Source organism: Gymnogyps californianus, chromosome 4, assembly GCF_018139145.2.
Source record: "Gymnogyps californianus isolate 813 chromosome 4, ASM1813914v2, whole genome shotgun sequence".
Taxonomy (NCBI): Eukaryota; Metazoa; Chordata; class Aves; order Accipitriformes; family Cathartidae; genus Gymnogyps; species Gymnogyps californianus.
In genome coordinates, this window is record NC_059474.1 from 12073366 (window position 1) to 12145454 (window position 72089).

A 72089-nucleotide genomic window follows, 5' to 3' on the forward strand; every position below is an offset into this window, starting at 1 on the left:
TGTATACTAAACCAAGAAACCAGAGATTTCTGACTTTTTTGTTGGAAAAACCTAAGGTGCTATTTCACCTACAGCCGAGCTTAAGAGGAGTCAGTCACTGTTTTTTCCACTGTTTGTCTTGGCCTCTAACCTTGTACAGTTTTACTTTGTGTCCACCAGTGCCAGCAAAGCTTTCCTGTTCATTCAGCATCAAACACAGAAAACTCAGCTCCATGGAATTAAATTCTTCCTCTTGTCTACAGCAGAAAGGTTGAAGCTTATCTTGAGCTAAAGCAGCTTGTATTTTGTCTTTGCTCTCCAAGACTTCATACTGCAAGGCTCAACAGAAAGGTTTCAATGACTTGCTAGGATTCTGATCAAGCACTGTTGGTTTGGGGTTTTCTTAGAAAAGCCTTTTCACCTTCCTGAAATGGAGGAAACCTGAGAACAATTATGAGAGGAGGAAATCGTCCACAAACTTAAGAGCCCGCAGGCTGCTTATTAAAGCAGTACTACGCATTTGAGGAGCAGTGGCTTTGTAGTAAGGCTGTAGACTAGACTGAGGTGATCTGGATTCAGTCCTTGGTTTAAACAGTGTAGATTTAAGCAAGTCACTGAGAGCTACAGCCAGTGAGGAACTTACACCATGAAGAGAGGATTTTGGTGGAATAAAGGTACCGACACCCAAACGTCTCAGGCTAGATGCTGCCTGCCCTGTGCCCATCTGGGATACAGGAACGAACCATTCCTCCGGTTGTGCCCAAAGAGGTCCAAGCAGTTAATTTAGAGAGATTACGGATCTCAAGAAAATCCTAATCCTGAAAAAGACAAAATACCATTTGTATACGTAGTACAAGTTTTCTTCCCATACTCTGTTCAAAGAATTTCCAGTGCAAATTTTAGCTGTGCTAGAACAGACCAAAACCCAAGACTCCCCCCTCCACACTAGCCACCAGTTGCACACCCCTGCTGGCTTTGTTTCCTGCTGGACCTTGAATTCCTTCTGGCACAGTGGAGAGGGAGAGCTCCAGTTCTTCGCAGCATAGCCCAGGAAGCCAGGGCACTGGTATCTGGTATGAACAACACGGTCGAATGCCCTACATTCAGTGCCTGTCTGGACCAGCTCTTTCCCTGGTAAGTGCTTAAAGCATAAGACTATTATACAAAACAAGGGAACCGCTTTCATCTTCAGGGCTCCTATTTTTAAAGAAAAGCATGAGCGTTATTCTTTCAAAAACCAGATGTAAATGTCTAGCCACAGAAGACCCTAGGCTCTAAAATGGATGGATACACCATTCTGCAGGCTTGAATCCAGAGTCTATGCTCTGGAGAGGGATAGTATTCATAACATATAAAAACCCTGTTCTTAGTTTTTCCTGTTGGTTAGCATTAATCTTCTCCTTGCTTAATACATGTGTTATGTATTTTCCAAGATGTCTGATTTTCCCCCTGCTGTTCAAAGGGAGCCTATGTACTTCATACACGCTTATTCTTTGCACTCAGTGGGTCAATGAACTAAAAATGCTGTGTCCAAAGGCATCAAAGTCCTCTTAGGTAACCAAGTCAGAGACCTATGGGATAGGTTCATATCATCAAATTTCTTCTCTGTGTATGTAACAAAATTCGGTATCTTGGTTTACTTGGCCTATCCGAAATATCCACAGCCCACAGACTTACCCTCAAAACAGAAAAACAATTTATTAGTGTGACAAACAGAATATTTATGAAGAATATTACAGAATCTAAACATGGATTTTTTTGGACACAGAAATGGAGGCATAAAGGCCCTCTGTAGCAGAGTCACAGCAAACCACTGGCTGGAGCGTTGCCACTTTGCAATTCCGATTAAACACTTTTCCATCCAACCACTGAAGCCATCCAGCATATTCTGCTGAAGTCTGTGCAACGGATTTGCTAATACAAGTGGATGAACTAGCTCAGTCTATAATCACTTCTCCTTAATGTGAATGGGACTACAGAGACAAATACTATTACACTGGATTCATCCACATTTTCCAATTACTGTCCTAAGTGTTACAAATGCCTCACCACAAGAAATGAAATTTCTATTTCAGATTCCCACAACCACGTCAGTTATCACAGAATCATAGAAATGTCGACTGGAAAGGACCTCTGGAGGTCATCTTGTCCAGCCTCCCACTGAAAGCAGGATGGTCACCAATGCTGGATCAACCCACCTGTAATTTTGTCCAGCCTGGTCTTGAAAACCTCCAAGAATGAAGACTCTACAACTGTGCAGCCATGAGTCAATCTAACCAAAGAAGCCAAGCAATTTAAGGCTGAATGGAAGGCACCGTCCCAAAGGGAGAACCAGCTCTGGTTGTGTAATCTAGCATTTTGTCTTCAAGAATATTCTGCAGATGTTTAGGGGGAATATATTAAAACAGGGAGTAGGTAGACTGATCGTCTTACAGCAACCAGATAAATTAATGAAAGGGAAGTCTTTTTACAAATATTATTGCACACAAAAATGCAGATACAACCTGAAGCTCAAATTCCCCAAGTGACAGGGGAATATTTTGCTGGGAAAAGAATACAAGGACTGCATATCACCGATTACTTGCCCTGTTCTTACTCTCTTTCTTTATAAGATGTTACTGGCTACTCAAAAATACAGGATACTTGGCTAAAAAGACCTTTGTTCTTTCTGTACCCTCTGAAGTTCATCATCTGGGTTCTTGTTCTAAAAAACAACAGATTAACCGCCACCACCCCCACCCCCATTTGGATCACAATCTTTAATCTTATACTATCAAGAAAAAGCTAAATGTTCCAAAGTATGAGATCTTAATCATATGGATCAAGACAGAAAAGGAGGCTTAGACATTTAAAGGGGCTACATATTTTCTGGCTGTCATCAGCTTCAAGCTACTACATTGTTGGTTGTTCTGGTTGTCTTTAAATCTCTCTGTGCCTCTGCTTCACAACTTCATTAATAACACTGCTTAAACATGTTTCAAGAATATATACCAAATATATAGTTAAAACACTCATATGTCATGCTAATAGATGTCATTAATAAGTATCCAGGTAAAAAAATCAGAATTGCATCATCACACGTTTGAGGTACACACATTAAAAACAATTGCCCAGATCAATTTACACAATAGAGAATTATAGAACAAAAATAAAACGCCTGATTTAACAATATCTTTAAAATGGTGAAACAATAATTATTTCACCTCCAAGACTTTGAAAGGCAAATAACACCACTTTGATACTGAATATACTGAGCGTTCATGTAAAACTATGAAGACAACAAATTCCTGCAAATTCTCTTGCATCATTTTCATCTTTCTGTGCTTGTATTGTTTATACACCCTTTGGTTTCTCTGTCCCTGACTCAGACATGCATCATCTCTATTTCTGGGAAAATATTATTGACATTTTGTCCTTGGGTGTCTGTCACTAGTGGGGGGGGGAAGGGCGAGACTATCTAATGCATGGAATGTAGGTCATGAAAAGCTGAGGGCGCTCAAGATGGTTTTGAACCAGAAAACAGGCTTTACTGGAATGGGAAAATAAGAAATTAGACAGCTTCATGTGATTTAATTTTAGATGCTTCACTGAAACACCACAGCTGCTCCACTGGTAATGTCTTTTCTGGAGACAATGAGCGGAGTGTTCTTACAATGGCTTAGTGCTGGTAGGCAAACTGGGCAAAATTCAGCAATTAAAGAACTTCTTTTTTTCTCTGCAGAAATACTGGGGACTCGTCTTTCCTCTCCTCCAGTTCGGCTTGCGCGTGCGCGAAAGCTGCTAGGTACATGCTAAAGCTTAGACACTACCTCACCCCCTCCAGCCCCATCCAAGGCAATCGGTAAAGAGCACTTTGCATTACTGACAAAGGAATTTGGGACAGTTGGAAAGTGCTTCACAAGCTTTTTCCATTCCAGTTCTTCTTTCTGGGCGGTCCTTACCAGAGCCTGCTCTGGGTTTTGGCTCTTCTCTACCCAAAGCTGGCCAGAATAAATTCAGTTATATAACATTTGCCAGACACTCCTCTGTTCTTCAGACTGTTCCTTTTCACCACATTACCCCAGATTTCCAATTTGCCTAACAGCATTTCCTCCCCTACCTACTTTATCAAATTCTCTCCTTGGCTGTCATTATCTCTGTGGGAATGTCTACGTAATATTTAAAATTATTTCATATCCCTAACTCCTGCTTCTGGGCTCCAAAGTTAAAGCATAATGCTGCTCTCTCCCTGATCACACTCAAATGGGTACCCAACAACAAGTTACAAAGGGAGATATGAATATCTCAGCCATCAGCACCTATCTTAGGAAGCTCTCATTTCCCATAGAGTCAGTAGAGAATAATGCTTTTTCTAACTTAGGTACAGGTACTAGGCATAGTGAATATCCTTAAACAGTCCTAAATATGTGACACCGAGGCCTTAGAAGCATTCATGTAGGAAACACAATTTCCTTCTAGGAAAGCAGAAACCTCTCTTTTGTGGTTCTGTATTCCAGCTACATTTCTAAGGAACTAAAAGGAGTGATGACTTGCAAGGTATAAACGTACTGCCGTTGGTCCTTGCTATTGGTCCTTTTGATGTTCTGCTCCCCTCCCTCTGCCCTTATCAAGCGATGTGTGAAGAGCATCGCTTTGGCTGCCAGCTGTCACACCAGCTCAGGTGTTAGTCACAGCCTGGGCACGATCCTGAACCCACATCTCCCAAGTGGTCACTCATGTCCTGAAGTTAGGCTTTACATCTAATTTCTAACAGTAGCCAGGTGGTTACTGAGGATTTTGAAGACTACCGAACCTAGTGATTTCCAAACCAATGTTTACACAAATGGGAGGCACAGGATGTTTAACGTCTGTCTGCTACACTTCAAGCGCAGTTACCAGAAACCATGCCATCCTCTATCATTATTTAATAGCTCATTTGAGAATAACAGGGTGATTCCCTTTTCAACAGTTGTGGCCCAGAAAACACAAGATTACATAACTTCAATCACCTATGGACAGCTTACAAGAGAATAAGTTCAAAAGATCTTTGGAAGTTTCTGACTGCAGAAGCCTAATCTTAAACAAAGCAGCACAGAACATTATCAGGAAATAAGAGACATTCTTTCAGGGTTACAGACAAATGCATATTGCAGGTAATTTCTCAGTAAAAATGCCTACTAGCAATCCTCAAGTTTGCCTGCAAATGTAATAATGTCCAGGAAAGGAAGCAATGTCGTAGATAAATGACGCAGAAGGATCTCTGCACTGGCAATGAGAAAAATGATACCATTTAGTCATTTGAAAATATGTGATGTTACTCCACCTGATTTTTAACAATAAGGGGAAAGAATTAAGAAGAATTAATTTTAAAGTGCCAATTCAGATGTACATATGTTATAGTAGATCTAATTAGCCCTTATAAGGACTCAAAGGGAAATGTTGCAAAGGGTAGGTCAATCAGAATGTTATTAAAAAGGAGAAAACAAATTTGCATATAAAAATCCCACCTGAAAATAGCATATCCAAGGCCTAAACATTTCAGGTTTTCCTGTAATATCCGAAGTATAAGACAAGAGAATGTACTACACTGACATTCAGCCCAAGGGAGAAAATTTGGATGGATGCACTGGCTGAACATAATGTAACTCCAGATATGAGTGAGGCTGTCAGGATAAGTTTTCCTGGGTAATTAATCCAGAGAGAAGAAAAGTTCAGAGGTAAAGCAATTAGGAATGACTGCACCAAACTGGAGAGACAAGTTAAATCAGATGTTTCAATCACTGACATGGCTGTATTTCATGTGCGCTTTATCACTTGGTTTACTATCAGTAAAGAATCTGGTAAATGAAACAAGGTCAATACAGAATGCAAGATAAACCTTGATTTTAAAAACCCCTTTAAATCCAATTCAGCTAAGGCATAATAGTTAAAACTCTCAGACTGTTAACTTCTATCCCAGTTGTTCAGTTAGAGCCTGAACTGTAACCTTTGAAAATTAACAGACTCCCACAGGAATGCAGAATTTCAAAATATAGTGCTGTTGCATGTCTTTTTCCACTCATCTACCTGATATAAAACTAGCAGATTAAAGTCAGGTTGTATAGGAGTTTGAATTTTTAAAATCTGGATATGTTATTAAATGCAGACAATAAGCAGTAGCAAGCACATAGGGAAAATTCTATACTTCAAGCCATGATTTTTCTTTTCAATAACATTTTTGCAGCTCTGCTCTTCATACAGACTGAGACTCCTCAAGTTCAGTCTGTCCCCTCTGTAATTCTCTGGTGATGCAGTCTGCAAACATGCTAAGTACCATAGCCCTTAAATATACATACCAGTACTTCAAGCCCTTTGAAAAACCAAGCCTCTTTCAGCTTTTCCCTTGACAAGAGCTAGTGTGACAGACACACCAGCTGCTCAGACCTGAATAAGGGCTTTTTGAAGCAAAACCCATGAGCATACCAAACATTCAAAATGAGACTGTAGCAGATACATACTGCCTGAAAATTAGGGATAAGTCAGAGCTGTGACACCTATAGTGGTATTTGTATTATATAGGCTATATTAGTAATTGGCAGCATCTTGGTTTAAACAATAAATCAGCCATCTCTTTGACTTGGCTCACTATCAGGTGACCTAGTTAAAGAAAATAAGTGCCTGCAAGACTGAAAAGTTCTCAAAGTGATAAGAGGTTCACAATCAAAACCATTGCATGCCAGATTTCGCCACACTGAATGCTTGCAGTAGATAACTTGCACATCTGCTAATGGCATATGTCATTCCTTGACTGTTTCAGTTTATAGTACACGCTCCTCTGAAGAAAACAATCAGAGATTTTTAAAGCCTTATCTCTAGCAACTTTCCCCTTTCCAATGGCTTAATTTCTGAAGAAAAGAGAAATCTGCTTTCCACTGGAGAGGAAGGCAGGTGGGATGTCAGTATATGTCTGTGACTTTAGAGAAGACAGGTAACAGTCCCTGGAAGGTCTTGCCTGGTCAGTATTGTAGTTGCTCTCCATTTTTGCATGTTTCCTCCATAATAAGGCTGAAAGGCACTGAGAAGATTTCTCCCTGGCTGCTTGCTGTATCTGTGCTATGGAATGAATACAATCACTAGAGCAGCAAGATTGGCCACGGCTCTCATGCTGATACTAATGAGGTTCCTGGTATAATTTCCATACCCCCTCTAAGCTGATGCTATAAATAACAATCAGTGCAGCCTTACATGGCTAAGTCTTGATAAAGTTTCTGATGGTGCCAAAATATCCTATTTCTCTGCGTGCCAGATGCTTTTAATAAAGTGACTTCCATCTTCTGGAACTGTGTTTGCATTACCCTTGTCCCCCTGAGCTGCTTACAGTGATGCTTACAGTTGGGTCAACTTTTTTCCCCTGTCTTGCCCTTTTGCCTCTGTATAAGAAATATGATCATTATTCTCTGGAGCCACCCACAAAGAAGAAAGGATGTGTATGGACAACCTCTTTCTGAGAGCATTTCACGTTGATTTAAGACTTTGTTCCATTCATGGCTCACTTCCACTGCTTTTAGAGAAAGCTCTCTAAAAATGGCCAATAACTAAGCACAAATTAAAAAAAATGGGGTGAAAGGAAAAGAACTCTAAAGCTGACAATAACACAGAGACTTTGTGTCCAGGTGACCTGCTGTGCAGTGCCTGCTCCCAGAGCTGAGTCCAGAACTCTGTGCTAGGTCCTGAGCACCTGAGGAGCATCCCATTAAAACTGTCTTTGGATAAAATTCATTAAGATCCAAGGACCAAGCCTAGGTCACTCTTCTAACTAAGCTAAGGTCATGCTTGTTGCTATGCTCTTGTTCAGAAATGACAATTCTTAAATCCTTTTTCTCACAGAAGCACAGTTTTTGCCATTTTCCCCGACAGTGACTTAGTTAAGCCAATTTACTAGGAGATGAGAGATGTTAGTTTGAACTCCCTTAACCAATGAATGGAATCAAAGCCTGATTCCACATTTCCTGGGCAAGTGGCAGAGTCACAAGTATACTGTATTGAAAGGGTACATTCCCTCCTAAACATGTTTTTGTTGTTTGGTTTTCTTTAAAAAAAGAAGAAACCACTACAAGGAGCCAGAAAATCCCATAGCATAGCACCCCTTCAAGAACACCTACAAGAGCAAGCTGTGGAGCAGAGAATCTGACATCCTACATAGATTTTGGCTTAACTACAATACTGAGTCTCATCGCAACTGCATTGACATAGGATAGATGCAGAGATGCAGCTGTAGGTATGCACATCTTTGGAGTTCAGGTGTTTCTCAGCATCGATGGCACTTGAGGAGAGACGTTTCAATATTGCAATACTGGACCTCAGTACCTAATGTCAGTTAAGACTTATTTAAGATAGCTCCTCAGACCCTAGTCCTCATAATCTAATCCAATCAGGTCTTTGTTTTTGCCCTTGGGGCAGGAATCACACAGGACACTGAGTAAAAAATTCCAGTTTTTCCCATTGTTGCTTCCAGTGCAATTAGCTAACGTATTTATTGTAATTCATGAAAGGGATCTGTTGAGAGCTTAAAGGTCAACTGGTCTGAATGGAATTAAATCCATCTCCTATGTGGAAAGGAAGAAATAAAAGACATGGAAAAAACCAACCAACCAAAAACAACCAAACCTTTCCATAATGTTTGTGTTCCAGTAAGTACAAAAGTGAAGCAATTGCTGTCCTTTCTTGCTCTTAATGAGTAAGCACATTGCTGACTGCAGCACATCTGCTGTATGGGGTGGACTGACAGATACTGCCTGCAGCCCACATTGGGATAAGGTCTTCAACAGAAGATCAAGGAAGCTGAGATGGAGATAAGGGTTTACATGCAAGCTGTAGGACTGACCCCAGAACTGCTCAGTCCGTGACTACTTACGTTCACTGACTTCTACCACTGTGGCTCCACTGTTGCACTCTGGTCTATGTTAGAAAATCTCACAGATGAAGTCTTTTACTATTGAGGAGGGAGAAGTAGAAAAAAAAAGTGTATTCCCACACTCTTGCTTCTGTGTTAAACCATATGCCAGGCACACAAAAAATCTCAGACTAAATTCTCGAAGCTTTTGGGAAATCTATCAAACCACAAACCCAGGCTAAGTCAGAGTGAGTGTGTGAGTCAATGCACTTATTTAGAGTTCAGTAGTAGCTGGGCTCTGACTGTAAGCTTCAGGCCGCGCACGCACAGAGTGAAGTCAGTTGCTGCTCTGAAGAGGTTCCAGTCCACAGTAGGAAAGGAGACCCAGTTCACTGCAGTACATGCAGCAGTTAGATGTCTAGTTTTCAAAAGGGGAATTTGAATTCATTTATGACCCAGAAAGGAAAATCCTAATAATAGTCTTATCAGAACTATGTCTACTTTATTTAGAACTGGAAAGTAGGGTTTTAAAGGTTATTTTCTGAGATCTGATAACTCTTTACTAAAGGATAGAATTTTATTACATGCTATTGAGGATCGGATTAAAGCTATTCTATGGGATTCTTCTTAATCTTCCATTATTGGTCATATTACCTTCTGCATCACCATAAATGGATTTAGAAAAGTAACTGGAAAAAGAGCTGATCTAATTGCAGAAGTAAGTACAGCCTCAAGATTCAAGGCAACAATAAGATGCTATGGGTTATTTTTTCAGTTTTCAGCCAAAGATGTAAGAAGCCTCATTTAAAAAAGCATTCTCACAAAAGGCCACTACTAATTGGGAGATTCTCCCAGAAGAACAAAACATCTGTTGTAAAGAAAGAGTTACCACAATTTGTAGAATTATAAAGATATATCTATTTCATATTCAAATCCTGTTCGAACAATAAGATACTGTTGCAAGAGATGTCACAAGAATAATTTCATTGTGTACCAAAAAATGTGTCTCCAGGCTATAAGAGATTAAGGGCAATTGCTGAAGTTGAGTCTTTCTATCAGTATATTCAGCTCCACAACAAACATTGTGAAACTGGCTTTAGCGTTGATTCAAATTTTATCCTGCTTCAGCACCAGTACTGAAAGTACAATTTTGTTAGTTCAGTACTTATACATCTGGGGTAGACCAACAAACTCTCACAGTATTAGAGACTAGGACCAGATTCTGCTATTGCATCTTATTCTAGTTATACATTGGATCTGGTATTTTGAATAGAAAGGTAATGATTTTGATTATTGAGATAGATACCCCTTCATTAGCCTAGGAAAAAAGTAAGAAGATGACATCTAGGCTATTTCTGTGGAACTGTGTGTTCTGTTTCTCTTTCAAGTAATCACCGTTACTTGTGCCTTCATATTTCTTACTTCAACAGCAGCAATGGCTATCTATTTAGTCTAAAAGCCTTCATTGTTTAGGAAATGTTAGTGCAAAATACTGTAGCCCATCTCTTCAGTGACAACTTGGGTACAACTCTGACTCATCACATACTTTAACGAAGCTCAAGGTCCCAATCCCTTTACTCCAAAATGGTCAGTAGCTGAGCTAAGTGTATTTAAAATTCAGGATACACCTAAGCTGTTCTGGAATTCGTCCTGATCAGGGTAAAACAACATTTGAGGGCAACATTTTCTTAGAGGTTAAACTTACTCTGTTTTATTAAGCTAAAAACTACAGACCGTTACATAATCATATTACTTTTACCAACTGTATGCACTCCTTGAGAAGAGTATCAGAGAGTAACACCTTGCAACTGCCTAGTCACATTTTTATTTATTACCACATTAAGGGCAGGGCAGGACAGGACAGGACAGGACAGGACTAGACTGCCCTCCATTTGGTTTGATGTATCTGCAATTTCATTCTTGCAATGTTTCAAAGGGATCTGAACACTTTTAGCTTTGTTTCTTCAGAAGGAGTCAACATAGTAATTTATACAGATCCTAAAACTGGCTGTATATTTTCCAGCTGGCCACTTGGCTCAAATCCAGGTCACTCCTTCACATAAAATTATAGCTGTTTCATGACAAATGCAAAAGGACTTTGTTGCTCTTAGTCCAGTTCTCAGCAGCTTGTAATTGTAATCACAAAGACTAGTACCTTGTCTGTATTTGCAACAAAGATGGAAGTGATTGACTGGTGTCTCTTTGCCTTCTTCATATTGCTTCTCAGTCACCACTGAAAATAGACTTCATCAATATTTATCAGATAATGGTTTTTTTCCACCAAAATAAAAGTTTATTTTGAGGAAATTACTATTTTCCATGCTATAATGAAGATTTTTTATTTAGCTTCATTTCATGATAAGCTAATGAATAAATCTTGCCTCACTACATACCCCCCTCTGATTTACAATATTGTATATAGGTAACAACAATGTAGGAACTCCTGTTAAAAAGTTAGAATTTCTCACATTTTTCTGTTCATAAATCCTCCCTTTCTTTGCCTGACGTTTCCCCAAGCTTGTCTGCTGCAACTATTTGGAAAAGACAGTTTGGCAAAAAGCAATGGGTGGGAGTGGAAAGACAGGGATCATGAAACTAGAGGTTATTTAATTTGATGACCTAACCTAAGTGGTGAAGCACATAACATATAGCTCTAGTATGATCCCTAATGGGTCTTCTGAATGCTTTAGTAGCGGAACGGCTGGATGCTTTCTTGCATCTTGAGGAATCAAAGAAAATGGAATAAATCTTGTCTTCTATTTTCCTCCTCAAAACTGGCGTGCTCAGAAGTCTTGCCAGTATCAAAATAGCTGCCTGATGAGTTTGTACTGTATAATGTGCACAAATTACTTGCCTTATATTAAAGTCATCTGCTGCTACATTATTCCATGCATAAAAATAGAGAATGCCAGTCTATGCATATTCTGCTTTCTAACAGATTTACGAGGAGGCTGACAGGTGACTTGTAGTTCGCCACTTCCAGCGCACCTTAAAACCCTCAGCTCGTTTTCATAGCGCAAACACTCCAACAGCTCCCAGATGTTTCAGACCTTCCAGAATCAAACGCATTGTTAACATGCAAGGATGTTTATGGGGATTTTTCCTGTTCCTGGTTGTTCAAATGTTCAGTTACTTTGCAGCTGGCTGATAATGAAGGCTGTTTTCCAAAAAAAAGACCTTTTCAGACAAATGTCTGCTGTCGTTGTGCGGATAACATCTGTCAACACAGGCACAATTTTTGCACAATAACACATTACTACACAGCAGAGTCGATCAGGCCAGTTAGCTACTGACCATGGGCTGACTTCTACCTGGTTGAACACAACTTGGGAGATACATCACCTTTCAAGCACTGGATACAGCTTACAGACGTGAGTAACACCATGGACTTCAAGAACTTGCCCTTACTTGCTACCTTTTTTTTTTTGTCTTGGATGACAACAGATCAAATTAATGAGCCTATATGTCTAAGTATTAGTGCAAATATCTTTCATAAGTTACTTCAAGTTTTTCGTATCATATAATTAAGAAAGCAGCAAGTCACATTTCGCAAAGTGTTTCCCATTGGAAGCAAACTTCATTTGAGATTTTTTTTCCTCCAAACCCTATAAAAAATGGAGAGCATCCTTGCCCTTTGACTTCTCCCAATTTTGACTCAAGCACTGGACATTTCATATCAAAAAGTTAAAAGAAAGTGGAAAATCTTCTGCCAAGGCTGAATTCATCTTGTTTGACAGATTAGCTTTGAGTTTTTCCTGTGATACAAAGTACAGCATTAGTTTACAAAGGTCAAAAAAGAAATGTTCTAAGGGATACTTTAATTTTATTTTTACTATTCTGTCTTTAAATTATAAGAACCTTAATATCCTATGAGAATTTTCTAATTGAGACTTGACACACAAAGAAAACATATATAAAAGAAGAAAAAAACCCCCAAAACCCCCACACCAAATTGATTCTTTCTGATAAAGGGGAAACACAGAGTATGAATTTGAGCCAGGAAAACAAAACATGTTGGATAATGGATGGTGACTTATCAGGATTTAAAAAAAAAAAAAAAATCATTGAAATTTAAACTTTCAGCTGAAAGCCAGTCCAAATTAAATGTTAGGATGCTTAAAGACATCACCCTGAGTAATTGGGCACGTTGCCTTTACCCTGCTGAGACACTGAATTCAGACATCTATAAAAGCACATATTCACAGTCATGAACTAAGGTTTCAGTGAAGAGACTGAACATCAGAGAGGAGGCAATGTCCATTTAGACATCTATCTTCTTGCAGACCACACGGGCTCATTGAGTCTCTTTTTTTTTTAATTGCATAGAGACAGGGTTTGCAATTTGATAGTATAATCTTATTTGCCTGAGATTTCAGAGTGCTTCATGTTAGGCGTTGTTACCAGTTACATCTAATTGATGCAGGAACTGAAGCAGAGGAGGAGTTGAACAACTAGTCCAGCATCAATCACAGTCTGGAATAGATTTGAACTGCAAACCCCCTACTCTTCAAATAAGTTGCAGAAAACATTTTATCTGTATTCAAGTCAGCGCTTATTTACCACAGCCACCTCCTCTCTCGCCCTCTTACTGTCACATGACTCTCATTCCTGTGGTCTGCACAAAATGCAATCAAAATCATCCTTTTTTTCCAGACATTTACCATTTCCAATTTCAGTTCATTTTATCAGCTGCAAAGTTATTAGTCTGACTTAAAAATCCCATCAAAATCTACCCTTTGATGCTTATTTATATGTTCATCAATTAGAAGCCCTTAAAAATGTCAGCGATCTTCCAGTCTCACTTGGAGCTATTCATGGAGCATCACCACAGTTCTAAGGTTTACAGAAAGTTAACATGAACTATTAGACAGTTTAGACAGTTTTTTAAAAACAGCTACAAGTTATCTGAACCCAATGATAAATTAAGGAAAAAAAAAAAAGAACAAAAAGAACAAAAAGAACAAAAAAGAACAAAAAAAAGCCTAGCTCTAGATACAGCTGTCTAACTTCATCCTGAGCTACTGTTAAACTGGAAAGTATTTCATCATTATCATATGAATTGACTGCCACATTTGGTATTATCTCATTTGATAATACCTCTGTACTAATCACAGAAGGAAATATCTGTTAGACGATGTTTCTGCATTATTGCCAATACTTCCACCAGTGATTTTAACTGATCAAGGGTAAGGGCACCTCTTTTAAACTCCCCAGGGTCAGATTTTTTAATGTCTGCTAGCCACATAATTCATCTTTCATCTTTGCATTTCCCTGGTGAATACTTCTACAATTTTTATATTCTTATTTATATTCATTTCCCCTTTTTGTATGTTATACTTGTATAGACGGCATATGTGCATGCAAAATGAATACATGTGAATGCATCGTATATGTTTTATAGTATATATAACCTGGAGTTAATTAGGTGTGTGTGCTATGTCTTCATCACTCATAAGATCAGGGCTACTAGGGACTTGCTACCAATGGCAGATGAAATACCTGTTGGACTGGCAAATTGTGATCACTCACTTGCAGAGATTTGGAGGGATGTTTTAATATTCACATCATAAGAATTCCAGCATGGACCAGATTTTGATGTTCACAATGTATTAATCATGTGCTTAACTTCAAGCATATGTTTTCCTTCACAGATTTTAGGATCAGGCCCTAGGTTTCTATGGTGTACTTGTGCTGGACCCACGGACAGTTTATTTGTTAAGCAGACCCAGCTCCGGTGACTGGAACTCTGAGGAGTAGATGAGTATTAATTTAATGGATAATTAATCTACCTGTTTTCTCTTTCAGGTTTTTGGTTGCGTTACGTTGTCAATCATTCTCCTGTTTCGAATGAGCCAACGTGGTGTTTACCAAGGCTCTTGAGACTTAGCATGGAAAATGAGCAGTTATTTTGATTCATTGTTGTAACAGACTGTAAACCTCTCCTCTGTTTTTAGAAACATTTACCATAGCAGCTGAAAAATGATTTTTCAAAATACTGTTGCTACAGCCATGGGATTAGATCTTGGGTTTAACCCAAAACACCCTCTATGCCGCTAAGACCCCCTTTTCTAATCCTCCTGATCTCTGCGCACACACACAAAAAAGAAAGTTAAATCGCACACGGACTGAGTTTTTCTTTTCTATTTTTAGAGGAGAGTTGCAATCTAAACCAAACCTACCCTGTGTAGTACATTACAATCAATATGACTTTCTATTTGTTAATGTTGGCACAAATAGACGTGGGGAATTATCAGTGAGAATAAGCTGAAGTATTTTTGGTACTAACAGCAGAAAGACTTCTGCTACACATCGTTAAGCAGTAAGCTTTAATTTCATGCAGCTCTTTCCTATTTTGTATAAATTTAAAAACTGGACATAAAGCAGATTCTCAAAATGGTGTGATTTTAGCTTAAGATGCTTACTACAAAGTGAAAGCACATTTTTTTTCCTTATTATTAATATATAGCTGCCATTAAAAATTTAACAAATGGTGTACAATGTCAAAATACGCTTGTGATGGTTGTCTTTTGCTTGCCAGGTGTTGGTAAGATTTCTTTACCTACTACTCATATAGAGTGTGGGATTCAGCTATATCATCTACTTAATAACAAATTTCTGTGCTTTATAATATGCGAAATAAAAATGTCACCTCTCAGCCTACCTTCTACCTAGGTTCTCTGTGTGCGCTCTGTGATGTAAATTATTTTCTTTCTGGCTGAGCTGCTGCTGTGTTTTTAGGGAGATAAATGAATATCAAAATGTGTCACTGTGACTGGAAGCGTTGAGATGAACGTGCGGGAAATCTTTGCTCCAAGAAAGATGTTTACATTCTGACTTTTTCTCCCCTAAATCAGGACACAAACCAGCGCTGTGGTGTCAGATCTTGCCACACGCATATAAATTTTGTCTTATGGTCAGCCTCTAGGAAATATAGTACCCATGAGCCACACACAGCGAATCATGTAATCTATAAGGTATTCATGGCATACCACCTACATCTTCTGGAGAATCTGGACCTCAAATGCCATGGGAATGGGACTGCATAAAGACATAGACAGTTAAATAAATCTCTGCAGCATCCAACCACTCCTAACCCCAGGAAGAGCTAGCTGACGCTTCAGGCCACGATTGCCTTTCTCTTCTTCTTCTTCCTCCATGCTAAGAGAGAAAGCGGGAGGGTGCATAGCTCATTTTTCACTCTTTGACTTCTTCCTTTCTTTTTTTTCTGTAAAAAAAAAGGACCACAGAGGCTTGATTTCACAGAGAGTGCTTCTGTGACTATAAGCCCATGCTGCACAGGCAAAATGAAAATGTGTCGAGTTCCTTTTGTTCAAAATCTAAAACTTTTTTAACTGCACAACTCCTTGCTACCTCACTGACCTTCTGAAGCTTAAGCATCTCTTTGCATTTACCCCCCAAACTTCATTGACCTGAACAAGATGATACCTGTAGCAAATTTTTACATGTTAGAAGAGGAAGGTAGGTGGCATTAAACAGGAATCAGAGTTTTCTGGAGAAAAGGAAACTCTGTATTTTATGCTGATTTATCATCTGCAGAAGCATGTTCTCAAACCTGGTCAGATGGAGGTGGATAGGGAAGGTCTTTGCTATCAGCAAGCTGGGGGAGATAGGTAACTTCTCCCCAGCTGTTGTAATTAACAGCAGTTGCTGCCAACTCTCACAGCCTTCACCGTTACATATAGAGGCAAATGTATGCCTGGCCTGCAGCAGCCAGCAGAATTACAGAAATCTATCCAAAGTCCATGGAAGGGCTTTGCTAGCTGACAAGCTAACTTTCAGGTATCTTTTATAGAACCTTTATGCTTTAGTCTTTCATTTCAGAACTTGACTCTATGCTACTAGGGTTGACAGCATTAGCAATTGACTCTGTTGGGTCAAATTTCCTCAGCACTATGCAAAATAAATGTTGTGTTATGAAAATACTGCCCATTTAAAAAATAATCTTAGACAAGGTTCACATTTCTCTTAAGAAAATACTGATTTTATTTAATTACCTACCATGTTTGGGGCAAAACAATTTGAAAAGTAAGTTTTGCAAATATTGTTCCAAGTTAAGGCAAATCTGTAATGCCTACCAGTGCAAAATGTGTAAAGATTACTGTTTTTCTTCTCAACACAAATATTAAATTGCTTCAGTGGTATAACTAAGCTGTAGAAAAGCTTGCTTTATTCTAAAGGGTGGTAGTGATTTACAGAAGTTTGCCAGGCTGCTTTCAGAGGCTGCTTTTTTTCATTTTGCCAGGATTTACTCATGTGTCTGTCTTTTTCTGCAGCTGCCGTTACAGATGTGAAGTAAAAAACCCCAAAGCAGCTCCCTCAGCTTTCATGCCATGTTTGATTTCTGTTTGTGGTTGTTTAGCCTCATACCGGTAACACTAAAGATATCGATCAGCAAGAAATCAGATAACTTTTCCTTAAAAAATCTCAGAAGCATTCAGAAAATTTACTGCAACAAACCCAGCAAAAATGTAGACCATATGTACAGACCTTCCAGGGGAAAAAAATGTGAAACAATGGTATATATTTATCATTGCACCTCTCATCACTTCCTCAGATTCTGCCCACTGATTTCTCCTCTTCGTATAACATCTGACATCCCAAACCACTGAGAAGCTGCAAAGGGCTTTTCAAAACATCAGAACTCCCTTAACCTGCCACAAAATTTTCTCTGCTTTTCCCTAAATGGGGGATTTCATTGTAAGATTTATGGGCCAGAATGGCAATATTTTAGTACACCAGAATGGCAATATTTAATCCCAGAGGAGTAACATATTTCAGATGTTGAAGTCTTTCTGTAGAGGCACAACTGGCAGCTTTATGCCCCTAATGTAAGCAATAGCTAGTTTTCCAGTGGGATATGCAGCTTGCAGGAGGTGACCTGCATAACTTGCAGTGGGAAACAGAGTACTGGTGTCTAACCACAAAGACTACCAATGTGATGGACTTTCAAGCTCAGATATTTTTATGTACATAAAAAGGTATTTGGGAGCATTTCTGGTGGTTTAGGTGTATTCTCCTATGTTCCTTGCATCTGGATTTATAGAGAGGAAAGAAACAGCTTTAGAGGTAAAATGGCTAGAAAGGCAAGTGTAATTAATGCATTTCAAACTCTGATCAGATAACTTTTGGTAGGTGGCTGTGGTAGGCACGTCATGGTGTAGTGAGCTTAACACCTGAGTGAGGCGGGCTCCATCATTTTGTTACCTTCAATTGAAAAACCTGCCCCATGCTTTTGTAGATAAACCTAGACAATACCATGAAATATCACGTATTACTACACTCAGAAAGTTCATTTCCCCCATTGCCTCAGAACTTTATGGATTAATTCTGCTGGACACGAGATAAAGTTGAGATTTTTTTCACTCATTCAAAATTAGGATTGAAATTTAGCTCATAACCAAAGGCAAAACCTTCATTATTCTGAAACCGGCTTAAGATTGTAGGGTTGAAAGTCATCTCACCTCACTTGGGATTTGTACAGCACAGACGTGTACATCAGTTCTGGTCATCTGAGTCCTTCTTTACAGGAATGAGACTTTATAGTAAATATTTTTAGGATACAACTTTTTGGACCTGTTTTGAACCTCTGCTTTCTGAGAAGAAAGCTACTGTTTCCTTCCCTTGATGCTAAGGGACATCTAGCCAGGTAGCTCAGATGAAACGACCAGCAGTCTGTGTGACACCAACCTGGAGGTGGACCTCCTCCCACGGAAGGACAGACCAGTTGGCACTACTGCTGTAGCACTGCACATCTTCTTGACCACTCAAGATGTTAGAAAGTCATCTTCAAAAGCATTAGCACTATACTGTCTAGCTTCACTGTCTCTCTTTGACATTTAGGATCTTACTGAGAAAATAGTTGAAGGGTTTTTGTTTTCTTGTTAGTTGTTAGGGTTTGGTTTGGGTATTTTTCCCAAGCTGCTTCTGGGATTTCAAGCAGCAAATCATCGTGCCTCGCTATTCATAGTTACGGAGGTAGAGGATCATTTCATAGTGGAACACAACTTCAGATGGAGGCAATCGAGAAGTCATTGAACTTAGCAGCTGTGCAGCTGCGTCACCAAACCCCTCGTGCTGCCCAATTATTTTCCTTGGCGACTCCTTCCTCTAAGAACTTGTTTTTTCCTGACTATGCCTCAGTTGGCTATTTGTGAAGGCCTGGCCAGTGTTTGCTGAAGAAAGAAAGAGAGAGCAGTTGCTTCTGTTATTCTCCAGAGATCTTTACAGGGAAAACGCTGTTTAATATTGACATATTCTCACAGTCTCCAGGGGAACCTTTTGACAGAAAGGGAGGGGAAGAGGAAGGGAGGATGGGGGGAGACCTGCTCTGTCTGACCTTTCTCCCCAGAGGATAAAAATCAAAAGAGAAAAAATAAATATATTTTTCCTCTTTTTTTTGTTTGTGACTGTTGCAGCCTGAAGCTCCGCTCCTGTATCCATGCCCCGTGCTCCCCAAACATTAGTTCACTGCTAGTGAATATACTGTTGAGCATTTTTTAGCAGAAAAATGCAATATAACGTTGCCTTGCATGTTTGCCAGAATGTAAAGAATTGGACCAGCCAGCAAGGTCTTCTAAGCAACTCTGCCTTAACTGCTGGTGGTTCTTTCTGCCTCGGTTTACAGCCCATGGCATGACCTGGAAAGTTCTTCTACAGCAAAGGCCCACCAAGCTGTGTCTGCTGACACAAGTACTGGGAAGGTCTGGATAAAAGACCAAATCTACTATTTCCAGAACACCAAAGTTGCAAAAATAATCTGCTACTGTGGGAAGAGGGATGGGAACAAACACAGACCTGGATGCTTTCCCCAGGCACGTCCAGTTAAATGAAGATTAGAGAAACCCAAGTAAATAAGGAGGATAAAACAAAATAAACATGCTACACCCCCTTTCCCTTCCCTTTTTAAGTCTTCCTCCTACTTCAAAGCAATCCTCAGACTTTAGTCCTATATGTGGGTACAGAAAGCATACCCTTACTATCCATACACACCCCCTCTGGGGTAAGCTCTCAACCTTGCATGTCTTTGAACACCAGTTCCTGGCTGGTGGTTCCTAAACAGAGGTGGCATCACCTTCTATATCCTGCAGTGTCTTGCGGTTAAATAAACTTTTCATCAACCCACTGCCCTGGTATTATGCTATGGACTTGAAATGCTCGGCACAGCAATCCAGACTTCAGAGGTTGGGAAGAAAAAAGCAATTCCTCTTTCTTCCGGATTTCTGCTAAACCAACAAAGCCTCAAGCAAGAAACAAGCAGTCAAAACAAAACTAAGAGAGTGTGAGACTGCTGTCTGGGATATGTGGTGGTACAGAACAGCTGGTGCAAAACCAGCGGAGAAGAGCAAACAGAGCAGCTGCTGCACAGGGCAAAATGCAGAAGTGCAAAACAGCCCCTGTGGAAGAAGCCGTGCAGAAGAGCTTTGCACAGAATAGCTGGTGCAGAGGCAGTCACAAGAGATGTATAGAAAGGAGGCACTGCTGGTTGGTATGTGGTCGTGCAGAGTAGCTCGTGCAGAACATACAGAACAGCAAGCAGAGAACAGGTTATGCAGAAGAGCTGCTGTGCACTGATTTTCTGTGCGAGCACTGAAGCTCCTCAGTAACTCAGATTTCTGCTGCGTTTTCAAGCCTTTTCAGATCCCCATAGGTCAAAATTCCTGGAGCTGCAGCAGGTACGACTGCTGGACCATGAGAGTGCTCTGCGCAGCATAGCGGCCACCGCCTGCAAATCACCAGCTTGCTTTGCCAGCCTTTTACATGCAGGCAAGCCCCAAGACTCATGCACCTCTCGTGTCATGTCCAGTTCCTGGACAGAGCTACGAGATCCCCTGTAAGGGAAGGAATTATTTTTGTTTTCCTTGCTTGCAAATAGAAAGTGCCTCTCTTTCCAGTGACATCATATTTTTGAACTGATATCAGAGGTACAAGTGCAAAGGAGCACTTGTGTAGTGGGGGAGCAAATAGCCACAAATAATCAGCCATAGGAGCTGGTACGTGGTGCTCAGGGAAGGCGATAAGGTGGGTGCCACACTGACTGCAGTCTAAAGGCTCTCTCTCCATTTTACATTTTGTGAGAGGCATTTGACTCTGTGTCTGTTGATTAATATTAGACAAGTTAAAATATTTCCATGAGTTTGTTGCTAATTTTTCAGATTGTTGACCAATAAATTGTTTGGTAAGAAGACCCACAGAGTAATTAGCTTCTCTTATTGTAAGAGAAGCTCTCCTATTTCTCTTGCAGAGAGTCACTGGTGTACTGGGGTGTTACCCATCCCTCCTATCCTGAACTGCTCTGAGGGTACAGAGATAAATGTAAGATGCCACCCCTGCAGAAAGGGGTCTTCAAGTACCTGGTTCAGGCAGCTGTACGGCAATCTGGCCCATTGTCATGCCCATCTAATTATATAAAAGAAACTAACAGACATATCTTCTTTTCTTTAAAAAAATTATCTCCTAAGAATGTAATTTTTTTCTTGTTATTCTGTGCTGTTTCCCTTGTTTTCTGCTTCACCCATACCTTGTCTTCCTAACAGCCACCGTCTCTGTTTATGAATGGTATTGTATTATGCATGGTGTTATCTCGCTCCTGTTTTCTACTGAAATTGAGCCTGAAAAGTTGTCTTGAACGTGCTCAGCCCCGCAGCAGGCACAGGTGGGCAGGGCAGGTGAGAGGGAGCTCCCCTGCAGGGGTGGGTTAGCTTGCTGGCAGAGCTGCGCAGCTCCCACGGCAGGCCTTGCGGGGCTGCAGCGTAGAAGCACCCTGAAATGCTCACGTCTTTCGTATTGTCGTTGCTGAGCTCTCTCTTTCCTTGTTTTGCTGATTAGGCCTCGCAGAAATAATGAAGAGGCTTTAGAAATCTTTGTGGTAATAAAAGAGTGGTCAGACTAATGAATATCAAAAACATTCATCTTGTTGACCCAACCTGGACTTGGAAAAGCTGCAGCTGTCAGTCCAGTTTCTTTGAGAGATCAAGATCACACTTTTATTACTTCTTTTTTTGCCTGAGAGACACAGCCGGTCACTGCTTATAACAGAAAAGTTGCCTGAATGTTTTGTTTTAGACACCAACTGCCGTTTTATTTTCTCTTAGCCAAGAAACAAAGATAGCAAGGTTGTGTCACAGACTTAACATTAACTGCTGGCATCAGTGGATGCTGACTCTATCTTAAGACTGAGCAATTAACGTTTGCAGCTCTGGCCGATGTCAGGGGGATGAGTGGCAATTAATAAAGTCTACTCTTCTATCTCAGCAGTTAAGGGTCACACCACAGCTGAAATGACACAGACGCTCCTGCAGCCAAAGGAAGCGACAATGCTTTTGTTCTAAAAGAACCTCATCTGGCCGTTATTCCCTCAGAGTGAAATCTGCTACAATGCAACGGCACTTGCAAACTGTTAAGATGTGCGCGCTCCACAAGATTTTCAGAGAAAGCTTAGAAAAAAGGAACTGTTGGTAGAACACAAGTTTTTGATGAGTAAGGAAACAGCCCTTCTCCCCTCCATACAGTGTCACAATTAAAAGGCCAAGGCACTTGACCAGTGCCAACAAGAGTGTATTGTTTTAGTTTTAATGCTGCTGTGTCACTTTCAGACTCTATTCAGTATTATTGTAATAAGAGTTGTTATGCAATTTATTTAAAAATCATTACAGCGTTATCTGGAAGCCAAAAAGCTTCTCTTACAGTAAGAGCCAGCCAGCAAGTAATGAACAGATTGCTCTTTTCGGCATGCCTGGCGTTGTACAAACCCAAAGGTGCAAGGCTTGTCACAAACAAGTCAGTTGGTATAGCCAGAAAGTCTAGATGTGATGGCAACCTAAAGGGAAGGTTCTAGCTGCCCCAAAGATATACACTCTTACGCAAAAAGGAGTTAAACAAAGACACAAGAACCAAGTCTAGAAAGCACAGCTTGCTGTAGAAAATGCTCCAGGTAGAGATGCTCCCCTCTCTCTTTGGGAACAGTAGCAATATTCACTAAGAAAGAAGACAGTTGTGTGGTTTAGGGTGCCTAGGAGATCTGGATTTAGCTCTTAGCAATTTCTCCCCTGGGTTTATTACATGAAAAGTCTCACACGCTCTAGCTGTAAAACAGGGTTAATAGTGCTTTCTTTCTGCTTCTTGTCATGTACAGGCAGAATTGAGGACAGCAGGATCCCAACTAGATACTCTCTAAATGACATCAAAGCACAATTCATAAATATGAAAAAAAACAGTGTAAATAAATGACCTGTGTGCAAAGCATTTCTAAACATAATCTAAATAAGGGCAGAATAATTCTACCACAGGGCCGCGAAGGGTTTTCATAACATCAGGGCCCAATTTTCTGTAAGAAAATTTTCTCTTGGGAGAGTCTATTCCAGTCTGACAGAAGAGGGAGGGAAGACATACTTGTTTAAAAAGAGGTTTACACCAACATATTATTTGTGTAAACTTTAATCTCCTTACAGTAGAAACATACACAGTACAAGCCAAAAGTAGTATAACAATTTTACAGCAAAGCTTACCAGTAAAATGCAAAACTAATTTGTATCAAATTCTTAAAAAACTGTGCACTTTCTCAAACTTAACTTTGTTCAGCACATCGTTTTGATTTATATATAATAAGGCATTAATTCTATAAGAATCATTTACTATATTCCAAAATCGCATGACCTAGGTGTAACACTCTATAGCCTGATACCATTTTTGTTCCTTTCGATATTTACAGATTTAATTTACCTGCATTGACATGTAGCATAGAAGCACTAAGAACAAATACAAGCTTTGCCAGTACTAGGTTCACATTGAAAAAGTTACACAAAAAAAAGCTCAATTGTGCATTGCAATAGCTTGGTTCTGCTGCAGCCATGACTGTAATTCAAGAATAATCTGCCCTTTTGGCATGCTTCCTCACTTCCAGTAGTATTTTGGTCTTTCAAAACGCAGAACTGAATCTGCTCTGAACCTGCAGAAACTGGAAGTGGACCCCATTTCTATCAGCTACCCAAAATCTGTTTTCCTCCTCCCCAGAACACAGTTCTTAAATTTCTTTGAAAGGTAAATCTTCTATAAATGGCATAATTGAATTCATTCTAGCTACTATGTACAGAAATGGCTCAGGCAATTAAGTTAGTCCACCTTGTCATTAGTCAACAGGAAGTATAATTACTGTAGCTGTAAAGGAGGTATCTAGTGTTCCAGAATAAGTGAGTTTAATTATGGTGAGAGCTTCCTCAATTCTATTTACATGACAACTTCAGGCTCAATGTTAAATAGCAAGTCATCATTTCCTCTGCGAACTTCAAGTAGTAGAGGTGACTCATTCATCACAGCCTCTTGCAGGTCACTGGAAGTCATCAAAGGACGCCCATTGACTTTAACAATAATATCTCCATCTTGGATCCCTCCTCTGCAAAGGCAAGAAGAAAAAGGCAGTAAGTATGCATTCTATGCAGAGAAAAAGTACAAAGACTATTCACCACCTCTTTGGCTGATGTGATAAATTTTTACTTGTTTTAGTTTCCATTGAAGGGAAATTCCACCCTTCCGACTGCAAAAGAATAATCGGTAGTACTCGCTAAATGCAAAATCAGGCTCGCATTATTTCATTGAGGATTTTCTTCTAAAACAGCAAAAACAAGTAGTCTAGCTTTCTCTTTGTCTTCCACAAAACTACAGCAAAGGAGATATAGAAAAGACTTTTAGCCATGACTGACTGACTCCACTCCATCCATTTGCAAGAACATGTTTTTATCTCTCCAGTATGTATTTCAAGCATTGGAAGTTAAACCACTCCCAAAATTTCAAGACAAGCAGTGTACCACCTGAACTACAAGTAAATTATTTCTCTCTTGCTCTTCAAATGTAATCCAGAATAGCTGTTTTTATTGCCTTTGCATCTTCTTAATAATTCCCAAAATAATTTTTAGAAGTGTCTTATTTATTTTCCAACTGTTCTGTACAATAGTCTCTTCCTCTAACATAAAGCATTGTCTCAGATAATAGCTCTGACAGGGTCTTATGTGAATGCTATCCTGTTTCCTGTTTAAACTCAATTCAAGTTTCTATTTATTAATATTCAGCATACTTTTCAAAAACAAAATTTGGTTCATTGTATTTGGGGTGTTCTTTAAATTTGCACACTGTTGGTGTTCCATAACATCACGAAAGCAGGTTGTAGCCAGGTGGGTGTTGGTCTCTTTTTCCAAGTAACAAGTGACAGGACGAGAGAAAACAGCCTCAAGTTGCGCCAGGGGAGGTTTAGATTGGATATTAGGAAAAATTTCTTCACCGAAAGAGTTATCAAGCACTGGAACAGGCTGCCCAGGGAAGTGGTTGAGTCACCATCCCTGGAGGTATTTAAAAGATGTGTAGATGTGGCCCTTAGGGACATGGTTTAGTGGTGGACTTGGCAGTGCTGGGTTAACAGTTGGACTCGATGATCTTAAAGGTCTTTTCCAACCTAAATGATTCTATGATTCTATGATTTTAGAAGTTCTGATATTGAAATATTTCACTTTTGTAGATGTGAGTAGAATCTTAGCACAAATATTTTAACTTTTTTTTTTTAACCTAAAGGCACAATTTTTAATTGTTTAAATACAAATCAAGGCTGGTATGAGAAAGTACTTGAATATAAACAGAAATATTACCTACTAGTATCTACTTGGAGATTTATTTATGGTGAAGAAAATAATGTGCTCTACATACCTATGAGAAGGTGAGTTTGGAACAACTTCATGTACATAAATTCCACTTCTGACATCAGGAAAATCAGCATTATTGTGTTTCAGTTCTTCCACCAAGCTAAAAGAAGAACAAAGTTATATAGCATTTGATTCCAATACAAAAGCAGTAGCATTCAAAAATTCTTATTTATTTATTTATTCTCAATTTTTTTGTGACCAAAAATGAATGACTTAACAGTTAATTGTTTGCCCTTTGTTCTTGTGATGAGAAAGGAGGGGATTTGAATTTGGATTAAAACAAGTAACATAGATTTTAAGAGAGTTAAAACTACTTACCTGTACAAAGCATGCTATGTTTAATGGTCTAGTACATCTCCTGCAAGAACCTGACTTTTGCTATTTGTAGCAGTAGCACAGAGGGCACTGTACAAGAGCACAGGGACAGGAGCACAGAGAGCACAGGGACAGTAGCACTCTCTGTCCTAGGTGCTGTACAGGGACAAAAGACATTCCTGCCCCAAAGAATTAATGCTGGTGATGGTGCAGAAATTTGCTAACTATTTTGCTTCTGTCATTTTGCAAGTCATTCTTAATTTGTCTTTATCTAGAACAATATAGCTTTTGATAACTTCAGTCATCAGATAAATCACAACTGTGAGAGTTTTCGAAGGAAACTTCAGCTTCCTCAAGTGTTCTTGAGGAATTGTTTGTGCATCCCTTTCTAAAGAAAGAAGACAGGAACCAGCTGCAAAATAGAGACTGTAAAAACATCCCCTCATTTCTGAGGAAATGACATCATTTCAGGTCTGTTTACAGTGTGGGTTAAAACCCATTTCTAGAAAGAAAGGGTTTTAAACTAATGATGGATTACTCTGCTGTTCGCCATGAAAACCTGGGGTCCCTCAGATGGAAAGCAAGCCAAAATGGCTGCACACAGCTTCACTTCATTTGATTTTGTACTGAGGAAGCTAACAATTAAATGACTAAAGCAAACACATGAAGGGAAGTAGTCTTTTCCTGAAAACAAGCCTGGAGACATCTTACACTGCTTCATTAGACACCACAAAAGCAGTAAAATCTCACATCGTGTTCACTTCACAATTACGCAGAGAAACTTTCTGAGTTTTTCTCCATTGGTGGTGGCCCGGTGATGTTAATGCCATTACACTGATTCGTTCCAGCTGAGGATCTGACCCTTTGGGGATGACTGCAAGAGTGTAACTCAATAAACAAAGATGGCTTTACTACAACCCCAGCTGGAAATTGTCGTGTTTAATTTTGTAGTATACTGCCACATTGGAAATGTGCCTACTGCTGGGAAAGAACACAAGCATAAGAGCCCTCATTTGTTATCCCAGAATATATCCGAGTAACGGCAAGACACAAAGCAATGTGAGAGAGAAAAGACAGTAAAGAACTGGAGGAGGGTGTCCATATTCTGGCTCTGTTAACATGGAGGCATGAAGCTTTAGTTCTGCACTTTAGCAACTAATTTCTTTCCAGTTAATGGTTAGGCACCAAATCTCACATCATATGGCCTCCGCTGGCATTGATAAAACTACCGCCAAACCCTCAGGCAGCTAATCTGTCATTGGCATTCCTGGTCACGTGAAAGCAGCAGCTTGTTTAAATGTCACCTAAAACCTGGTGTAACTCCAGACATCCTTGTCAAGAACCAAAATCCATGTTCAGGCTCTTCCTAATTTCCCTCAGCTATCAACAGGGCTTCCACCATTATCAGTATTTAGAGAATGACTGACAGTGATTTTCCAGGTCTCAGAACATGTATTTCACCAATATCATTAAAATGTTTGCAGACTTCATAGAAGCTAATGCACACTTCTGGATTCTCTGGAGATTTGTAATGAAAGCTAAATGACGAAGTTCTGAACCACTACTGACCACATCTTGTATGCATGATCATACAGATTACCTTTCTAAGACACTTACGCAGGTGTTATTGTCAGCATTCTGATGCCAATGAAACGTTTCTTCCCATCTGAAAATAACACAGAGGATATTTAAGAAATTTAGGCAAACACTGACAAAAATAACTACTTTGATGACCCAAATTACCTGTCAATTAAAACAGGATGTATCAGCTTTTAACAAAACTAAACAGAAATCATACATATCTACACTGAGGTCATTTTTTATTTTGGTTAGCCTTGGTGTACACAATGACAATCCCTCTCCCTGCAAGTGAGGGTAAGAGAGAAGCTCATTTACACTCCGTAAGAGTTTTCCTTCAGGAAATTCAGGAAAATTTCTGTGATCTAGTATCACATGACTTCAGTAAATGAAAAATTTCATAACCAACTACCATTTCATCTGAAACTGGTCAAGACAATTTAATTATACACTGTTCTCATTAAAATGTAGAAATGGGATTTAAAGAAATTAAAATTTCCACCTTTCAGAGAAAGGACAACCAAAAGACTCACGCTGATTCTAATGCAAATGGCTTGTTATTTCTACCCCAAAGAATGAAAAGCAAGTTTTAAAAAAACCCCATAGACCTTAGCCAAAACGATCACAAAAATCATCAGAGGGATGGAACACCTCTCCTATGAGGAAAGGCTGAGAGAGTTGGGGTTGTTCAGCCTGGAGAAGAGAAGGCTCCAGGGAGACCTTACTGCAGCCTTTCAGTACTTAAAGGGGGCTTATAAGAAAGATGGGGAAAAACTTTTTAGTAGGGCCTGTTGTGGTAGGACAAGGGGTAATGGTTTTAAACTAAAAGAGGGTAGATTTAGACTAGATATAAGGAAGAAATTTTTTACAATGAGGGTGGTGAAACACTGGAACAGGTTGCCCAGAGAGGTGGTAGATGCCCCATCCCTGGAAACATTCAAGGTCAGGCTGGACGGGGCTCTGAGCAACCTGATCTAGTTGAAGATCTCTCTGCTCATGGCAGGGGGGCGTTGGACTAGATGACCTTTAAAGGTCCCTTCCAACCCAAACTATTCTATGATTAGCAAGGACACTACAGAATTTTAAACGGTAAAAATTCACTCCTTTAGGAATAGCACCATATTTCTGTAGTTGGCTTTTAGTAGTCATGATATTGCACAGCTGTGTTATGAAAAAAGTGCAGTGTGATGACTTCCTTAAGCGAGTGCTTCAGTAGTTAGTTATATCCGGTATGAAACAATATTTCCCCTTACTTGTTCCAGCATAACCACTTCACAATTTCTTTGAGCTTCTCCATGTTCTCATGTGAGGAAAAAGTTTGAAAAGGAGATGTACACAGTCTCCTCTCACTCTTTTTCTTTCCAAGAAAAATAGTCCCAAGTAAAGGAATTAGTCCTGAATCTTACGCATGTCCAATATTCCCATTAGTGTCAGTGAAAATGTTGACTACTAAACATTGGATTTACTACACTCCGAACAATCTTACATCTGTAACTGTCATCCCTGCTTTTCTCTGAAATGTTCTGGCTCTCCTCTATTTTAAAGTGAAACTAATGAGATCAAAATCAGCTATAGTAAGAGTGTCATGAAGAAGTCCAATTACTCAAAATTGAAGTCTCAAAAGCTTTGGGCATGGTCGTGAACTAGTGCACTCATAGTGCTTCTCTAGTCTATATGGCATAAATGTAAGTTTTCACTTTTTAAAAATATCCAAACATGATCATTCTCCCACCTGAAAATAATCCCCCCATCCCTGCAATGTGGGCAGTTAAATGATGAAGTTGTCTTCATGAGACACATAGATGACAAACTCTCTGGTGAGTTTACTGTTTGCATTAAACAGTTTGCTGCTGGTCATTGCCTGTGTGATGCAGAAATATGCAGCAGCACAAAGCATACTCTGGGGGGTGAATTAGGCATGTTTACACGAAAGAAAAATGAAAATTAAAGAAGGGACAAAAGAAACTGATCTGGAAGAAACAAAACAGCAAGGAGGAGATTGGGTAAGAATGAAAAACCACAGCAGAAATGCCGCTGATCTAAAAGGGATTTATTTCCCCAGTGGCTAATGATACATGTAAAAATAAGGCTGGGGGGGGGGGGGGGCGGGATCTGGTAACTACAGACTTGTTCACAACTAAAAGTCTCATTCTACATTCATCTTTGGGCAGGTTGGGGTATTATTTCACTCCTGTTCATGCATTAAAATTCAAAGTGGCCTTCAGCCCTCTCTCCACAATAAGTCTGCCACACTGCAAATAGCAGTTCATACTGTAACAGTAGCAGGCTATTGCATGAAGTAAAACTAACAGCTATGAGCTATGGATTATTTTAGCAGCAGAGTCTAGATTCCTCCCCTTCCCACCCTCCAGCCATTTCATATGTCAGAATACAGGTAAAAAAACTTCAGGCCTTTTGTTTTGCAAAAGTACATTCCATTCAATTTAACCCAAGTCAAACATCTTGCACAAAAAATTAAGTTTTCTCCAACAATGATTAGAGGGAATATAACTGTCCACTTTATTAGAAGTATCAGCAGAGACTGAACAGGCACAGACAACCAGTTGTAGTGTTTTATCATCCCCAAAGGATAGGCATTTTGACGTCAGGGCTAAGTCACATTGGCAGAACAGTATGTGGCACCTGGAACTACCACTGTCATATTCCATCTGCTCTGTGAATAAAAAGTCTCAAAACCTGTCATTCTGGCAATTTGTGCAATCATGAGGCAGAAGAAAAAATAATTAGGAGAACTGGAATAAAGTGAGGTTGTAAATCTAAGAAGCACGTCACCAGGGTGAAATCCCAGCAGTAGTTAAAAGAAGGTTAATATGTTGGAACAATCAGGTTGAACAAATGTGAAACCATTGCGGCTTAAAGCTGGAGCATAGCACAGTAGAGAGAGATATTCAAATCGCATTTCACTTTTGTAAACACCAGGCCAGATTAAACATTGATTCCAGTGTCAAAGTCAAGCAAACCAGTCTCAACCACTAGTTTAAACTTAAATCTGTTTTGTGTTAATAGAAAGTCACAAGCAGCTGACCCCAAGTATCTAGAAGCAGTTCACTATTTACGGAGATTTCTGTTCCACAGTAAGGAAAGCATCTGCTTTACTCTTAAACTTTTCTTTTTTATTGATGCTTGTAACAGTAGAGATACAAACCGGACAGATAAACACAGGCTGAAGGCAGAAGTGTTTATGACTTATGAACTGTGGCAAAAAGAACTGATAAATCCAAATTAAGGGGTCAGGTACTCAGACTCTTACGGGCATGAGTAACTCTGGCACATGAGTATCCCCATTGCAGTTGATTTCAGTGGGGCCAGGATATCACCAAGATCTCCGAGTGAAGAAACGAATCCTGCACTTTTTATTCAAGCGGCAGGCAAAACTCCTACTTCTCTGCTCACTCCTTTTGCACTTAGATCGTCTTGCAGATTGCATGAGCAGTCCTGAAAGCATTTAAGAAAGATATTCCACTGCCAAACAGAAACTATGAAAACAGCTCGAGTCTATAATGCTGAATTATGTGCAGTGTACCTTCCATATACAATATGGAATTACCAGCTATACATGTATTACAGCTATACAGCTATGTATACCAGCTATACAATAGCTGAATTTAATCAGCAGTCTGAATCTATACTCGGCAAGCCTCCTAAGCAGCCCTCATGACTATTAGTAATAATTATCAGTAATAATCACACAAATACATAGATAAGCATATAGTTTCAACACAACTAATAAAGTGTTCTGGGGATGTAAATGAGGATTCATATAAATGACTTGTTGGGTGTGGCCAATGCAGAACTCCCCCATTTCTCCTTGCCCATCTGAAGCAAGATTTATTCACTTTTCTGCTAACATTATATGAGAGGCTAGGCTGACCTCTTAGGCTGGATTTTCTCTTTAATATTTTGTCAAATTGCTAACTTACTGTCTTCCATTCTAGAGGATCCATGTTTGAACACTTTCTAGTTTTACTGTTCTGCTCAAGTCCAAACTAGGAATGAATGGCAGAGCCAAGATCAAAGCTGAGAAGCTCCTATGGGATACTAACAAAAGACACTGAAGTAAGAAAATCAGTCAATGCTTAAGTATATAGATGACTTCCAGAGGTAAAGACAGAACACACAGATGGTTAAAACTGAGCTATAGATGGAGACACTTAACTTCATGCACCAGTTTATGAATTCCTAACTATAAAAGGACATTATTACTGATAAATCCAAAATTAGCAAAGGCTTTCAGACCATTCAACAGATAAATATCTCTGTGCAGAGTGTGGCAAATCTTCGGTCAAAAATACAGTACATATTATTATATATTATCTATGCATTATGTAATATAGAATGTTTAGATAATAATAATAATCAGTGCAAATACTTCATTTAAATGCCATCCTCTCCTTTTTCCCCCTCTCCACTCCTATACTTCAGTAGATCATATATTTGCAGTTACGTACAATGGATGGGACTTCAAAAACATATGCCTTCTATATAAAACTGGTAGTTATTTGATCAACTGAGATTTAAAAGACTAAGGTCAACCTTATTAAACAATATTCTGAGTATCTCCTATATGCCAGAGTAAATCTGCAAAGAGCAGTTTTTCCTAAGGGAATTTTATCATCTTCAGGCAATATGATATTTAGAGAAAAATGGTAATACCCTTAAACTTATTTTTATGACCTAATTGTACCATAAGGGCGGATCCCACTGAAACTACTGAAACGTAATTGGAGCAAAAGAAAACATGATAAAAACATCCCAAAAATTCTGCTTACATAAATCCCTTATGTCAAGAAATAATGCCTGTACAACAGACCTGAAAACTATTACTAAAGGCCTAAAAAATGCAAACTAAGTCTCAAATATGGTGAAAATATCTCCTAGAAATTCTCTTTCTCTATGCATCAAGGGCTTTAAACAACTGTTCTTCTGCCTGCAGCAAAAGTACAAGAAGTACTTCATACAAGCAAAACCAAAAAAAGTTTAAAAATAAAAAAACTAAAAATTTGCCTCTGCCCAGTGTACGCCAAGCAGTGATGGTCACACTGATGCTAAGAGTAAGTGTGAATCCTTTTCCTTTGATTAGGGGATAATGCAAATGATGAAAAAAATCAGACAGTATGTTACAATCACAAGATAAACTTGAATCTTTCACTATGTTTTTTCTTGGGGTTCCATAGGCAAAGTTATCTCTAGGCCCTCCAGCTGGGCTCAGCAGCTTAATCCTTCTCTGGAGGCAAAGGTGCCTGAAGGAGCAAGGTGGCTGTTTCAGTGGTGGCATCTCTAGCCTTCACTGACTTTCCAGCCCCAGTTACCAGGATCCCACTGGCAGATGGTGGGCTTCTGCACAAGGCTTGCGTTCAGGCCTCTAGAGCCATGCCTGCACGGTGAGCCATTGCTCCTCCCTGTTTTGAGATGAGCAGTTTGGTTCTGAAGGGGAACATCACTAATGATACAGACCGGCTGCTCTCAGAAGCCAACAAACAGTTAGTAACCTGGGTGAATAAATAGGTTTTTTGACTTGTTGGCTGAAACAAAATTATGTCAGCTACTTTGAAATGTACTTTTCAGCACATAATTAACAATTTTTTTTCATCAACTTCCCCCCCCCCCAAATCAACATGTGAAAACAATCCAATTTGGGGAATTCAGCAAAACACAGATGAGGGGACCCATCAGAATTGTGAAGGTCTCAAATATACAAGCAGATGCGTAACTTTGATCCTCTGACTAAGGGAAGTTTTTGAAATAACAGTATCTGAGAGAACACTGAGAGGACAATCGTGTAGGGAAATAACCCTGGCATCAGCAACTGGATGAACTCAGAAGAAGACAAGATTAATATCAAAAAGATTCAAGAGAAGCAGCAGCCAACAGTCATGATAAAAGATGAGTAGGGTGTGGACAGATAAATTGGCAAGCAAAAGAGAAAGGAAGGTTTGGCCTAGATGAAGAACTACTAGATCAGCTTTGGCTGTGCGGCATGTAGTATGACACCTAGTACAGTGTGACAGATATGAGGCAGGCACATAAAAAAAGTCCAGAGTACTGCAGTTGTCAGTTGCTGGTATATTTAGATTTATATGCTCTTTGGTGCAGAGGCCTTTCTTTTTTTCTGCCTCTCCCCGCCTTCCCCATGTATTTCTTCAGGAATTAGTACACAGCTCTTCTTCCACCGAGGTCTGAGAGTCTATCACAATATCCAATTATATAGCACTGACATGGATGACCATGGCAAAATAAAGATCATCCACTGATAGTGCACACACTACCCTCCATCAAGTGTTTTAAAAAGTTTTTACCTTATTCTCCACAGTACACCTTTATCTCCTTTTTTGCTTGGACAATATGTGAAAGAGGAGGATAAGACTCCTTGAACAAGTCACCATCTGTTCTTGAGATCATTTGAGACTGTAATGACTCATCTGTGTCCTCACTATCCTCAGAGGCCCTTTCTCCCAGATTTATACAGATACTGTCTACTCTTTGGGAGTTTGAGTAATAAAACGTCTCTCCCACTTCTGTGAAGTTGTCTTCTATTTCCAAGTCTATGGTGTTCTATACTGTAAAATAATGCTGCTCCTTTCAGTAATAGGATCCCAGACCCATGTCTTTTGGCACTTCACTGACAGATCAGGATAATAAATGGAAGATGTCACTGTTTCTTGCAGACCTTACCTTTACTTTGTTTGTCATGCGACTCTGTGAGAAACTGAGTGATGCGGTCTGAAGGAATAGCAAAAGAAATTCCAGCTGTGACCTTCAAGGTGTTAATCCCAATCACTTCACCATCCTGTTGAGAGACAGCACCCAATTAATTTGCTCCTAAGTGACAGGGTTCAGATCACTGCATAGCATTTCATGTTAAAAGCTGGTGTAAGAAATTTTAGAGTGTTGTAATCACTCAAGAAATAAACATTACATGTAAGGGAGGATCTGGGCTCTGATTCAGTCCCTTTTGCATTTAACTGTGATGGCCAGAGAGATTACAGTACAGTTTGTTCATCCAAGGTCCATCCCACCACTCGGCAAGAGATTCCCTCTGCTGAGTGGGCAGAGGAGTCACTACTACCACTACAGCCACAATTCACCAATTTGCAACATCAGTGCTGGTTTAAAGCAATCTATTTTAAAATCAGTTGTGCAGATTAACCAGGTCCCATCTTTGCCGTGCATCCCAGGTTTCATAGTGTGAACGAACATAACTGCTCCTACCAGATCCCATTTTCCTCACTGCTGTGTAAAATTTCGTCTGCTTTATGGGGAAATGTTTTTCAATGGTGTGTGAACTGAGACCTAATTTGCATACTTTGTATTAGCTTCAGGGTATCTGCCTACTATTAGCCTGAATGACTGGAAGCTGGTATGACCTATGAATCTTTTAAAAAAAATATTCTCCCACTTATTTCAAACTAACTCTTGAAACAAAACAAAAAACCAAACCCAAGTCACCTGGACTTACCAGATTAACTAGAGGTCCTCCAGAGTTGCCGTACTGTAAAAATGACATAAGGGAACAATAAATTGGTGCTCCACTGTAGGAAATGCAATTTTCATTTCAAATAGTATTTTGTTTGTAAGTAAATGAAAGACAGCAGGTCATTTCTTAGACAGCACTGAAGGACACAATATTGATCACAGAAGATTACAGGTAGGTCTTACCCTACCCGTTCATACCTCTTATGATTAGATTTTTTTTCTTTTCAGAAACAGGTCTTAAGTTAGGAGCAGCAACTTACCACTCCAAATAGTTAAACCCTAAGTTTAAGAAGAATCATTAAATAGTTAAAACAAGTATTTCGATTCTTCCAAAGACTGTCAGAACAAGGTTTTGAAATAATTAATTGCTATTTAAAGTTATATTTCAGTGAGGTGCACGTACAGTTCTTAGGTAGTTTTGTTCATCACTTTGGTTTGTAACACTGTCAGTCTCTCTCATTCTCCACCAGAGAAGAACACAGTGCTTTACATGTTTAATCACAGTGTATTGCTGTGAGGTAGGTACTACGTAAGGATTGATTTAGTAATCACAGACATGCAACCCTCTCTAGGGAGGGCATATAGCAGCCCTCAGCAGTTCAAAATTGCCTAATACCTAATGGCCTTCAAAGGAAACATCCAACAGGACTACAGGAAATGAGAGCTGGAGAAGTTTCTTGTCCATCTTCATGTTGGCTCAACAAGTTTGTTCTTGAGCGAGGCCAGAGTTTTCAATTAGGTCTACCGAACAGCCAAGAGCAGCAACTTACCACTCAAAAGAAACAAAAGCTAAGTGATGCATGACAGCAACATGAGCCATATAAACTGTTTATACTTAGATAGCACTGGGCAAACCTTATAGATTCTCAGAAGAATAAAACAGACATTAAAGTTTTTAAAACAGCTTCAAAGTTCGAGTTTAAACAAAGAGATCAGTTTCTTACATTGTATCTTTTCAGTGATCAGAGGCTACACACTTGATTTTTATGTCTGACTGACACAAAGATAATGATTTTTCAGCCTTCCTCAGCATACCATCTTTCATTCACTTGTCCTCTGCTTGAAGGATGTGATAATGAAAGAACTTCGGCACATGCAATATAGCTCCATTTAGGAACGTAGGGCCCTGTTTTCTCCTGCCCCATGTTCCTGCTGTCCTAGCATTTCTCAGAAGGCAGCTGCATGCACATTCCTGCAGGAAAGTCTTGGCTGAGCCACAGGAATGCTCTGAATAGACCAGCTCTCAAACTCCTCCCATCCTCAAGAGAAAACTAGCGCATTAGCTAAGCACAAAGCATCCCTATGCCAGGGACTATCTTCATATTTTGTGGTCTCAGATGGCAAAGCAATTCAAATATATTGTCATTTTCCTTACCTCCTCTGCTATGGCTATTCCATTTGGTCTAGCACTATCTGACACACTCTGCTATCCTTGTCTAAACTTGCTCATTAGCTTCTGAGGGCAGTGAAAGCCTAAGTATATACAAGGAAGCAGTCTGATCTTGAGGAATGTGTATAGGCGTGAAGTCAAGAATCCCATGTTCTAATTCTGTCTTTGCCACCAATTCAGTGTGTGCTCCCAAGTAACCCACTTTGCCTAAGTTATCCTATTCTCCTTATACAACTGAAGAGAGTAATTCCAATTAAATGTCTTCAGAGGTTCAGCTCCTGGATCATATAGAAGCTTTTTGAAAAAGCTCACTTTTATGTCATATCTTAACACAAGAAGTAATTACCCTCTGTTTTCTCATACAATTTCTCTCGACAAGTCTGTGACAATAAACATTTGTGAAGCGCTTGGTGTGTGTAAAACGCTAAGCGTTATGACTTGTTATGTCAAATTTGACATTGAGGTCCAGCAAATGAATCCTGAAAATATTTTCCTTTCAATGTATAACAGATTTAAGCTGTAACATTTCAGGCCATTTTCTATCTCGGATATGCATGCAGTGCTCTTTTTAGAATCAGTACAAGTTATATACACACCCAAGGACACACCAAAGCTCTTTGGATCCCTCCAAGGTGCTCTGAAGGGACATGATTTTCAGGTATTTCTATATAACATGCAGTGCTAGGACCCTTAACTCCAAACCTTATCTCAAACTTTGTTATTTTACATCTAGATTCTTACTTGGAGTATGTGATGTGCAAAGGGAAAACAAGAACAACAACAAAAAAACCAGCCCACTCCGTAAGTTCTTACCTGGGTGTCCTGTCATTAAATTGAAGCAGGTACTATCAACTTGACTACTCCACCTGGTTCTAATGCATGGAGATGAAAGAAACTTTGGCTCTATTCTACAGCTTGCTTGGCCAGATCAGCTGAACAAGCAGAGAGAGAAATGTGTTGATTTACTGCTGGTCTACACAACCATGTGTTACTGCACAAGATCTACAGAATGAGAAGGGTTTGTCATATGTAACATCTTCACAGACAACCTCAAAGAGGGTAGTTTTATTTATCATACCTTTCACAACACTAATGCCTGAACGCAACTTACAGACACTGCATAGTCTTTTATAAAAAGAAGAGCCTATCACCAATTTTAAACAAAGCTGCTTTTATTTAGTGGATTCATCTTTCAGAGCACACACTTCCCTGCTGAATAGATGGGGATTTCAAGGTCCCAGGACTGTGAAGCTCAGCTCCTCACATACCTAGTACTTACATTGATAATAGCATCTGTCTGAATGTAATCCATATCCGAGTCCCGCAGACCAAGTTCTTTGCCATCTCGCTGAGCAGTGCTGACAATACCTGTTGTCACAGTGTTCTGTAAGGCAAACGGACTTCCAATCGCCACCACAAATTCTCCTGGCCTCAGATCAGCAGAGTGTCCCAGTAACAATACTGGTAGTTTTTTCTTAAATAAACACAGAAAGAAAGAAATAAGCATTAGTTTATACCTGAAAATAACCTAATTGGAAAGATCAAAAACTAGCAAGAAGTTAGGAACACACACTGTCCATTACATTAATGAAAGAGCCACTCACTGTCATACACCCAAAACTTACGCCAGGTAAAATTAGTATACTGCAGGGTGTTACTGCTTTATCTGTCTTCAGAAACAAACTGCTAGCAGTAGTACCTTGCAACTTCATGCAGAAAAAAATAGCCAGCAAGATCCTGAAACTGATTTCCCCATTTTCCAACAGATTGTTCCCTCCTGCTCCTACAAACAGCATACAAACCAGCTGTTGACCAGCCTGCCGCTCTCCCTACACTATTTACCACCTTGCAGTCCATGTACTGGCACAAAGCTAGAAGGATTAGCCAAAATAGCCTGGGTCTTCAGGTAAATATAGCAGAATCTGGCCACATATTAACTGAGCTGCGGGTTTTTTTCTTCATTTTTTGCAGTTCCTAGCACAGAATACAAAGTAATTTATTCTAAGATATGAAAAATTTCCAGGCTTGTATTTCAGTACATTGTTTTCCCCAGATATATTTCCAAGGAATCCTTAAACATATATTCCAGCCAATCACTCTCTACTAAATGAAACTGAAATAGGGTTCCCAAATTAATTCATTCATCTGTTTATGCCACTCACCTTAGGATGAATCTTTATTGTTGCAATGTCAGATTTCTTGTCAATGTCTTTGATGGTTGCTTCATAGGTATCTCCATTCTGTAGCTGCACTTTCAATTGTTGTCTCCCTGATACAGCATTAGTGCTTGACACCACATGGGCATTGGTCACAATTAAACCAGAATCAGACATAATAAACCCAGATCCACTGGAAAGCGGGACATTTCGACCAAAGAGAGGGTGCCTGTACAAAAAGCAAGTAATTATAACTCATAAGAGAAGCATAACTTAAGAGAAGATTACATTAAAAATCATTTACCACCTTTCACCCTGAGAAATAACCAAGCATTTGATGACCAATGTTACAACCCTTACAAAAATTAAATTTTAAAAAATTGACAAAGAAAGGATCTTTTCCTGAAAATTGTGACTGCTTTAGTCAGCCAGGGAGATAGGAACCGAGGCTTTCAGACAACCCGCGGGGTCCTTTTCCTTTGGTTTCCAATTCTGTCTTTATAGACTTCCTTGCAAAGAGGCGAGACGACAAAAAGGGAAGGAGGAGGAGCCCACCTGATCCCACTGGGTGCTACTTCTATACAGGAAGAAAACGATGACAGGAAATAGTAGGGCTGACAAATAAACTGATCCTCTAATGGGAAAAAGGGACAAGAAGGAACCTTGCAGGTGGACGGAGGAGTAAAGGAAGAGCTGATGTCTCAGGGAATCATGAAGCCCAAGTGTAGACCGGCAGGAAAAAGCATGTCTGGAAACTGAAAGGACTGGGAATGTGAAAGAAAAGAAATGAAAAACACTAACAATGCGTGAAACTTGGTGGGAAACAACATTTGCTGCAATGTAGACAGTTAAAGGACTTTATAAACTGTTTAAAGTATTATGACTTTTCCCTATGAACAACTGCTATAATGACCTTAGATTTGTTAGGGGGAACAGAAAATGCCTGGGCAGTAGAAGATGAGAAAAGGTCCACAAATTCTTCTTTCTTCCAAGATGTGGTCCTTATTAGGAAATTGTTTGAAAGTTCTGGGCTATTCAGCACTACAGAATTGGAGCCAATCCCAGGCAGAAGGCAGTATCACAATTAGCACCCAGCAGGCTGCTGGACAAACATTTACTTATAGGGAAAGAACAAACAATCTTAACTACATATGCAAAGATCTTAAACATCTTCAACTGTAACATTCTCTCAAAAGACCAGTCACCATGTGTATAAAGCTATGTCTCAGAAAATCTGATTATCTCAATTTTGCATATTAAAAAAGCCTATAAAAATTCTCCAAGAAATTCTTAAGCCTGTACAAAATTAGAGTACTCCAAGCAGAAAGGTATTCAGGTAATGGAGTACATATAATATTTGTAGTAATTTATTCTGATAGCAGGTTGGTTTTAGCACTCAGTTAAACTTGCCGCCTCAGCTCCAGCTTCAGTACACTGAATATTGGTATGTTTTGGTCAGCAAATTTAGTGCATTTCTTTCCTATCAGAAATCATTTCTGTGTTTAGATAGGTTACATCTGGTCAACATGCTACCTCTTAATGTTCTCCCTGCCAAAATAAAATCACCTCTCATTGAAAGTAGAATAAACAACAGGGAGCTATATTTTTCCAGCTTACCTTCTGGACTTGTTTTTTTTAAACTGAGATAATAAACATAATCCAACAAGCAATACATTTTAGTGAAGGCTGAAGAGACCTCCAAAGATGAGATAGACTTATTTTACAGCAGATAATATGTATTGTAAAGTACTGTAAAGACTGTAAGGCCAATAAAATATACCTACTGAACAGGAACAAAACACACAAATGGGTGGTTCTCTGGATAAATGAGTCCGCTGTAATGTTTCAGAGTATTTTGTGAACTTCAAGAATTCAAAATGAAAGTTACTATACTGGAAAATCTTTGTAGACCTTTGTTAAACAATGCAATTAAAACACAAAGAATTGAAAGTGTTACCTGAGGAAAAGTTCAATGTGCACAACTGCAGGTGCAATCTTTTCCACCACATCTGCTATGAAGTTGAATTTGTATCTTGGGCTGCTGGACTGTAGGTGACCTATACTAGCAGAAAGAATTGGATATGTTAATGAGACAAGACCCTTTTTTACCAAGTAGGTGAGATAAATGTGCTTTGAATTGGTCTGTTTCTCCTACTGGGATAGTTTCCAAACAGCTATTGGAAAAGGAATCAAAATCATTAAGATTGTTCAAAACTTATCCAGCATTTTGCTTGATCCTGAGAAAATTAAACACCAGCATCACTTGGCTATAAGTTCTTTGACTTTCTTGGAAGTCTACAAGCCTTGTCTGGAGTATTTTTCTCCAGACAACTACTAATTATTATCCAAAACACATAGGGTCATAGGATAAGTCAGATTGGAAGGGACCTCAGGAGGTCTCTAGTTCAACCTCCTGCTCAAAGCTGGGTCGGCTGCAAAGGCAGACCAGGCTTTGTCCAGTTGGGATTTGCAAACCTCCAAGGATGGAGACTCCAGAAACATTCTGGGCAACTTGTCCCACTGCTTCACTGTGCTCCATGAGGTAAAAGTTTTTCTTGTATCTAGTCTGAACCTTTCTTGTTGAGACTCATGTTTCAATTCATGCCCATTGTCTCTTATCCTCCCACTATGCACCACTGTAAATAGCCTGGCTCCATCTTCCTGATAACTTCTTCATGAGTACAAGAAGGCAGCTGTTAGGTCCTCCTGAAGCTTTCTCTTCTGCAGGCTGAACAAGCCCAATTCCCTCAGCTTCTTCTCACAGGAGATATGTCCAGCCGCCCTCAACCATCCTTGTGACCTTCTCCTGAACTCACTGCAGTTTGTCAACGCCTTTCTTGTATTGAGGGGTCCAAAACTGGATGCAGTATTCTAGATGCGGTCTAACAAGTGCTGAGTAATATAGCTGCAGGATTTGGGAACCGCATTTAGAACCCAATTTAGGATTTTTTGAAGTATACACATTAGAAACCTGCTGTAAATGATAACCTGTGCACCTAAAAAGTTCTGCAAATTCACATTTAAGCTGTCACAAGCAGCTGGGCATAGCAAGAGATTACTAAATACTAAGCATTCTGATAAAAGCCAGTGTGGTACTACGTTTAACAGCACTATACACAGCATTTATGAACACTGAATACAGTTCTGTGGAATGCAGATCTTAGAGAGGGAAAAAAGCCCACAGCATCCTGGCTTCTAATGTCACAACATCCTGGATTCTAACATCACAATATCTCAAAGTAGTAATACTGCTTGTGCTAGAATGTCATACTTTCTGCAGTCCCTAATACACGGGGACATATCACCACATATGTTAAATGTATGCTAGGGGACATACCACCACACTCAAATAGCAATCTTTCATGTTCACAGCCTGATGCTTTAAAATTAACTATGGGATCTAGGGAAGGGAGTAAACGAGTTGTAATCAGATACAGCAATAACATTTTTGGCTTTTTTCAAATCTGGTGCAACAGCACACTGTTTATCTCAGGAGATAAAATTCTTTTTCTGCCATTTAGTCAGGAGGGAGAGGCTCTAAGTTCTAATTTCTAAACAATATCAACTCTTCAGAAGTGATGCTTTGCACCATCATGATTTGCTCTAAGTTCAACTCATGCTGAAGGATGAACTTACTCCACAGTAACTCTTGCGTACCAAGTCAACACCTTGTCTTAATGGTTCTAGATTTGCCTGTTTCTAGATCACATAACACAATAACAAGTCCAGATACAGATTCTGTCTTTTGAAAGTATATACTTTTCTTTCATCAGCTGCCCTTTACTCAAGTCTTTAAAAGGAAAGTCGGTAGCAGGTACCACACAAAAAGGAAAGATACACAGAAAAGAAAGGAGAGAGCAGTTTAAGCGAGGTCTCATGCATTTTGGTATTCTGTGTAGTTCTTAATTCAAAGATCATTTTCACCAATCCTTATCTACAGGTGTTTTACTGACCATTAAACCTTGCAACTCGTAAATTACTTGGGATGAATACAAAGATTACAGCACAATGGAGTCTAACCTATTTACAAAAAAGGTGTCTCACTGATCTATTCTATTCTTTGAATGAATTCATAAGATAGTGGGTGACAGAGAACTAGTTGTTATAGTTCCTATAGTCTCTCAGAAAGCTTTCACAATAAAGTGTTAAAGGGAAAGTGAAAGGCCTTACATTACCCCAGTATCCAAAAGACCTGAAGCAAAGACAGAAACGTATGGAACGGACACAACACTGGTACCAAGGAAGAAAGTATTGAAGAAACCAGATCAAGACAATTAAGCATTTCTCCATAGAAATCCGTGAGTTCTTTTTCCTGTTACTGGACATGGGATTTACTTCTGAGGGGAAAGAAACCATTTTTACATTTAGCAAGCTAAATTTATATGATATGATATAAACAGAAGGAACCACTTGGCAGGACTAGATTCGGTCTATTATTTTTATGTACATTCTCACACACTCTGAAAAATCCCTCTAACCAATTGAATATGCTTGTTTCAGTACTTAGTTTAAAAGAGACACCGCAAACAGGAATCACAAAGGACAGTCAAATGTAAGCACAATATACTGTTATTTATTTTGCTTACTGGGCCACTGAAGATTTATCTCACCTTCAGTTCACAAGCAGCTTGCCTGATTATGCAGTATATCCTTTGAAGTCTACTAACATGACTTTGAATGCTTGCATACACAGCAGTGTTCACTGATGGGATATAACATTATCATCACATTTATCTTAACAGAAATGACTACGCATCTATGAAAGACAGTTGGCTAGAACCTCAGCTGATGAACCAGCATAGAATTGGGGGGAAAAAGCATGGTGAATGCAGGTTTTCAGTTGGTGTAAATCAGCATAGCTCTATGTAAGTCAGGGCAACTAAATCCCTTTGCACCTGCCGAGTGCTGAACTGTTCCGCCCATGCCAAATTGTCACAGCACTCCACATGGCCAAAAGCAGAGGAGGACACCTGCCAAAGAACTCAGTTTTGTACCACTCCTGACTAGCCGCCAGGGAAACATCATGGGTGGCAGTGGCTTTCCAGGTAAGATTTGGGGTAAGCAGAGAGAAAAAGTCTAAAAGAGGTAGCAGTTGAATGTATACATGGGAAGAGCCGAAGAAAATAAAATGCAGCAATACAGAGAGGAGACTGTAAAACTGAAGCAAAGCTTGTCTTCTTTCCACATCACAGTGAAATAATTTCTCAGTCTGAACAGAAGTCCAGAACCTCTCCGCTGGGATCAGAAGACAAGAATACTCAAACCTGAAGGTGAATCCAAATCTGCACTATATATTAAAGGGAAATCTGAAACAAAGGAGGATCAAGAATAACAGACATGCAAACTTTGTAAGAAAGGTGTAGCTGAAGATCTACCGGCCTGATTAGATAAGCTGTTCTTACTGTTGTCTGGTGGGGACTAAATACTGGTGAAAACTGACTTATAAAGTTGAGATGCCTTCATAGAAACTGATCTCTCTTGAATCATTTTCTGCAAGCTGGGAGTGATGAGAACCTTTAAATACATTATAAGACATGCCAGGATCTCAAACTGTGGCCTTCTAAGATGTAACTGCAAACTAACATTTACTCTCAAATATACATCCCTATTTAAGGGAACTGAAATGTTGGTTATTTTAATAACATTTTAGTGCATAATTATTAAACTGTTGGTTTTCATCAGAAGTTCTCAATATACTTTAAAAGGCAGGAATTGCAGCCTGAGAAACTGAAGAAGGAAGCAACATCCAACATTGTATAAGTTGTATAAGGTCACCCTGAAAACAAGTGTTATAACTATAGTAGTAGAATCAGGGCTTTATGTCAGACTTTCAATCTATCCTTTAATTTGCATTAGTTGGTAGACACTAGCTGCTGCTACTGTTCTTACTAAAACATAAAATTAAATATGTGTCTTTTTCTTTCTCCCCCCTGCCCCGATACTCTTGCTGTCTTGCAGAGTTTCACGCAGCTCTCAGACCTCTGCTGGACTATGAATGTAAAAGCTCTGAGTTTACAGCAGCTTTGTGTATTTTGACCTATTGACCTACTGACATTTGCCACATATTTTTTCAAAGGTCTCTCAATAACATCCATTATTTTCCATGTTATTACTGCATGTTCAAAATCATCTCACACTAACCAAAGCTAATTTATCTTGGCAAAAAGCCATAATTTAATCCGATTAACTATCTGTTGTATAACCAAGATATCAAAGGTGCTACAACCAGGTTGTACTTGAAGCAAAACAAATTTATACTGTATGAGTCTTTAGCTGTCTACGCATTTCTTAATCAAAAGAAGTAGATTTTCCCAATCTGCTCCATAGCCACAAATCAACCAGATTTTCAGCAGATCTGAACTCCCATCCTGTCATTTCAATTAAGTGTTTAGATCTTCAGAAGCTCTCCAGCTCCTCTCACAGAACATTCAAAATCCAGATTTGGATGTAAGTGCATAAACTGGAGTTAAAGATGTTCAGCCTATTTTGTAAAATGTGATCTTACGTTTCCAGTTCTATGGGCTCCAACTACATTGGATTTACATGGCTAAAGCTAAGTGCCTGTCAGGTAGGAGTATCCTTATTATCAGCTTAAGACTTTTCCTGGATAGTAGTGTAATCTACAGGCTATGAGTTCATTTAATAGTGTTTTATTTGCTTTCTTGCAGAGACAATAGACCCACCCCAATTTCATTAGCACTGCTGTAAATCAGGAACAACTCCAACAAATTTGTAGAGTTAACCTAGTATGAAGGGAACTGGAAAAAAATTTCAACAGAAATAAATTGTCATAATCCCACTGAAGACAATAAAGCTAGACCAATTTACATTTGCAAAAGACTGAAAGTTTCTGAATATCTGCCAACTTACTCCCTGTAGAATTAAATCAAATCACATTCAATGCTTTCTTAAAGACAATACATTGTATTAAAATCCACAATTTTATATTCATTAAGAATTTGTGACCCTGGGAAACTCAATCTTTTAAGGCTGTTCCCCCATCTCCCTTTTAAAATCAGCTTCAGAAAAGATCTGTGTGTTCAGCAAAATTATTATGTCTAAGGGAGGACTGCAACCTGGCAGATCTGATCACCAGGGATAAACACTGTCCCTACTGTGCTTTCATGGTAAGAAATGAAAGACAAATAAAAGATTATAATGTCTCTGCTTAAAAAACAGAAACATCTGCTTGAAACATAGGTTCATGGGCAGCTTTTCTGATGAATTCAGCATTAAGATCAAGTTGCATAGCTGTGCAGTGACCATAAAGCCTTGGTGAGTTTAATGCCACATTATGGTTCAGGCAACTTGTTTATACAATGGATGTCTACCGTGCACAGATGAAAACAATTTGGTGAACCAACACCAAAGTGGCTTTCTTGTGCAGTGCAGCAATCACAACGGCCAGACAAGAGACAGACTGGCACAAGCCTTCCAGCACAGACACCTCGGTGCCTCACTGACTTCAGATGCTTGTTATTCCTCCTTCCCAAGTGACTCTCATAAGGTGACACAATGAGAACATCTCTTTCCTGTTAGCTATCCTATACAAAGCAGTGAAGTGCTGTACTCTGAATGATATACCAAACACTGTACAATATTCATCCTCACCTGCAGGAACTCAAAACAAACTCAGACATGAGGAAAACAATCAGTAAAGGAATGTGACTAGAGTTTGTGTTTGCAGCCAATACCTTGCAGTGCATTTACCTAAATATGGCTGGAGGCAGCTGTAAGGCTTTGATGACAATAATACCCGTAGGAGACTTCAGTATCTCTTACTGGGCCAATTTCTCAGAAATGCAAGTAATGATATGCTCAGTTGTTCCTCTGTATCTTCAAGGTTATGTACAGGCACGCTCCAAACACCCCATGCAGAACTGTGTGCAATGACTCTGCTCATGCATTAACCATATTTCAAACATTTCTTTTAGGGAACTGGACTTTAAGGCTCATATCTTGCAAAGATTTGACTGACATGGGTGAGGCTTTACATCATGACCACTTTCTGAGAGTGGCTTCAGTTAAACAATGCAGAGGACAGACGTTCTCAAGCAGAACCCTGCAAAGGATCAGTGTCAAACCCAATGTACTTATTTTCTGGAACTTCTTTCCTCAAAGGCTTTCTAATCAATCTTTTAGTTCCCCTTGTTGCGCTGACAAAATAGCACCCTTATTTTTCAAAAAAATAATTTTTTGCTTCCACATCCTAGGTGAGAAAATGCAAATCTTTTGACATCTGAACTGTCTTCACAGAAGCCTTTAGCAAAATAACATTGCAGGGAATTATTAACTGTACTAAGAAAGTTGTACTGAGAGATCATAAACAGCCCTTTGTGCAAGAAAGAGTCTGACATAAACTGGCCATAGATTGCAGGGGACCATGTGAATCCTTTGAGTGAGGAGTTTGACACTTTAATAGATTGATATGTGGCATTGTTAAAACTTACATTTGCTGCAGTGAGAAACAGGGCTCTGTAAGAACAGGTCTTTGATTACAGATGTTGTCTTCCATAAATGTTTATGCCATTACTTACACACTAGCCTGTAATAGCTTGTCTTTCTCACAGTAGGTGACAGAAGGCAGGAAAAAGCTAGCTGCTTCAGAAAATTCCCATATATTAAGGTATCTAGTGTTGAAGAGGAAAAAAAAAATATTTGTAGCATATAGTTTAAATCTGCCTAGGAGTTCTGCAGACTGTTCCTATTAGTATCTCAGAGAAGTCCATGGGTCTGCTCCGATGCATAAGGTTAACTGCATGAGTAACAGTTTTCAGGGCAGAGGCATATTGAAGAACATCAATGATAGAGTTCCTGTATCTCCATGCAGTACACACCCCCTTTAGTACACTGTATCTAGAACTTGCAATTTGGCATGCTGTTCTTCAAGCTAATCCAGGACTTCAACAAGGAAAAAAATATTTTAAATTCTGTCAATTTTGGAATTATCACTCAGTCATCCTGGGCACCTCTTTCCTCCCTTCCTTTCTGCATCCTTCACTATCCTTTACTACTCCTTTTTCATGCATCCTCATTCACCAGACTTCTGTCACTAGGAAACCACACCTAAGTTTTCTCAGCCTATCTCGGTTTATCACAGCCAGAATCTAACTTAGCATCAACATAAGCAACTGGAAATGGACAGTAGACATTTCAAAAGCTGCTCTTCAGGGTCACTGCATGTTCTGAAAATGGCCTAAGTCACACGCTATGTAAGGCTACTGTTATCTGAGATTGTTTTAATACATGTATGGTTAAGTAAAACTGGATTTACTTCATAACTAGCTTAGCCCTTCAAACTCTGAGTCATCTGAGGCCAATTTCTTTCAAGAACAAGGAAAAGAGAGAAACTTAACAATAATTTTAAACTGTCGACTTTCTTCAAAACCTCTCATTACAGCCATTGCATGTTATTGTTTAAAAAAAATAAAAAAAAAAAAATACCATAATTGAGTTCTATTCCTGGCTCAACCACCAACTCAGTCTGACCTTGGGCAAGACACTTGGTTTCTTTGAGCTTCAGTTTGTGCAGCTGTAGAATTGAATAAAAAAAATTAAAACTTAACAGAGAACCAGATGCTTCATCTAAGCTGAGGTTTTCTGGGACAAAAAATAAAGCCAAAATAAAGTGAACACTAAAATAGTTGCTTGAAAAAAAAAAACGTTACCTCTACCTCACGGCTCCAAATTCCTAAGCCTATTAACAGTAGATTCAGGAGGATTCCTTAAAGAAAATGTCATATATACCAAACCCCAAGCACTCAGTAAGCCCTTAGATGCAGGCTAGCTCACTCATTTTGGTTAAACATTCTGATTATTTCACGTGGATCAGTTCCAACCAAGTATTAGGAGTACTAAAGCTAATGGATGCTGATGTGAAAAGGAACAGGCAAACAGCAATTTATAACTACAAAATACTGGAGAGACTGATCCTTGCAGCTGCAGGCTGGCATCTGGAGCAATTCTTGGCTCTGACAAGATACTCCTAAAGGAACTCCAGGAATATCATTTGATGTCCTCCTTCTCTGCACCACAGTCTACCTTCTCTCAAGAGCAGGATAAATGAAAGGTCCCCTATTCACAGAAAGGCTACAACAGCAGCCCTTTTCCCTCTGACCCCTCCTAATAATTTTGGCAGGTTTGCTACCTATGAATAAACAGAATGGTTAGTGGTTCACCTGACATAATGGAAATGCATGATTTAAAACTCCATTATGCATGTGGCTTTTCTTTCCAGGAACACTATGAGAAAGGTAGCACAAGCAAACCCTTAAAATAATGTATCAGTAAGTATGTGAAAAGATATTAGCAACATTAACACTTCCATAAAGTGACCCATTTTAATACTAAAAAAAATTACCAACTTAAGTGATTACTAAACTTTCTGAAGTTAAACCATCAAGCCTGAAGTTACATAGCATATCACAATATCAGAGCAAAGGCCTTAGTATGTTACTACAAACAGAAGACCATTTGATATCCTGAGTGTCAATATTTTAAACTGTAAAGGAGGTTCGCAGGCATTTTTTCCCGCTTCAGATTCTACAAGACTACAAAACTTCTTGTGAAAAGAAAACAAAACAGGCAAAAGACTATGTTTTAGGTGTTTTACATACCACTTGGTGCTTTTTCTGCCCTGTTTGAGCTACACGGCTTTAGGAGGCATTTTCTGCCTAGAGATGCCTGTCAAGTGAATCCAATTAACCTCCCATACACCACCAGGAAAGGCCCCAGAGCACAAACACTCCCCGGTCCCCGCTCTGCTTGTGCAGGCCATGGTGCAATGGATCTGCAGTGCAACCTGCGCAGGCGATGCCACCGAAACGTCTCAGCAGTGAGCACCGACATTACGAAATGAACGTGGCGTTGGCAGGATGAGAGCAAGCTTGTACCGCTGCCCTGCCAGCGCGCCCTGCTTTGAGAAGGGGTGACGGCTGAGGACGTAACCGCTGCCCTGCCCTGACAGCCTAACGCCCTCCACCAACCTCGCTTCCATGCTGTCAAGTGCATTCGCCTCCTGCTCACGGGAGCACTTCAGCAGCGACATGCACAACGCCAAGGCGTCCACGGTCATGCTACTGAGCGGAAACTTTCCAAAACCTCAGCCCGAGGCCTCTAGCCCACACTGAGGATCAAGGAGGAGGATTTTTGCCGTTCAGAAAGGACCTGAGCTCCCCTTCCCCACGCCACAGCGATCACTGGCACCTGCGCAAGGTGCCTTGACCTTGTAGCCTCTTACAGTCCCTGGAGCCACCCAGTCTTCCCAGGTCACTGGAAATCATGGTTTTTCTTAGCCTGGAAAGCAGCACGCCCCTGCGCTGTCCACCCGCCGCCCTCTGCCCCGTGGGCAGCCCCCATCATGCTCCTACCCGATTCACAGGCTCCCTTCTGGACCTGGGCGACGGCGGGCAGGCCGTGCTGCAGCGCCTTGCGGCTCACCGCCTTCAGCTGGCAGATGTTGTCGTAGGTCCGGCCGTCGCTGCCGCACACCTGGGCGCTGAGCTTGCACTGGCAGACCCCCTTGGCGAAGCGCTTGCCCATGGGGTAGCGGCAGTCGAGGCTGTCCCCGCAGGGCGGGTCCTCCTTGCGGCCGCAGGAGTCCCCCTCGCCCGCGGCGCAGATGAGGCAGCAGTTGCAGCGGTCGGGGACGTAGCCGCTGGGGCAGCTGGGGCTGGGGCACTTGGAGACATCGCAGCGGGTCGGGCACTTGGCTCGGGCAGCCGAGAGCTCCGCGGCGCCGGGGCTGCAGCTGAGAGAGAGCAGGAGCAACGGGCTCAGCAGCGACACGCGCATCCTCGGCGGGCTGCTGGCGGGGAGAGCGGCGAAGGGGTGCGAGCCCGCCCGGCCCGAGGGGAGCAGGGGGGGGGAAGGTGCAGTCGGGGTGCAGCGAGGGAAGGGGAAGGTCGGGCTTTATGCACACACGGGCGGGAAAGTGCGTTCTCCGCCGAGCAGGGCTTCTGCAGGCGGAGCGGGAAAGAGCAGCAGATGGAAGGAAGGAGCCTGGAGTATAAAGGCGGAGAGTTAAGGCCAGCTCAGTCCGTCCGAGGCGCGGCAGCTCAGCGGCTCCCGGGCACTAGCTCGCAGGGCTGAGGCGCCGAGCCATGGCCAACCTGCCGCGCAAGGTGAGCGCCGTCCCCAGGCGGCCGCGGGAAGCAGTGAGGACGGCGCAGAGCGGGGCGGCAGGGTTATATGTGGGACACGTCCGGGGTCGCCGCCGCCTCCAGCAGCAGCCGCGGCAGCTCCGCGGCGGCAACGACGGCCAGGCCCCACCCCAGCCGGGGAGGGACGGCTCCCCGCGGGCGGGCCGTCGGGCCGGGGAGGGCCTGGCCGAGGGGAACCCTCAGGAGGGCCGGGCCGGGCCGGGCCGGGCAGGCTCGCTAGGGGCGGGCGGAGCGGGGAGGGCCTACTCCCCTCAGCTGGGGCGCTGCGGGGCGGGTGGCGCCCGTCTGCTGGTAAATCACTGCCCCGAGGGGGGCAGGGCGCGGGGGGAGCCCGGCTGCGGCGATCCACTCGACGCCAGCAGCTGTGGGTGCGCGACGTGGGCTAAAAAAGTGCAAATATATACATGTAAGAGAATAAACGCGAAGAGGGCAATTGTGACCTCTGTGAGTGCAGGGGGCAGAAAGCCGGCAGCCAGTTTGTCATCCGTCACGGTTGTCTTTAATGTTGTCAGCGTTAATAAGGACATTTGTCACCAGTGCCACCAAAGGGTAATCGAGGTTGGGCGTAATATTAAACACCATGGCACTTGGACATGAATCCCTTTTTGCAGGTGACAAAGCAGAGAACACAGACCTGAACATACCCCTTGTAGCCGCTCGTTCATACATGGCATCAGGGCAAGTTGTACGACACACTTTCCAACAGCCAAAGGGGATCCACTGGGCTCCTCACGGTCATTTACTTCAACAAAAAATTCGGTAGCTTCTGTATAATAGTAATTGAAAGTATTGCCAAAGGCTTAATTCTTGAGGGTTTGGGGTTTTTTAATCTATTATTAATCACAAAGTGTTCAGTAACACTGTCAGGTGGAACAGAGCATCTGTTGAGCTCTGTTAAGTAGTCACCCACGCAGTCTTCATAACATGCAGAGTAAACCTTGCCCGTGCATGCCATCTTTATCAACAAAACACTCACATTTGCTCTGAGGTAGCGACTAGTCATAACTTTCAATTAATTAATCTGGGTATGGCTTGAGCTGGCTTCCAGAATAGTTAAGCTGACTTCAGGAGAAAGACCTCTGACATAGCTCACTTGGAGACTATACCAAACGTGGCAAGTCTTACTTGCTGCATATGACACTTCCAACCTTGACTTCTGCATGCAGTTCCCCCTTCCCTCTTTTTCTATGCAAGGGATAAAACTCCTGCAAGGTACTACCTTGGGCTTTCTCCTGATGGGATCCCATGAACCAGGTTTAAGTAGGCACAATTTACTGACCAGCTGCATCTGGCTATAGGGTTATAAGAAGTGAGAAATTACAATACTGTCTTCTAATTAAGGACCTCTTGAATGCAGTAGGCAGCATCCAGAATCCCCTGCTACAGTTAGTGTTTTGTTGTTCCCTCTGTTACAGGGGCAGAGTTGGTCCAAGACTGGATTCTCCAGACAGCTGCAGTCTCACGGCAAAAAAAGCTAAAGACACTACATGTCTTGTGATGAGAAAACTGTAAGATTTTGCTCTAGAACACATCTTGCCTCTTTTTGAAAAGGTAAGATTTACTAAACTTTATTTATAGAACAATATCTAAAATATGAAAAATGTCAGTGTTTTGACATAAACTTTCCCTTTAAGGAAACAGGAGGCTAATAAAAATGAAAAGTGTTAGGTCTGAAACATGGATCAGAAGGAAACAAGAGCTCTGTGTGTAGGTAACATGAACGTTTTCATTATTTATGATGATAGTTACAAGGAAGAGGTTGGGGAAAACGTTTCAAATTACAAATAGCAGTCGGTGAGTTAGTGCAGTTAGACTACAGAATCTTTCATAGTTGTATTGGTATTCCTATTAGTTATCTCTTTCTGTAGTCACACTTGGAGACTTCAAACAGGATATAGGAAAACAGGGTGAATATGGACAGATAAATACAGCAACCTTGACTGGAGAGTTTGCAGTCTAGGATGAGTATAAGAAGTTTCACAGAATCTTTCATAATTGGCTTATCAGTCTGCATCTCATTAATTTAGGATAAAAAAACATCTGAACGGTATTTTCTGCTGGCTGTTGTCTCGTAGCTAAAATAAAACAGATGACATAATTTCTCTCAGATAAGCATATGTATAGTATTGCCACTGCTAGGACTGGGTATTAATTATATTCTGAGGGGTACTGATCAGGCTCCTGTTTATTATAGGAGATAAAAGAACTATAAGGGATACCTCAGTCTCTGCAACCATTTTTTTTCTTTCAAAATTCATTATTCCAAAACAAGAGAGTGATGCAGAGAGTAAGGCTAGGAAAAAAATGAAAGTCACACCGAGTATTGGGTGTTCCTCTTCGGAACAGTGAGTGAGAGGTTTCATGGCTCAGTGCTACTTGTTGAACACCTTTCACTAGAATTTGAATTCATTCAAAATTCAAATGTGGCACTAAAAGCTGTTTAAATGATAACTCATTCAGTAATAGTTCTCCATCACTTGGAAAAATGACTGTTTCATGGGTTCTGAATCACCTCCGTCTGGTGGAAATGATGCTTACTGCATAGCTGGAAGGGAGGTGCCTCAAGAGAAATCCAAAGCAATGCAGGAAATGTTACTGGTGACTCAGTGGGTATCTGTCTTCTCTCTTGAGGGCCAAACTGTGATTTTATGCAAGTCCCAAAGGATGTAGTTGCCATGCCCTTAAGAGAATATCAGGAGTTCGCTCCAAAACTCACCTACTGCATTCTAAACCCTCTTCTTCCCTTTCTCACAATAGGAAAAAAGTCCTTGTTGGCTTTTTATGAAGTTAATTGTCCTGTTGTGCCTGCTTGTTTGCATCTCCTGGTGTACACGCAGGGCAGGTTTATGGTCCCCAGCTGTTCCTACTTCTGCCTGGCTGTATGTGTGTCATCAGAGCCATGGATGCTGGTCTCTTCTGTGCTGTGTAGTCCACGTAGCCATGACAGAAAAGTAGAATGGCACATGACACTACACGGAATGAATAGTGAAATGATGCCTTAGTGCTGCACTGGGGATCTATATGCTGCTGGTAAAGGAAGTGCCATTTGGATGATATCTAAATCTAAATTTATGATGCCATAACCATTAAAATGTATACTTAATTGCTTGAGTAGAAGAGTATTTTCCACTCTGTCTTGTTCCAATCCAAACTGGGTAATTATGTATCAACTGATTTAAATCTCTGTGTGTCTGTCTCTCAATTTAAATGACAAAGTATTCTAATTCATACACTGTCCTAAATCCTATTATTCTAATTCATCTCTGTGTATTCATAAGTCTTATAAGTTTCTTCGGAGTGAATTTCTATGTAATTCAAATTTCTTGTTATTGTTTCATTAATATGATTAAAGTTCACTTCTGTTATAACCTCACTATACAAACTGTGTAAGTTAAAGACCACTCTGACCTCGCCATTGAGGTCTCTAAATTAGGAGCACATGTTTAATATTCATCCTCAGTTCCTCGTAGGAGTATTTTGAAAAGAAATCCAAAGCACACTTTAAACTGGAGTAATAAACACTGTTTATTTATCAGATTGTCTGCATCTCATTTCCTGAACTAAACAGCTAAAATCTGTTTGCACTCCTGACATGGCAAGTCTCACAAGCTGATCCAAGAGAACATCTGTCAGTTTGTTTTCAAGACTGGACACTGCAGAAGAAAAGAAGAGGTGGGGGGAGAAATAAGACTTTCACAAACACATCAGTTCAAACAAAGTGAGAACTTTCTCAGCTGCCTTCATAAGCCAGGCAAGCTGTGCGTTAGAAATATACTTTTAAGGAAAATTTCTTTCTCTTTCCCCTGTCCCCTAACAGTAGTTGAAAAGCGGGGGTCATTTTTCTTCTCTGTGTTCTGCTCAAACTGATGCCAGTAAATAATTTTTGGAAGTGTTAATGAGTTCAAAAATGTATTCAAGAAATACTCTCAAAGTATACTGAAAGCAAATTAAAAGATCAAAAGCTTGTTCTCTTCTAACATGAGACACAGCTACTCTGAACACATTGCATTTGGTGCAAGAGAAAAAAGGTAGACTTTTGGCATGGAGACAGGATGATTTGAAGGAAATGCCACAGCCTGCTCTGTTCTTCACTCTGTTTCTCGCCAAAAGAACAGTGTGTGTTGGTATGTTTAAGGGGAGGAAATTCAGACCGTTAATAACAGAACTGGCCTAGAAATCATATGCTTTAAATTCTGTCACAGTCTTAACAGGCCTTTTTCTAGCTGTAGAAGGAGGAATTGTATCTCAAACTTTATCATTAAATATAAGGTCTGCAGTGAAAAGATAAGTGTATATTTGAGGAGGTGTTTGGGAAGAAAAAAAAAAGTCTATTTTTTTATTAGAAAATACTGATTCATAAAAAAGAAAGGTATCCAGAGGAACAAAGCATGACAACTTGCGTTTGGAAGAGCTGTTTGATGTGTGAGGGTGTGTATAAGGAGACAGGGGTAGATCTGGTCAAAATGTGTGTTTGAAGAGGGAAGAATGGAGAATGAAAGAAGGAAAGAAAAGACCCCTTTGTTTTTCCCCTCCTCGAGATCCAAGAACCAAAATTTCGGGGTTTTTTTCTGAGCTGTAGAAGACTCAGACTCAATTCTCTCATCTTTCTGGTCAAGAGCAAGGACTTAGCTTTGATGTTTTGGTGTTGCAGGTAAATATTCTATCATCAACTCTGGAAGATTCAGTTTTCTTATATAGAGTGTTAGAAGCCTTAGTTTTATGTAGAAGTAAAAAGACAAGAAATATCAAACCCATTGTCGTATGCAGATCTCCTGCTTTGCAGCCCACCATCCTGTAGGGCCTTCTGGGCCGTTCCATTAATAGGACACAGGCATTGTGTGAAGAGCCATTTGGGAAGAGCTTCCAGGTCTGAAGCTGCAACATGCCAGATCAGCTAGCTGCTGAGAGGGCTTAGGTGGTCTGTGCAGACCTAAGGCCAGGTCACTGCTCAGCAGGATACCTGAGTTTGTAGTTCTCTAAAAACACTGCTGTACTGTTCCTTACCTCCTGTTAGCTCTCCAAAGAGACATACAGTGACACCAACTGCTATCAATTCAGTATGTGTGGGGTTATCTAAAAGAAAGAGAAATTTCCTTCAATTCAAACCGCGCTTTTGTGGGTTCTTTAGACAAGACATGTTGCCAGACCCACACTGCGTCGGCTCTAGCTCATAGATTCGTGTGTGTGATTTGAATTTGTGGTATCAACAGTCGCATGGAAATGATCGTGAGTCATAGAAACTCCTTATTCTTCTAATAAATGGCTATAGTGAATCGGAGGAAAACATACAAACGTAAATGGGATTTTGCTTCTCTCTGCTCTATGCTCTGCTTTGCTGTTGAACAACTGCATAGAACCTCAAATAGCTTCATCCCAGCTGATGTGTCCCTGTGAATGTACATATCCTGCAAGATCCTGCCGCATGCAAAAAGGATACAGTGTGTTAAAGAAAGAGGAATGAATTTGAATGGAATGAGTTAAAGGGAAAGAGTCACTTTTAGATGTTTTCTACTCGGCTGGGCCCAATACGTTTCACCTTGGGATGCTCTTAATGAATTGTCAGAAGCAACCTAGAAGTGCAGTTCACAGTAGAGTGAAAATAAAGTCAGCTTATAAGCCTCCAGAAGACCGTAAAGTAATACTTAACAGACATTATGATTAAAAATGTACCATGTCTCACAAACCTAATTTCATCTATAACAGAATAATAGGGATTGTAGACTGAGTAAAAGCTGTGGCTGTCATATAAGTACATACTGACATTGCTAATATTTTTTATACTGTCTTTGATAATAGCAAACAGGGAAATTAAAGTCTGCGTGAAACTTCATGATGTATAACTTCTTGGAATTCTGCTGTCCAAAAAGTCATCAATCCTTCATAGTCTACCTGAAATTATGTCAGACATTTCCATAGGAACATATCTTGATTCCAGCACTGTTCTTCTTATAACTGCAGCTGACTGCAAGACAACAGAATAGAAAAATTGAAATTTAAGTTGTTTTTTTTTAAATGGAGAAATATTTCCAGTAAATAAGATGCAATTCAATAAGGGTAAGTGCAAAGTAGTACGCTTTGGCACAAGTAATGAACAATCCAGTAATGAAACAGGGACTGACTGGTTCAATACAGTTCCGCATATAAGTTTTCAAGCTTATGAGAGACCATGAGCCTATACATTGAGGGGGAAGAAACACACCAAAACCCACCCAAGCCTCTTCCCCTTGGTGAAATACATAGAACCTTTGTATATCTTACCGAAACAACCCCAACCCACCCCTCATATTTCCTCTTTCCTCACTTCTGGTAAGGTCTCAGTTGGAATTCTGTGCCTAGGTTTGCATTTGCCGCTTCAAAAAAGATGTGAATCAGTTGGAGAGAATCCAAAAGAGTGTAAAATCATTAGAGGTGTAGAAATATGCCTTAAAGCTAAGCTTGAAAGATCTGAAATTGTTTAGTCTAAAACAAAAGAAGACAGAAAAGGGACACGATAAGAGTATTCAAGTATGTAAAAGGTTGCTGCAAGAAGAGGGTAACAAGCTGTTCTGCATGTTCACTGGGGTAGCTCAAGAAGAAAAAGACTCAAAATACTGCTAGGGATCTTTAGGACTGATACTACGAAGATCTTTTTAAATATAAAGGGACTGATATTTTTAAATATAAAGATAGCAAAGCACTGGAACTGAGTTTTGTGGAGAGGATGTGGAATCTCTTGGGTTTTTAAGCCCTTCTTTATAAGAAAGCTTAGTTATTGTTCAGAAATTACTCTAGAAAGAACTGATCCTGCCTTGGGTAGGTAGGATCTTGAACTCCCTTCCTACTTTTTTTCTGATTTTGTGACCATAATGCAGACAATCTGCCTGATTAAAGAGTATGTAATCGGATAGCAGAAGTCGTAAAATGAATTTAGGAAGCTCACTCAGAATTTCAAGAGAAAAGAAAGAAAGAGACGGATTAGAATTGGAGATGAAGCAGGATTCAGATAAGACTATTGCAGACTTGTAGTTTCAGTAGTGTGATAAAACCACAAGGCAAAACCCAAATAGAAATACAGTAAGATTGAAAGTGAAAATGGTTGTACAGCTAGAGTTTGAGGTCTAGGGATGATCAGAGGATAAAGTGCTGAGGGTGGGGAGATCAAAAAGAAATATATAACAGATGGGAGGGTGTGGAAAAGAGAAACATTTCCTCCAGATGGCATGTATTATCTCCTGGAAAGATTGGCAAGATTAGAGAATCTTGCCAAGAGGAGGATGTACTGTGAATAGAGGTACACCAAGTGTATTATATTAAATTCTATTCAGCAAGTAGGAAAAGACAACTTGTAAATGAGTTACTCTTTTAAATGTGCAAATTCCATGTATTAATCCAACTTGCTCCCTTTGTACTATCATTGTTGGTATCACTAGGTATTCAGTGTATAACTATGAATATTCTCTAAAACGTCACAAAATCAACCTCCTTCTGTGTTCCATCTCTTCCCTAATTTTTCTTGTTGATACCATCCCATTTTCTGTGACTGTTTTTTTCCTTGCTGGCAGAGTAACAAGGTTCAGGGGCCTGCAGATTTTATGAATCTTTTTATGGTGGCTTGGCATTAGAAGGGTGGTGTGGATGTCACTGGATATCAGCCAGTCTTTCTGTGAGAGGGTCTGCACAGTGGGTGCCAAGACAGATGAGGACTGGAAGGCTGAAACAGAATTGTAGAATGAATTACAGAAACAAATATAGAATTAATTGTAGAAACCAGAGTAAAAAGTTTAAATTCATGAAGAAAGCTTTATTCTACTTAATCCATGAAAGGACAAATTGTTCAATTTCACTTTGAAAAGTTTAGGGGATTTACCATAAAAGTGGTGCCTGCCTAGGGTACATGATGCTTTTCTCATCAAATTTATCTGATTAATCAATCAGTCCATAGGAAGACTGCTGAAGAAAGGTGGGCTTAGGAGTCTTGCCAACCTCATGTTTTCAAACTCCTGAGCCTTTTTCTAATTAAGAATTTAAGAATTAATAATCTGTCTTTTGTTTCTTTTTATTGTTGTCTTTTTGTAAGCCTGGGATTTGTGTTTTTGAGCTTCCCTCCATGAGATGAGAGCTAGAAAATTGTTTCATTATGGAATGGAGACTCTCAAATTACTGCAATAGTTCATGTTTTAAGAAAAACACCACATTTTCAAGACTTGCTATAAAATTATAAGAGTTAGAAACTTTGGTTTAAGTTAGAGGCCTAGAACTTGAAGGTAAGTAGAACTGCTTCTGAGGAATTAAAGAAAAAGACAACATAAGCACAGTGAGGAAGATTATAACACTGGCTGAATTTTCCCTGTGAAGGCTGAATGATGGCAGAAGAGAGGAGCTAGTAGAACTCAAAAGCCAGGGTAGGGAGGTTGATAGGATGAGTGAAAACCATAAAGTGGAGAACAATGGACCAAGTGTGGAGAAGATAAGAACGTAAGTGTGGTCTTTCTGGGTCAGTCCAAAGGGCCAGTGTCCTCTCATTTATGGTGACTTAAAACGGATCCTTGGAGAAGAATAGAGCAAGTCTGAACTGACGCTTCTCACATTAGACGGTGCTGCTGATTTGGAAGCAGCAGTTTTCTCACATCCTGCCACCACTACTACATTTTAAAGTGGAACTCTCTGCCTAACTCTGTGACTCAGACTAAAGTTGAGTGAAAGGGCTAGACTGCAAAGATGGTCGTTAGACCTTCTCACCCAAGCTGTGGGCATTTTTATCAGCATAGCGCTGTGAAATAATTGGCCAAAGCAAGTTAAGAAGACAGGTGTTACTGTTAGACCAAGCTGTTTGCCATAGGGTTTTATTTGCTTACCCTGGCACGTTTTGTATGATGTCAGCACACAAAGAATGTTTCTGCAGATAAAGCAAACGGCAAATGATTTCATGAGCCTGTTTGTGACAGATGTGTGCAGTGTGAAGAAACATTGTAGCACAAACTACAGTACTCGTCAAGATCATGTTATTCCAGCTCATTAATCACATTTCTCTGGTTTGTCTCCACAGATGACTATCTGTGAAAACTCACTAGCAGTCATGTCAAGGCTTTCTGCTTGCCACCCCTTCCACATAGATGCCTGTTGAAATTCCGTGTATCATTATCGAAGCCACACTGAAAGACAGATGGGTGTTGTACCTCTTTCATGTCTGCTTCACACTCCTCTTCCATTCAGGGCCAAGAGCTGCCTTGTATATGAAATCTCCCACAGTTTTTCATGATGAAAAAAATTGTTCTAATCAGTATTCTCACCAAATTCTTTTTATCAATGTGCTTTAACCAAATAGGTTAAAACTGCGGGGTTTTTTTTTTTGGTGATGACTGGATAAAAGAAGAGCAAATAATAGGTGCTCTAAGTTAGAGGAATTTGCATAATGAAATTACTGAATCATATTACTACAGTGAAATCAGAGCATAAAATGTATTTGGAAACGTGCAAACCTTAAGGGTATTTTTTATGTGATGGAGGAAAAAGAGGAGGTGCTTGCCTTCTCTCCACTCCAAAGAACCCAAGGGAATGTATATTTACTGCTATCCCCAGGACTTCTGTGTGCTCCTGGCCCAGTCTTTGGAAAATTTTACTAGTCAAGGAGTCATGCATGCCTGTTTTCTCATCCTTTACTTGTCATGGAGCAGCTGCATTTCAGAGTTGTTAGGAAAGAGCAGTGACTACATATGGAAGAGAACAAGATTAATATATCAGTATTGGCAGCTGAGATCAAATCTGAGAAGAAACTTAAATAACGTGATGTTCATTGTTGCAAGATAAAACAAAGATTCAAAAATTCCATCTGTAGCAGTGCACAGACTCATGAAGCTTGTCCACAGACAAACCTTTTAATTTTCGACATTCTTGGCAGGATGAGTTGGAAGGACAGGTTCTTCTATGGATCTGCCAGTTTCTTGGTATTCAGAAACAACAGCACTGAACCAGTCAGGTCCCAAATGGCATGCATTTCTCTCCATTGAGCTGCCATTCAGTCAGCTCGAAGAGTCTCAAAGCTTTATGTTCCAGTCCCTCTCTCCCCAGCCCTTCCTACTATTCTTATAGAAGGAAGAAGGCACTGCAGTAACCCACAAATCCTCTGTTAGTAGGATTAGGGTGAGTTTCAGTTTTCAAAGGTGGTAGAGAAGGTGCTTGGCATTACACAGTGCCACAAAGACATGGGCAACTGAGAGGAGATGGAATTCCTCACAACCAGGTAGCTGAAAATTTTAGAAACAGGCCAAGTGTGACATTGGTGTCTGGCAGTCACTGCAGCGAAACAAATTCAGGACTGAAATTGCTTCTGCGCTTAGGCATCTGGGTGTCGTCTTTGACTGTACATTTGCCTAATTCTTCTCTTCAGAAGATCTGCTGGAGGAGAAGGAGATTTGGTCATGTTTTATATAGCAACGTACTGATTGGAAAACTCATCCTGGAAGCAAAGAACAGAATTCTGGACCATTCTTACCTAGAGAGAATTTCAGCCTGCATCTCCCCCCCCCCCCCCCCGCCTTGTTTTTTTTTGACAAGCTATTGGCAATTGTCTTTGAGAGCTCCCACCATTTTCTCTCACCATAAAAATGCAAGGGTCCAGATGGGTGATGGTTTCTACAGTCTAGTGTTTAGGATACTCAGCTCAGTGGGATAAGTCTAGTAAAGTCCTGTAAATACTTGTGCTTTTCCTGCTACATAATATTTGTGTTCAGCAGTCTAACAATGCCAAACAACTATCTTTCCTTCAGGGACAGGATTTTTTAAAAAATGGGTATCTCCCTACCAGCCCTTTCTGTGACACCCTGTCTGGTAGGTAAGTTCTAAAATCAACCTATACTATAAAATTCCACTATATTGATAATTTTTGTATGTATGCAAGAGGTAGAAAGACAATGTTTTTGGTTGTGTTTTTTTTTGTTTTGTTGATTTTTTTTTTAAATTGAGTAAAGAATTAGAATTCCATGCTGCAAAAACATGGCAAAGGGTTGAGTCCTCAGCAAGATCAATGTTTGGGAGCCACTATGTAGACCATGTATCACAGAGTAACTCATAGCAATAATGGCTTAATTTCACTTATACAGAACAGCAGGGGTTAAGAAGGAGATGATAGGTAGGTATCTTTTAGGCTGTCCTCACGTGAGATTTCAGAGGTATTTGCTGTTGGTGCAGAACACTGCCATTTTTGCGGTGTGACTCCCTCATTTCCCTCCTCTAAATATTCCCAGGAAGGCCTAGGACTTGCTTGACTCCTCCCTACCACTGGCCCCTCATTATACACTCATTCTCCTCACTTGAAATTCAAACTTCTCATTCCCATCCCAGTCTCTGGAAATAATTGTTATTTCTTTTCACCTCATCCACACCAGCTCCTCTTGGCTCCTCATCTAATCTGTCAATAGCAACTTCCACAAGTTCTTGAGAGGTTGTCTCTCATCAGAACTACTTTGTTTAACCTCACTTTTGTCTTCTCATCTGGCTTCTTGAAGAATCTCTCTCCTCCTCTATTCACCCCCCTTCCTCCTTCACACCCCACATTTAAAGAGGTGACTCTTATCCCAGATGTCTGACGTGAACGCGATGAACTTCACTCAAATAGATTATATGATTTATTCAAGTTAAACCAGTCCCTTTTCAATCTATAGCTCACTTTGCCAAGGATTCTGCATAAGGATCTGGCTGGCTTAGTTGCTGATAGTTGCTGATAGTTGCTGGCTGGGGTTAAACCACGACAGCATCTCACTTTATAGTGTTTCATGTCAGGCTGAAAAGTTTTTTGAATGGCAAAATATTCCATGGAGTAATGAAAAAACTGCTCCTAAAGGTGTATGTCGGATAGCTTAGGGACAAGTTGTGCCTTTCAGTGCAAATTCACACTGGTATCTCAGACACTTAGTGCAAGTATCCCAAAATTTTACTTTGCCAAACTAATCAGTCAAGTCTGTCTGTTGTATCCAGTCCCCAGGGTATAACCAACCCATTGAATTGTGACGGTATTGTCCCTACATATCATACTCAAGATATTTTCAAACGTTTTACTTGTTCATATATAAACCAACCTGTCTTCCCTTTTTTTCTCAAGTGTTCCACATCTTACAATACGTTTCACAAAAACTTTTAGATGAAAGCATTTATCATGTTGAAATGTTTTTATCAACAAATGGAAACTCATCTGGTATCAATATTTAGTAAGTAAATATGATTCAGCAACACTAAAGTGGTTTTTTCCCCATTTTTGTAATACTCTTTTCTTGAAATGCACTAAGTGCCAACAATCTGTTTTTGTATTGTAAATGATGCTTTCTTATATAGGCTTTTTAATCGTGATGGTCTAAAAACATCTGCTTATGGACAGAATCACTTGGGATTTAGGTTGCTTTTTGATTTCCACTTCTGTCTTTGGAGTTCAAATAACTCCCACTCACCTGACAGCATCAAAACCAAACCAGAACAAAAGCCCATCTGCTTCTGGTGAATTTCCCAATGCACAGCTGACAGGAGATCTAGAAGGGAACTGATTCTAGGGCCAAATCTGATGCAGCTTTTAGTTGGTAGAACTCATTTGAATTCAGAGGGCACCAAGAGAGATCCTGGCACCTAACTCAGAGTGAGGCATGCAAAACTAGACCTGAAATGTTCTAGACTTGATTTTACTAATACTGTATAATCTGGCCAAGACACCAAGGATAATGTCTTTCCCCTTGTGAAATGTTCCGTGAGATCTTTAATTGACCACAAGTCACCAAGAGTCAGGTTTATCTTTCTCAGCAGTACAGTGCCTCTTTGAAGCACATCAGGCACTGGTTTGATGATGACTTGGAAGGAAGACTGCCGTCTTCTGAATCACTACCACCATTTCGCTGCAGCACCTGGCAGTTCTTTGAGATCACAGCTTCCATTCAGATTTTAGCCACTCTGAGCCCGCATTGCTTTACAAGATCTGGAGAGATCATAAACTAAGTTTGTATAGTGACTGACTTGAAGAAAGTGCCTTACAGTTTAAGAAACCTTTAAACCAACAGCTGATAACTAGGTTCTTTATTATACAGGCAGGCTAAAATTTCCAGAGTATGTAAAAGTTCCACAATACAAATACAGCTTTCAAGACACAACTAGAAGGATCAAACGCAGTTAGCTAGTGAAAAGGCAAAATGTATAGGGAACTTAGATGTCTTATTAAAAAGTCTGTCTCTTCAGTCTGACATTTAAGTCTATGGTTAAACTGAAACAGCTTTACTCAGTTTGAGGGAGATACAGAAAATGATATGAACTGGAGAGCCATACCCGTTCTCTGAGGAGAGAAAATCCTTATGTATCAATCTGGAGGCACTGGCAGAGAAGTGAGAACTTCAGCACAGTGTCAGTGGTCAACCACAAAACAAAGGCTCTTCAGCTATTTTTACTGTTGTGAACTTTGAGTTATAGAAGAGCAGAACGTTTAGTTCATTTGATGAATATCGTCAATGGAGTCTAAGGTGCAATTCATTTGATCAAATGTGGGTGTCTACTTTCAGATTAGACAAATAATTCTCTGTATTTTACTGATAGATTAACTCTATTGATGTTAAGATTAGCCTGGACACCTGAGTTACATGTAGACATGTACATTGCAACTACTTAGGACTCAATTCAGTTGCACACACATGGATCTACTGCCATTTGAGCTGCTCCAGGGTGTTCCATCTGGTCTGCAAAAGGGCGCTGACACTCCAGAAGGGCATAGCTCTCTCATATGCCCTGTTGTTCCTGGCAGCCCTGTGCAGATGTCTTGTATACATTAAGGTGTTAAAAATCACATCTGCACTGATACTTAGACAGTAGAATTCAGTCCTTGAAGTTAGGTGAGAGGAATCACATGCATTGTGTCTTGTCTCATTTGAGAGCTTGAAAAGGATGTAGTTCATCTTTCATAGAAGACACCAGCAGTCTTTCCATGGGTTTTGATGGGAATCAGCTCAGCTATGTGTAATAAAGGTAACAGTTTGGGAGACTGAATAGCCCTCCAAACTGACACTGTCCAGACTGCATTATTTCCTTTTAAATAAAAGTGAAGCTAGTCAGAATCAAAACTTACTCTCATCTAATGGCTGTTTGGTATCTCAGTCCTGTAGATAGATATCTACATCCCCAATAAAACCAATGAAGTTGATACTAGATATGTATCCAAGACTCAGATTTTATAATACAATAAATGAGGTTTGATTCAGCTTGCTAGCTCCAAAGTTCTGTAGTGGGACACTACTTGGTAGTCCCAGTAGACCAAGCAAAGGCCAAACAGGCATGGCAATTACCCTAACAGCTGAGGGTTGAGGCATGGCAGTTACCCGAACAGTTACAGTTGAAGCATATTGTATAGGGGAAAGATGTTAGTATGACGAGTCCTGATGAACCTTTTCAGGAATTTCTGTCGGGGACTGAGCATCCGCACTGCTTATAGGAGTCAAAGAAATTTGAGAGGGGCCAGAGAGTTCTTAAAACATGCTGAACGATCCAACAAATCCACTCTCTCGCTGACAGCAGTGGAGGCCTTCCCACTGACTCCAGTGTGAACAGGAGTAGGACTCAAAAGCACACTTCTGCTGCCAGAACTCTCAGAGTAGAAGCTCTTTACAACCAAAGAAGTGGATTTATGAGTTGAAATGCAATACATGTCATTTTCCTGTTAAAACTTCCTTACGCATATAAAGTTGTGCTTCTTGGCATGCATACAATTGTACTGTCCTGACCAAGCTGAATATCTAGCTGCCTATTTCCTGATAAAGCCCCTTACGATTCACACTGTTGGTATCTTTATGCCAAATTCCTTTGACGAGTTTGTTTCACTAGGCATGTTCATGTACACACAGAGAACAATGAACAGCAGGCACCATCACATGAATTCATTAGTCCTAAATTCATGCAAGGACTCAAAAAGAAGAATATGCTTTTAAAAGGAGACCAATATCTTTTTCCTGTTGTTGTAACTGTATTTCAAATTTGGCTTCTCTTTGACAGAAGAGAGAGTAGTAGAACATGTAGGATTTATGAATTGTCCCTAGCAAACTTGTGTTTCATCTTTTAGCTACATTTTTACATTTGAAAATAACATCTGCTCCTTCCCTCTTACTCAGTAAGACTTTTTAGAAGAGATTAGATGCAACAATTTTCTAAAAGCCTAGTATAATGAAACAGCTGAAAGAGAAGCTTAAAAGAAGGCAACTGAAAAAGAAATGTATTCCCCACCATGACCATAACTCATAACTATATTTTGTGAGAACTCTAACAAGCTAATCCATCTGGTTTTGGTTTTCAGTCACAGATGAACTAATAGCCTCTCATTTAAGTTACTGCATGGAACCACTATGAGCTTAAAGAAGCATTAGTCATTTTATTTGCATTCAAAGGGTTGTGGTTTTTTGAATGTAAGGAATATCTCTTCCCTTAAGAAAGGAACATATCCTGCATAGCAAGGATTACCAGAGAGGCAGGAAAATCTGTGTTAGCTAAAAAATTGATTACATAGACTCGTTTGGGTTGGGCAAAGATCCTCCTATGTCATCAGTTCCATTCCACTGCACCAGTACCAAACTGATGATACCAATTGGATTGTGGGATGGAATAAAGTATAATTTCAGAAAGAAAGAACCTGAAATTATTTCAGTGTATGTGTATGAAATTAAGGACCTTGAACTGTTCTGATCTCTCCTGTAGAAAACACTAGCAAGATTTGCACTATTTTTGCCAACTTTCTCCTCAATATCCTAGTTTGATATTCAAAAGATACATTTTACTTCTAAATATTTGTTGTCTCTTTTCTCACTGTTTCTTTCAAAAATGTTACTAAAAGCCTTTCAGCAAGTAGTTGTGAGTGGATTACTTGAGATGTAGCAACCATACTTTTTCCACAGAGCAAAGAAGCTAATGTAGGACCTTCAGTTTGTCTGCTTCATTAAGGCCTGCAGCAGTTAATGTACCTCGCTTATGAAAACAGTGTTAATTGTGGAAATATGCATCCGTTGAAGGAAACCCATACTGTAAGGAAGCAACTTTATTCACAACAGGCTTCCTCCTCCAAGGACTGTTTCAACTCACACTCAAGTCTGCCCTAGTTTTTCCATTGCTTCCGTTTGGCATTGGATCAGGCCTCTTCACTGATGAGTTTGAAACCCTGATAGATAGAATATTTATTCTATGCAATAATAATTCCAAAAATTACCATGTTACAGTGGAGCATAATGAAGAATTTTGCTGTAGTAGGAATTCTGGTCTTTCATTTTGGTTTTGACCTAGAAATTATCTGACATGCTATAGACAGATAAATTGTTACCTTTTTTTGATTGTATACATAGTTTTAAATAAGCTCAAGCAGCTGTTTTTCAGTATGCTCTCTATTTTTTTCATATTAGGCTCATTATCCCTTAGTTCAGTGCTATCATTATAGATTTCATAGGAAGGCAGAGATTATCTTAAAAAAAAATTAAATTACACTATCCTAAACTTACCACCAATGTGTTCTTCATTTAAAAAAATGTCTTTCTCAGAGACTGATAAAGCAGGACTCAGCTAGGCTCAGGAGTGTGTTACCTTTTATTCAACACATATCTAAGTCAAGATTTGTCTTGTTTTCCTGTAGATAGAAAACCAATCAGATATGTATACATGGCAATACATCCTTTTCTTTCCCAGACTCTTACACTGTAAGACATTTCATTTCCCAAGGAACTACAGGAGGTAACAGCTTTGTTCACAGTAAGCATTTTTAGGACATCATTGTGTAAGGTCTCAAGGAAAGAGACTGCATGTGTCTGCCTTCTCAAACAGCTCGTGAAAAAGCTGCCTTATGCATAACTTATGTCAAAGATGCCCAGACTGTTGAATGGAAGGACAGAACAAAGCTCTGAATTTCTGTAGCCATAAACTTCCATGAAATAGTGATTTCTCCAGTCCATGCTATGGTACTTATGATTGTCATTTGGGGGGTTTTGAGTTTTTTGGTTTTGTTTTCTTTTGTTTTAATGATGTGTTCCTTACTCATTCTGCTTTCACTGGTGGCTCTGTGACCTTCTTAGAAGCTTCAGTATGGTGTGACTTTTTCTGTGGCTCACATCTATCATTAGCTGTTGTTTCTAATTCTTAGTAGTTGTGTCACCTTTGCTATTAGACTATAAGTATTTAGAGAAGGGGGTTATGGTCTTCATTCTACAGAGATAATTTTGTGGGCACACCCAGGAGTACATAGACATCTGTGTCAAGGAATTTCTTTTCAGAGCTCGTAGGGGCAATTTTTGGTTCTCTTTGCAGGCTTCAGGGATCTCTGTTCTGTGTGGTGTCTGCTCTGTTACAGTCTGGGTAATACTGGTAGAGATCCCAGAAGCTGTTTATGTGAGAGGTTAGAAACTCATTTACATAAGCTGTTATTCTCACAACCAGCTTCATAGTTCTCTCCTACAGAAAATGGGTTTTGTTTTGCTTTCCTTTAGGCCTCATGACGTAGGTCAAGATTTTCCATGGACAAATACAGTCAGCACTGGTATCATTTCGTAACTCAAAATGGCTCATAAGTCCACAGAAATTTTCCACTGGAGAGAGATCAAATTGTCCTCAGAAATCTGTTTTTATGAAACCCACAGACAAAATATTCTTGAAGCCATCTCCTTTCATATACATGCTAATAGCCATTTTGCCTGAGGGTGCATTTGGAGTTGTTGGATTTTCAGGTTACAACTTAATAAAAAAGAGTAAATTATCAGTGAAAATAGAAGGAGGAAGAAAGGAATTTATCGATCTTCGCTCCTCTGTCCTCACTAAGTTACCAGTTCTATAGAAAGGCAAAAAATTCTGCACATTTCTAAAAATAAAAATGATACTAAATACTTTATTTTCCCAATATTTTATACACTTAACTTTTTCACCAAAAGGAAAGTAATTTTTAATTAAAAAAAAAATTTCCAAATCGTTTCAGATCAAACATACTGCTTACAGTAATAGCCTGGGTATTCTTAATAACAGAACCAGGACCACATTCTCCCTTATGCCACATAAGGGCAAACATGATGGTTGCAAACCATAGCCTCAGTGTTGTCTTTTCAGTCCACTAGTCTCAGGCACAAATGTGGATATCCATTAAAATTAAAGGAGCTCAGTAAGAGTAATTAGAAGATAGTAATTAGGATCAAAGGCTTCTGACAGGCATATTCTATAAATAATGGCAAACAGAAATAAAAACTGAATGCAGTAATTAAAAAAATTCTATTGCTAAATTAAGTCTAGCACCTGTGGAAGATAGCAGTCAGCCACCCAGCCTGTAAATTTAATATTTTTTTGTTCACATAAGCAAGTCTCAGTTCTTGCAGACTTGCTTCTGAGCTTTGCCATTACCTCACTGAGGATTTGTGCTCACGAGTGTGTTTGTGTTTGCGTAGCAGTGGAAATTTTTTTTCAACAAGTATGAAAATAAAGCCTGCGTGTTTTTCAATTTTGAAAATATTTTCCTTGGCAATGAAAGTGATAAACTCAGAGGCTAAAATTGGTGTACTTTCTAGGTTATATTTCTTGGTTTATGCCTGAAATAGGACACCAAACTCAATGACAACAAATCTCTCAGCCGGCAAAATTAGTACAGTAGCATGAACTCAGCCAATTAAACACAAGAAAGCCCTCATTAGTTTAGATTTTTGGAGGCATGTAGCAATACAGATAATTTATTGCACATATTATCGATTTGATACTATGGAATCGTTGATTATATCTTTGTAAACTTCATAGTGTTACTGGAGTAATACTGTAGTCACTGAAAAAGCAGCTGTCTTTTAGTCTTTAGGGTGTTTGCTTGAGTTTTCATCAACTTCAAACCACAGTGCCCAAAGCTGAAAGGCCAATGTAGGCCAATCAACAAAGCCAACTGGATGTGTAATGGAAGTTTACAACACTAGGATCATTGTACTTTTCATACAACTGAGGCGCAGCAAAGGTAGGCATATGGTAATTGCCCCCCTGTTTTACTGGTGTGACTTTCTCTTCTGAAAGAAAACTTCTTCCAATAAGAACCTGCTTTTGGAACTGCAAAGCCCACATATGATTATCTGGGACCTTAGGATAAGTACTAAGATATTCAGTAGTGGTAAACCACAAAGCCAGAGAGACTCCATGTGATTTCACAGTCTTATTGGCTTATTAGGAACATACTGATAGAACTTCCTCCATTTTCTATTACCTCTTCCCCAAAATTAACAGTGCCTGATGGTTAGGGATCGCAACCTCTTTCAGTTATTCTTTTTAAAAGACTGATTTATTAAGCAAGTTTAAAACTGCTTTCTGGGTTGAGGTGTCAATCAAAATCAGCAAAGGAATGTCTTGTTAGCAGACCCTGATGGGACTTAGATAGGAGGTTTGAGCTACTCGTGATGTGGGAACTATGGTTATACCACTGGAAGAACATCTAGTCAAGAGAATCCAGTGGCCAAAATTATAAGTGTCCTTGGACTTCAGAGTGCTTTAAGCAGCTGATAAGCATGAGTTTGGAGGACTGGAGCTTTGGTGTCAGGTGCCTAATATCTGACCTATTCATTCATCTGTCTAGCCCACACAATAGTACTTTGAAGTATTTTCATAGAGGATGATGGATGGAAAAGAGATGTAAGCCAGCAGAAATACATAACAAGAAAAAGTACTGGAAAAGATTGTGTCATGCTTGATCCGCTATTGAATCTGCTTCTTCCTGATAAATATTGTAAAATTTTGGAAGTAGCTGCTTTTTTCAGTTAAAATTAGGGAGTCTTACATTCAGCTGAAATAAAACTGAGTGTATAAAACAATTCTGCTTATAAAAAATGTTTCAGTAGTGGAAATGGATTGCTAAACAGACCAGTAACATGCAACGGATGTTACATTTCTGTTCTAAATTATGGGTTTAAAGTCTAAGACATAAGTGACAGCTGTTCATTAGCCTACACTCCTCTCTCAATCTCATTTCCTAGTGGACAGGCACCCGTATCAGAATCGTCAGTCTTGGTAAGTAATTGTTTCTGCATCAGCCTGAAGACTAAACTATCCTCCCATAAACTGAGAAAGCCTTTTAGCATCAGCATTGCCACTGTATTTCATGCTGTGCCTGTGTAGATAAAGAAATTATGTCTGTCTCTTTGCTGTCATATCTGCTTTCATTCACAAGCACTAAGCTTGTCTGAGCACAAGAATAATACAATGAAAAAGCTAAATCTTCCAAAAAGATTTTTTATTGTTTAGCTTGGGTAGACCAAAGCCCATTCAGTCACTGTAGGATATGGGATTCCTTACTAAGCATCTATCCAGTGTTTTGGTATAACCACCATTCAAAATCTCTCCTGAACTCTTCAGCCTGATTAAATCTCATGTACGCTTACAGCTTTGGCACCGGTCACATACACATCAGCACTGACAGTGCCAAAGAAATGGCTATACCCTTACAAAATTGAAAGAAAACAGGTTTCCCCTATCTCTCACTCTAGTGATGTAAGCATGGTTTGTCCCTACAGAACACAACCAAATGAAATAATGCCTTTTTAGTTAGTGGTTGGACAGCTAGACATGAAAGAGTCTGAGTCACCATCTCCTTTGGCTTATATCTACTAGGCTCTGGGACATTTACAGATGGAGGTCTTTTGATCCCTCCATAGCTTAAGCTGTTCTATTTTGTCAAATCCTGAAAGTATGCAAATGCGAGGGATCAGAAGGATCTCTAGGGCTCCAGTGTAACCCTGGTGTCCTGAGGCAGAAATACCTACAACCAGGATACCAAATATAAAAAAATATTTATCTAACTTGTTTTTAAAAAGCTGCAATGAAGGAGACTCTCCTTATGTAACAGATCCTGGTACTTCATTACTCTATTATTATGAAAATACACAATATAAATCTTATTTTCCTTTCCCCTGCTGATGAGAAGAGCTATCTTCTTCATAAAAGGTTTTTACATTGTAAAGACTGTTATATCCGCCCTCAGTCTGTTCTAGACTAAACAAACATTGTTCCTTCAACAGTTCCTCAAAGTTCGTATTTTCTAAACTTCTTATCAGTCTTATTGTTCCTCTGTGTACTCTAATTTGTCAACATCTTTCTTGTGTTGTGTTGTGCCTAAACTGGATACAGTTCTTCATCCAAGGTCTCACTGGACAGAGAATAAATTTCTCTGCATGTTGTCCATGACACTTCTACTGATTTGAAGCTTGCCATTTTTGCACTACAACCAAAATGTTTATTCATGTCTGACTTGTCACCCGATACAATCCTTCATCCTCTTCTGTCACCCAGTCAGCTATTTCCCATTCCACATTTATTTTCCATAACACAGATCTTTAACACACGTTTCCTTTCTCAAAGAGATTGAATTCTGATCCTACGCTCACTAGTGCATTTAGCCCCTTTCAATTTGCCATCATTGGCAAATTGTAGACATCCAGATTTCTTCAAAACATGTAAACAGGCCCAAAATTATCTCTCTGAAGGTTG

General features: G+C 39.9%; 1 protein-coding gene across 4 annotated transcripts; it reads right to left on the minus strand.

Moving 5' to 3' along the window:
• Window positions 1-23272: 23272 nt before the first annotated feature.
• Window positions 23273-50554, minus strand: HTRA3 (HtrA serine peptidase 3). 4 transcript variants are annotated; one of them, XM_050895519.1, is made up of 10 exons: window positions 49839-50554; window positions 40427-40526; window positions 38476-38698; window positions 37593-37787; window positions 34907-34939; window positions 34118-34237; window positions 33714-33717; window positions 27469-27517; window positions 25541-25636; window positions 23273-24239 (listed from the first exon to the last, which is right to left on the minus strand). In XM_050895519.1, the coding sequence occupies exons 1-10, from the start codon at window positions 50260-50262 to the stop codon at window positions 24074-24076; spliced, it is 1410 nt and encodes a 469-aa protein (XP_050751476.1). In that variant the 5' UTR covers window positions 50263-50554; the 3' UTR covers window positions 23273-24073. The 4 variants fall into 4 exon arrangements, with proteins under 4 accessions (XP_050751476.1, XP_050751474.1, XP_050751475.1 ...); XM_050895517.1 differs by lacking the exon at window positions 33714-33717 and having other exon boundaries at window positions 34123-34237; XM_050895518.1 differs by lacking the exon at window positions 33714-33717 and having other exon boundaries at window positions 34114-34237.
• Window positions 50555-72089: the final 21535 nt, after the last annotated feature.

Excerpts from the sequence above, each read along its gene's own strand:
- HTRA3 (XM_050895519.1), bottom strand. The coding sequence starts at position 50,262 with ATGCGCGTGTCGCTGCTGAGCCCGTTGCTCCTGCTCTCTCTCAGCTGC. Across the intron at positions 25,637-27,468 it reads ATGCTGACAATAACACCTGC|CTTGGTGGAAGAACTGAAAC; the intron begins GTAAGTGTCTTA and ends TTCTTCTTTTAG. Across the intron at positions 24,240-25,540 it reads CCAAACTCACCTTCTCATAG|AGGAGGGATCCAAGATGGAG; the intron begins GTATGTAGAGCA and ends TTGCCTTTGCAG.